Below are 72089 nucleotides of genomic sequence, written 5' to 3' on the forward strand. Positions count from 1 at the left end.
GTGAATGTGAAGAAGATGGTGGTATGACATAAGAAAGGGGTCAATGTCATGTTGATGTTGAAGGTCAAACTGAAATACAGGCTAAGGTGGCTTAGTGTGAACAAGATGTTGGTGCGTCACAAGGGATAGTTGAATGTGATGTGATGTTGAACGTGAGACTGAAACAGAGGTGGTTAATTGTGAGGTAGATGTTGATGTGTCAGAAGACAAGGGTGAATGTGATGAACGTCTTAAAGGTGATATTGAAACATAGGGTGAGGTCCCTCACTACGAAGGAGATGGTGTTGAACACAAGAGAGGGATGACATGAATATGAACCTACCTCAATTGTATAGGAAGAAGTTGATGTTCGCGGTTGGAGTACGTTAGGTGATGATGGTAATGTTGATGTAAATAATGATACTATGGAGAGGCTAGCTGACATAAATGTTGAGTGTGACTTAAGAGAATGATATTATTCTGGTAGTCTGCACATTAAAGTGGAAAGCCTTTCACATGAATATGAAGGGTCATCATGGAGTGATATGTCTGATAGCAATTTTGATGATGACGATATAAGTTGTGGTAATGAGAGAGGTTTGTTAGGTAATGAATGGCAATTTGAAGAATTAATTAGTGCAACACATAGTGATGAAGAAAATAATAAGGTAGAGGGTTATGGGAAGTTCATGACCTTTTCTATGTCGAAAAGTATGGTTAATTTTAAATGGGAATTGAGGACATATTTTTGGTGAAAAATAAGATTTTTTGGATGTAAAATAAAAACCTATTCATTAGAAAATGGTAGAAATTTAAAATTTGTTAAAAATTATAAGAGAAGAATGAGGTTGATATGTGTGGGTGCAAAAGGACAACGCCCCTGGATGGCATATTGGTCAATATAGACGAATATTCATGCACTTGTAGGAAATGGAGCATCATTAGAATACCATATTGTCATTCACTAACAACAATGAAGTTTCTAATATGGATGGAGAAGACTTGATACCTTTTTGTTTTCAGAAGTCAACTTATGAAGAAATTTACTCATCAATTATCTATCATATTAACAACAAAAACACGTGGGACATTACTCGATATTCAGACGTGTGGCCTCCATAAAAAAGAATGTTGTTAGGTAGACCTAAGAAGAAAATAAGGTGAATTATATAAATACAAAGTTGTTGTTAATTCTTTGACAAACGTACTACTCTCATGTACATTAAAACTCATATCTTCTCCATTAATATACTAATTATGTAGAAATTACCAAAGTTCTTAAATTATATAAAAACAAAGTTGTGACATTCCAAATATTACATAAAAGTTCAAAACAATCAAATACATAATAAAAGATGTTGCTAGCCAGATGATAATGAACGTCTATCACAAACATTTCAACTTCCTCTATTGGTGGATGCATGTTCTTTACACGACACACAAATTATCTGTAATGTCTCATTAGTACAACCCCAAGGTATAATGTCCTCGTATACATCATGAAAATCAATCATTGTTTGTTCCAACAATCCTCTCCTCACATACAGGAGCTCAACAAAGTGCAACCAACAATCATCAATGATTGTTATGACAGCCTCTAGAACAACATTTGACGAGCGCGAGAGGGACTGCTCATACTCAAATTGCCTTAACATGCGTTTGGGTAGATGCTAGTGTACAATCAGACTAACTTTAATCCAACCAAAAAACATATTGATTGCCATATGCGGACAACTAATTCGATGTGATTGATAATGACTCACATCACCCCATCATATGTGAAATCATCCAAATGTGCCATTGCCTCAAGTCGGTTGAAAATCTGCCTCATTGTCACCTAAACTGCTCGTACAAGTGGACTAATGCAACAACTCCTCAAACATATTTGCCATATGACTGCAAGTATCTTAAGAGAAACAAGTACGACACACGGATGAGGGTGTCACTTTTATCCGTAAAAATAGTGCATCCAACAAGATGTAACAAGTAGCCCATGCGACGTACTCTCACTACTGGTTCTCAACACAATTGCTATATATGTCTCTTAACCAGCTCAATCTAACTTGGGGACCATGACATTGTCTAAGCTCAGATGTAGCACTTGCACAATCCACGCCTAATAGGTTAAGGATCATACCCAAAGCCGCTTCAAAGTCTAAGACTTTCATTCGAATATAATTGTCCCACTATAGGCAGATGTAGCAACACATACACATAAACTAGTATATGATGATCATCTCACCGACAAGGACATGAAAAATGTTTAACGATTTATGTCATCTCTCAACAAATGCCAATATCAAGCTCTTATTGGTGTCATCGTAAGAAATATCGCATATAGGCATCAAACCATAATTTATCACAAAATTTTGAACATGTTCTAAATTTGTTTAATTTTTGTTTCCATGTTAGACCCAGTTGATCTTCTCTCTGTTTGGTACAAACAAAGTCCCACATCAGATAAAACAAGAGATGGACATGGGTTTATATACACATAAGATACCTCCATTGGTAAGAGGCCTTTTGGAGTGGTATCAAAAGTAAATCCGTGAGGGCTTGGCCCAAAGCGGACAATATTTTACCAGTGTGGAGATCTATGTGTGTGTTGTCCCCATGGTTCAGGTCTGGTGATCGGGCTCAGACGAGTACATCTCTCCATGATCAGGTGAAGTCGTGGCAAGTGGCGAGTGACAGATAGCTAGATAAATCATGAGAGGTGGAGAACAAGAGATGCTCAGTATTGTGTGACCGTGGATCGTGAAAGATGGCAAAGAAATGCTCAGTGTTGACCATGGTGTACTCGAAGATAAGAAAGGACTTTCGTTATAGGGGAGACCTCCATTTTACAAACCGATGTTGGAGTTCTCATTTTGACTTCACATTGTAAAGAACTTTTAGCCTAGATGCACTTCACATTCTTACCATTTCTATAACAAACAAAGTCATAATATATTAAAATCAATACACATTAAAAAAATAACTAATTTAAAAAGAATAAATAAAGAAAACTATAAGACAAAAAATAAATAAAACTAAACAAAATATATATCAACGGATAGAGCCTGATCTAGTGTTTAATGTGAGTGTGCATGGGAGGGTGTGTGTGCTTGGTCTCAAGTTCAAACCCTCCTAAAACCAAAGAGACTCCTATTTGGTTCTTATTACCTTGTAAGAATTATATATACTTTAAAGAGCATTTATCTATACTCTTTAACCAAGAGTGTGGGTAAGAGAGTATTGAGAATTCTCTTTCATTGTTGGAAGAGGACCAAAGATCATGAAGGAAGAAGCTTGGCCTTTGAAAGCAAAGAAAAAAAAGAAAGAAAATGGGGGAGATATGATGGGCAATTTACGTTTCAATGGCCTTTCTTGAAAGTGGAATAGAAAAAGATAAGAAAGCATGAAGGTGGTTTTTGAGTTTTAGTTGAGAAAGAAAAAGTGAAAGTTTGAGAGGTGTGTGTATGTGATTGCCGTGTGATGAGTGGGAGAAGTGTGAGTGGTTACGTGATGGGTAGAAAAAAAGAAAAGAAAAGAGGATGGGAATGCATGGGGTGTGTGTTACGTAGAATGAAGAGAGAAAGAGTGATTTAGGTGAGAAATGAGTGACTTAAAGTGGGACCTACTTGGAAGTGAGAGAAAATGTAAATTTAATGGTTTTGGGGTCCATTTGAAAATATAGATATAGAAGGGAGTGTGTTTAGAGTAAGAAGGGGGTGTATTAGAATTAAGTGTTTTATTTGATGTTGGATATTAATTAAAAAGTGGAGGTGCACTAGAAATGACAATAGATATTAATCATTTAAATTATTGTATATTTTAATTTTTTTATTATATATAAAACTTGATTTTTCTTAATTATTTTTATTTTAAATTTTGATATGCAAATATTTATTCTACATTTTATTTTTTTATTTTTTATTTTAAGTTAGATAATACTTTGTTATTTATCATATAAATATTATTATATTTATTAAACAAATTTAAGTTTCATTTAAAAAAGAATAAGCATTTAAAACTACTATATTATTAGTCTATATTTTTTATAGGATTAAAATAATTCATTTAAATAAAATTCAATAATATCAATAGAGTTTATTTAAAAACAATTCTATAAATATTTAATAAAAAAATTAATTTTACTATAAATATCAATATGATATTTATACAAATAATAAATTTAGTCTAGTTTTAAAGAAAATAATATTGTTTAATTTAAAAAAAATCAGAAAAACGAATATAAAATTTAAATTAAATATAAAAAAGGACACATGATCAGTAATATGTTGCACCCTAAGTGTCAGGTGACACACCACATAATAACATATGGATGACAAAAAAGTTTTAAACAAATTAAAAATAAATAAAAATTATAAATTGATACGTGATATATAATCTAACACTGTTAGTAAAATAATAACACAAAATAATTTAATTGAATTAATTTTTCAAAATTGAAACCTCATTGAAAAAAAAGGTTTTTTCCTTAAGTTGAAGAAAATAGTTTTAAAATTGTTAGTTGATGGTGGTGAGTGGTTAACTCTGAAATGAAGACTTTGAAATTGGAATATTGCATAACAACCGAGAAAGGCATGAGTTTAACTTTTACTTTAATAGGTAAATTGAAAAAAGAATAACTAATAATAATTAATTGGCGTAATTAGATGTTAATGATGATGATTGAGATTTGTTTAATAATTAGTGTAAGAGCATATGCCAAAACAATGCATTTCTGACTGACTAAGAACTTTCCACCTATCTCGGTCAACCCACTAACGAAAATTAACAATAAATTCATCAAAATTATTTATTTACTTTCTTAACAACATTTCTCTATTATTCTTATAAATTATACCAACTTTTTTTATATTTAAAATAAGGTAAATAGTCAATTTTTTATATGACTATTACATAAAAAAGTCACAACATTGTTTTGTAAAAATCTTCAATTCAGATAATTTCGTTTCAAATTTATTAATATTTAAGGTAATTAAATACGTATTTAACTTTCAGTATTGGTGTCATAAACTTCTTAAGAACAAATTAAAATTAATATACAGTTAATTTTGAAAGAACAATCAATTATTATAATCTTACAAAACAAAAATAAAAAACAAAAGATTCTAATAACATATTAATTTAATTTTAAACACATGTAACATTATTATTTTTATTATACTAAAAATGACAATATTTATTTAATTTTTAAAAGAAATAGGCACATTTTGTACAACCCCGAAAAGAAAATTTCATATACTTTCACTAATATTCTTTTAAAAGCAAAAAAGAAGAAGAAAGGTTGTATCCTTGGGTTCAAAATATATATTTTCCTTATTATGGTTGATTATTTTAAGATATTTTTATTATTAAGGAATTTAATTTGTTGTTGTGAATTTAAATACGATATATTATATTTATTTACTTTTATAACTATTTACTTTTGATATATGTTATGGTTTTTATGAGGTTTTCAAATAAAATTCAAACTTTATAAATTCATGTTTATAATTTTATTTTTCTATTAATATCGATCAATATACTATATTACATAGTATGAAAGATAAAGTGAAAAATGTTTTATTAAAACCAGGTTAATCCTGAATAAATTTGAATTCATGTATTCAGTGATCAATAACCTATTTTAATAAAACCATGGATTTGCTTTTGGTATTGCTCCAAAAGGATGTATGTTATGTGTATATAAACCCATGTGTATTTCATACTTTATCCGATGTGGGACTTTGTTTGTACTCAACAAGAAAAGACCAAAAATATTTCATTTTTTACCTTATCTCAATATGTCTCGGTTATGAAACCGTTGCTATAATGTGAAAATAATCGTTGTCGTATGTCTTCGTTGCACTAGTGAACGTTGTTAATTTATATCATCTTTTCAAATATGCGGACCTAATCAAAACAAAAAAAATTATTGAACCAATTTGAGATTTTCATACCAAAATAGGGACTAAAAACATAATTAAACTTTTTTTTTATGAGCAAAGAAAACCATATATTTATAAATGGAGTACTTGGGGTACAATTACCCTTACATGATAATTACAACATGGATTGTGATAATATATCTCTTAATTACTTTTTCCTGCCAAACTTGTACATCAGCTTAGAAATATACCTACCCAACCCAACATATTGCGGAAAAAAATTACAAAATATTAGCCAATCTAAGTCCTATAAACAATAGTGCACTAACACATCAAAACACTGCATCAAACACTTATTAGAGTATTGCTTCATTCTTTACAAGGTTTTTCACACCAGTTCAACTCTCTTTCTGTAATCAGCTTTCAAAATCATTTTGTACGCCTTTACAGTGGGTATAAAACTTTGTTTTCCTTAGTGGTAGCTTCAAAATACCTACACAAAATTTGGATACAAACACAAGCATTTCCAGTATCTTATATACTATTCCCTTTCTTTCTCTATTACAAGTTATTTTATCTCTCCCTTTCTTAGCTACCCCTATGTTTAAGTTATACCTCTCTATACTACCTATGAGACATATCCAATGCACTCAATTGGGCATTGAAACCATTCTACGTATGAAAACTTCACAATAGAAATTTTGTGTTTCATCCATGTCCACACTCTTAATTTTCTCATAGAGAAATTTTTCTCTGCATCAACTTTTCCTTGCCTAAAAACAACTTTATTCCTATGACTCCAGATGTTCCATTTGACAAAAATCCATAATCCTTTCCATAGATATTTCCCTTTGTTGTTAAAAGGAAACATGGATATTTTTTTGGAAATGAACATGTAATTGATTATGGTGTGTAGTGCTTATACCTATCCATCTATTGCACATTTTCCACACCTTGTTGGCTATGTCATAGGTAAAAATATAAACTAGTTATAGTCTCCTCTGGTAACCCACACAATGTGTAAAAGGTGTCTTGTAACATTGTTCCTCACCTCTTAATGAATCATTTACATATTAACATATTTTTCATCAGATAACAGACAAGTGTAGTACTATAGATTTGTAACTTCTTTAAATAGGAAAAATTTTATGTAAAATTATGATAATTATGCTTTATGGTTTAAGGTCGATGGTGTCCGCAAGTTTATATTTTTATGTGCTTCAAAAAAAAAGGAAAAAAGAAATCATTTACATATTAACATATTTTTCATGAGATAACGGACAAGTGTAATTACCATAGATTTGTAACTTCTTTAAATAAGAAAACTTTTATGTAAAATTATGAGAATTATGCGTTATAGTTTGAGGTCGATGGTGTCCCCAAATTTATGTTTTTATGTGTTTCAAAAAATAGAAAAAAGAAATCATTTACATATTAACATATTTTTCATCATATAACAAACAAGTGTAATTATTATAGATTTATAACTTTTTTAAATAGAAAAACTTTTATGTAAAATTGTGAGAATAATATTATAGTTTGAGATCGATGGTGTCCATAAATTTATGTTTGTATGTACTTCAAAAAATAGAAAAAAAAAATCATTTATATATTAACATATTTTTATCATATAACAAACCATGGTAAAGATTTACAATTTCTTTAAATAGAAAACTTTTAGTAAAATTATGAGAATTATATATTATAGTATCGTGCCAAATTTATATGTCTGAATAATGAATTATAATTTAATGTTGGATTTTTAAGTGAATTAAGTTGGATGAAAGTTGGTAAATGTTGACTAAACCTTTTTCTTTGTATATTTTTAGTGTGTATTGATATCGTTTACTACATACGTTTCTTTAATTTAATATAACCTATAATTGATTTTAAAGTGTAATGTTGTGGACGTTGAATTTGAATAAGTATTATTAGAGTTTAATTTTGATTTTATTTTAGTGTGTGTATGTATTTGTTCTTTTGTGAACTCAATTTATTCTTAAGATTTTTTAGAATTAAATTACTTGTTAAATGTAGTTATGAATTAATATAAATGATTCTTGATTTTAAGAATTTCCAAGCACGTCCTTAAATTCATAAACATAAATAATGAAACAATTTGTTCATTCAGAAGAAAATTAATTTTAATAATTCTAATATCAAGTAACAAATATTTTCCTTAATAAATCTTCTTTGTTTACCTATTTTCTGACCAATACTAATATTCACCAAAAAATGAAGTATAAACTTGCAATTTGCTGAGAAAGTGATTTGAGTGAGATTCAAGATTAGGAAAATAACATTCAATTTATATTTAGCTTATGTCCTGAAACAAAATTCAACAATAGGGATATTCATCCTTCAACAACTCTCATGCAGAAAAAAAGTTGCTTAAAAAAAGAAAATCATCAACTTAGTATGAAAAGAAATTGTTCAAAAGAACCAAAAGCATCAACTTGAACCTCTCTTGGTCATACAGAGTTATTAGCCAACCCTCCGTTCTTTTCCACCCGGTAGATTAGCTCGCTGCCCGCAGGATCAACATCAATGTAAACGGTTGAGTTCTCAACAATTTCTTCCTTCACAAGCATTCTAGAGAGCTCCGTCAGAACCTTTCTCTCAAGCCTCCTCTTAATTGGTCTAGCACCATAAACCTGAAACATAACAAACCTTATTAAGTACTCACAGCCTCTGTTGTGCAGTAAACAATGTTTACAATATCATCATGATAATGATACCAACCGGATCACAGCTCTCACTAAGGATATAGTCAAGAACTGCATCAGTCACTGTCATTGCAATTCCCCTCTCAGCAAGACGAGAAGCAACCTCCTTCATGTGTAACCTTGCAACCTTCCTTACTTGCTCTTGGAAAAGAGGATCAAATACAACAATTTCATCAAGCCGTTTCAACAGTTCTGGCCTAAAATTTTTTCTTACCTGTTGAAAACATATTCAGAAGACACGAGTCACAACAAAGAAAACACACAAAAAACTCAGTCATTTGTAATAAAAATTGTGCCAAGAAATATACCTCCTGCATTGCTTTATCACGAGCTGCTTGCATGGAATATTTTCCTGAAAGTCCAGTAATGAGGTGCTCTGCCCCAATATTAGAGGTTATGATAATGACTGTGTTTCTAAAGTCCACAGTGCGGCCTTGGCCATCAGTTAACCTTCCATCATCCAAGACTTGAAGAAGAGTGTTAAACACAGATATGTGTGCCTTTTCTACTTCATCAAACAGTATCACACTTACTGCTTCAGTTAGCTGACCACCTTCTTTGTGTCCAACATACCTGAAAGTTTAAAATGTGGGTTAGTCATCCGTACTTCACACCCAAAAATCACAGTAAGCTGAAAAGGGAAAAGAGTCAATCCACTTACCCAGGTGATGCACCAATCAAGCTTGAAATAAAATGTTGCTCCATATATTCAGACATGTCAATTCTAACCAACTGATTTTCATTATCAAAAAGTTGCTCAGCGAGGGCCTTTGCAAGCTCGGTCTTTCCAACACCAGTTGGACCTAAGAACATGAAGGAGCACATTGGTTGTTGAGGTCTCCCAAGCCTGGCTCTTGATCTCAGCACAGCGTCTGCTACAGAATTAACGGCTTGTTCTTGCCCTACAACTCTCTGTTGTAATCTGTCAGCAAGACCAATCAACCTTTCTTTATCGTTTTGCCCGAGTCTTGTCACTGGTATGCCAGTCCAGCGGCTAACAACCTCAGCAATGTGTTCAGGTCCAACAGTTTCTGTCAACATTACATTTTCCTGAGTGCTCTCTTCAAGCTCTTGAATTGCAGATTCCACCTCCTGAATTGCGCCATGCCGCAAATTTGCAGCTCTAGCAAGATCATATCGCCTTTCAGCCTCTAGAGGAGCAAAGTTCAGCTCTTCTCTTTTTTGCTTTAGTCTTCGAATCTCATCTATCCTCTCCTTCTCCTTTTTGTACTTCATCATCAAAGGTTGCAGCTCATCAACACTTACTTCTCCTAAACGAGCTTTGCTGGCTTTGTCTTTCTCTTTCTCCAGAGCACGAAGTTCCACTTCTAATTGCATTCTCTTCCTTTCAAGGTTGCCAATTTCCTCTGGCTGACTATCAAGTAGGACTCTCAAATTCGCACAGGCCTCATCAACTAAATCAATTGCCTTGTCAGGAAGATGACGACCTACACAACCGAAATTATTCATTTAAATAACTTATTTAAACCTATAACCTATAACTTATTTAAATAACTTACAATTTCAATCAAAACTAATATACTGTATTGCCAATTAAAGAATACACTAAAACAGAGCAGCACATACCAGTGATGTAGCGACTAGACAATTGAACCGCAACAACCAAAGCATGATCAAGAATCCTTACACCATGGTGACCTTCGTATCTTTCTTTCAAACCACGAAGTATACTTACAGTATCAACAACACTTGGTTCTGCCACGTACACATGCTGAAACCTTCTTTCAAAGGTTGCATCCTTCTCTAAATACTTCCTATACTCCTCATGCGTAGTGGCACCAATGCACCTCAACTGACCACGCTCAAGCATAGGCTTAAACAAATTAGCAGCATCCATGAAACCCTCAGCACCAAGAAACAAATGAATCTCATCAATGAATAGAATAACTTTCCCCTCAGCCTCTTCCACCTCCTTCAAAACTGCCTTCAACCGCTCCTCAAACTCCCCTATATACTTTGCGCCCGCAACCAACGCACCCATGTCCAATGCAATGAGCCTAACATCAGCACGATTCCTAAGAACATTCTCTTTAACGATCCTCTGAGCCAACCCTTCAACCACAGCAGTTTTTCCCACACCCGGTTCACCAATCAAAACCGGGTTGTTTTTGGTACTTCTAGATAAAATTCTCATAACCCTTCGTATTTCCTCATCCCTTCCAATAACCGGGTTGAGCTTCCCTGCTTGTTCCACAAGGTCTCTTCCATAGGTATTCAAAGCCTGAAAACAGAGATATATACGATGTGAGTTATATGAACTTGTTAAATGCTTCACTCGTTTTATTAAACAAATGTTTTATATCAAACTAGTACAACTCATATTTCAAAGTTAACTAAATCATATTATTTCTTTTCAGGAATTATCATCCTACCGATATGAAATTATCAAATTATCATAGTAATCTTAAATCGTACAAAATATACTAAATTAAATTCATTGCGTTTATTCAATCGGAAAAACTAAACCGAAAATCTTATTAGCTCTTCGATAAATTATTTAAGCTAAATTTAGTACCTGAAAGGTTGTGTTACCCGTGGCGCTTTCCACTTTCCTTCCCTCCTTGCCGCGAAGCTTCTCGACTTCTGATTTCACCTTCGGTGCCGCAACACCGGCTTTCCTGAGCAACTCTATGATCTGAGAATCTTCCAGAAGGAGGAGATTCTCGTCCGGAGGAGGAGATTGCGAGGACAACTTCTTCAGCGCTTGGCTGAACACTCTCTCCGCCGCCCGCGCCGATTCCTCTCCCGCCGCGTTGGATAGCGCCTGGGAGAAGATTCCCCCCTGTCGGAGAGTAGAGAGGACGCCAGATGGAGAGGAGTGAACTGCGCGTGGCCACTGCTCGCCGCCATCTCGTGAGCACTCACGAGAGCCTCATTAGTCTTCTGCGTAAATTTCTCGGGATTCATCACTTCGCCTAGGTTTGATTCCTGAAAATTGAGAGAATAAAAGCGGAAGAACGAACGAAGAGAATTTGAATCAAGTTTGATTTGTTAGAACGAAGAGACAAAATTGAAGAATGAACAAACAGAGAATTTGAATCGATTTGAGTTTTGATGTATGGAGTTTTTGGTGATCGATGTGTGAAGTGAGAGAGAAAGGAAACGTGGCCAGTATAAGAAGTTAGACGATTATTTTCTTTATTATTTTTTCTAAATATCATTTTCAAGAAAATTATTTATGATAATTAGAATATTAGTAAATTATGCAAGCATTTATTTAAATAAATGATAGCAAATTCATAAAAAGGTGTTAATGGAAATTTTGAATAATTACATTATTATTTATCTTGTATTTAAGAGTTAAACACTCACTCATACTTTTCAAAAATCTTAATTAAATCATCAAATTAGTTTTTTTCTCTTTTAAAAAATAATTTTTTTTAAAATTATCACATATCAAATAAAAAATTTGTCACTTAAGACACAACAATACCATGTATTAAGATTGAAAAAAAATATCATATAAGTTCTTTTCTAATATAGTAGAAGTTGGTATTTAAACATATAATATGGAAAACCATTGTTTTTTAATCTCCTTGAGTGTGTATTTTCTTTAATGCATATTTTTATCAAGGAAAACGATATTTTAATAATTTTTATTTGATAATTTTTGTTAGGTTTAATCTTTTAATAATTTTTAGGCTTAATAGATTACTTCGTCCCCAAGTTAAGAGGTGAATTTTTATTTAGTACCCGGTTTCAAAATGAAGACATTCGGTCCCCATATAACGAAAATTGTATGACTTGAGTCATATCCGTTACCGTGGTAGGAACAGCGTTAAAGGTTAAAAGATGTGGCAAATTACTTATTCAGCGTGGCAAAAGCACATTTTTTAGCTTTGGGCTGCTATGAAAATTTCCTTTTAATTTGGAAAAGCAAATGCATAGGGATTTTCCCTAACATATTAATCTCCAATGAGCTTAGCTGAAGGAGCTGATCTGAAGGTGGTGAGCTGAGGTGGGGTGCCCTAAGTTGTTCGTTATAACACAGTTTCTGAAGTTCGTTGTTTCTGAGGTTGGTTGTTTGTGAGGTGGGTGCCCTAAGTTGGGTGGTTGGGATTGTGGTGGTTTTGTAGGTCTCGACGAAGCAGTATTGTGTCGTTCCTAGAGGCAATGTCAATGAATCAATGCTCATCTTGCTCATGGGGGTCCTCGCGTGGTGGATCATCACGAGGAATGGTTGGCAGCCAAATATGCTATTGTGGAGAGCTTGCCGTATTAAGAGTCGCAAAAACTGTTAAGAATGAGGGGAAGCATTTTTGGGGTGCCCTAATTACAAGGTTTGTTTTCTATGTTGTGTTTTTATTTTGGGGTACATTAGTTCGCTTTATCCTGAGGTGTTTTCGGTTGGATGTTTTGAACAACGGAGTCGAAACGAGGAAGTGCGAGGATGTAATTTCTTCAAATGGCACACTAAAGACTATATAGATGAAAGGGATAGTACAATTGGATGACAAAGGAGAAAGATTATTTCTTTGGACAAATCATTTCTGGTTTGTCAGAAAAGAGAGAAGGTGTTGGGGTTTTTATTTTTGATGGGGTTGATTAACATCATCTTTGAATGTTTTATGTTTTAATTTTGTTGAAGTGGTGTTTAATGGGGTTATATTGTAATGTTTGTTTGTTACTTAATGAAGATTCTGGTTGTAATGACATTGTGCGTGTAATGAGATTGTGTTTGTGTTATTCTTCAAGTGTAGTGATCATGTGTTATGTATTTTACATTCCCCTCTCTTTCTGTCATAAGTTACTTTTGATAGCCACTAAAAGTGTTCCATAACTTTATTTTTCATTGCTCTGGTAAACTAATAATGAAATGAAGTAATCCTAAAAAGCATATGTAATGTAGTTGTTTACCCATCAAAATAGAAACAATGAATAAAACATGAAAGCTGGTGCTGGCAATACAATCTTGTTGCGTATGAATTTGACTTTGCCCAATTTTTAAATTCAGTAGTTTAAAACTTCATCAGCATAAAACTCTACAAACCATCAATATTAACAATTTGTACAAACCATCAATATTAACAAGGTCTATAAACTTAATCAACATCACTTTACAAGCTACCAAACCATCAATATTAACAACATTGCAAACCTTGCAGTTTATAGTTTGAGAAGAAAACACATCACAAATGTTCCAAAATGATATGATATTGATGATTAAACATCACTTAACAAAATACATCACAAATGATCCAAAATGTTAAAGTTATTAAGTGCAAAATACATCATATCCAAAATAATATTGAAGGTCAAACATGACCTCAATATGTCTTAGCAAAACTACTTAAAGTTGAAAATACATATCCAAAATACAACAGAAAGGTCAACAATTTTTAAAGTGTTGTTGTAGTGTGATCGGTCTGGGGTTCTTGAGTAATCTGACTTGCTTGAGTGGGTAGTGGTGTAGCTTTTTGGTCTTGTTGTTCACTTGCTTGAGTGGAGTGTGTTGTAGCTTGTTGGTGTTGTTGTTCTTGTGCTTAAGGGCAATTAGTTCTTCTATGCCCTAGTTGTCTACAAATGCCACATCTCTTTAGGATTCCGGTTTGTCCAAGTTGTGTATCATTCCTTTTTTGCTCCCAACTCTCCAGTCTTCTTTTTTTTCTTGGTCTACCTGGCAACACCCTATTCGGAGGAGGCAAAACATCAGCATATGAAGTCCTTTGTCATAGTTCAGGTCCATTCACAGGGAAAATTAATGGAATGTAAGTTTCTTCATAAGTAGAGGTTCTAAACCAATTTGGGATGTATTCTTCTGGATTGATGTTTGAAAACCTCATGGTTGTGAGTGCATGACAACAAGGTATTCCTGTTACAGTCCACTTCCTGCAACTACAATATCTTTTTTTCAGCAATATTGCAAGTATGGCTGATCTCAAAAACTTGCAGACCTGACCAACTGCCAAAGTATTAAAAATCAATATTAGCAACAAATGTATAATGAAATCAGTAAAATGGAAAATTAATAACTCGTTATGTAGTTTACTTACTTAGGTATCCAATATTGTGTCTTTTCTAACTCCTTTTATAGTCTCTTTTGAATTTTGGGACAAATGGCACCATGAAACTTACTTATCTTCTCTCTATTGGATGCCTACCCGTCGCAACCCTAATCGCGACGGGACGACGATTCAAATAAGAACGGATTTTGAAAAAGAGATTGGAGTCGCCACCATACTTTATTCTGGAAAACTACGGGAAAACCATAAAGAAAGGCTTGGTCTGCAAAAACCAGATTCTGGGTTCGGGAGTCGGTTATGCGTAAGGAAGGTATTAGCACCCTACAACGCCTGCCCTAAGGCAGTACCTTTAACTAAATATGCGAATATGATGTGGTTTTCAAAATGTTTACCTATCCCCTAAAATAAAACTCTAAAGAAACAAAATATACTTTTTAGTTTTTTGGGCCCGACAAGGATTGACCTTGCTCTTACGTATTCTCGTTCAGAATGAGAAATCAGGGTTACATAGTTCTTTTGAAAACTGTTTGAGAAGTTTGTTTGGAAAACTGTTTGAAAATTTGTTTTGAAATGATTATGAATAATTTTGGATTTTTGGGAAGTGAACTTGACAAGGACTAGCCTTGCTCCTACGTATCTCCACGTTTGATGGAGAATCAAGGATCACGTAGTTTTGGCTGAGAGATTGTTTGTTGTTTAAAAATACAGATGTTTTTAATTTTTTGAAGATTTTATGTTTTTTTATATTTTTGAGAAAAATAAGCTAATGAGTACTAGGCCGACGCGAACGGTCACACGAGTACTCATACCTTTATAATGATATTTAAATATTTTTAATTATTTTTAAAAGAGAAATAACAGTATCAAGCACTAGGACGATGCGAACGATCACACGAGCACTTATACCGTTAATTACTCATTTAGGAAGACTCGAGAGTATTGAGTGTTAGGCTAATGCGGACGATCGCACGAGCACTCATACCATTATTTAATTTTTAGATGGAAGGTATTAAGTACTAGACTGATGCGGACGATCGCACGAGTACTCATACCACTATTTAAATTTTTAGAAAGACTTAAGAGTATTGAGTGTTAGGCAAATGGATACCATTATTTAATTTTTAGGTGAAAGGTGTTAAATACTAGTCTGATACAAACGATCGCACGAGTACTTATACCCTTTTTGGAATACGAAAAAACCATTTTTTAAAATTTTTAAATTTTATCATTCTTTATATTTTATAAATTTTTTATTTTTTTTAATCTTTATCATATACAAATAATTGCTTAAAATAAAATAAGAACTTATTTAGTTATTAAATAAAAGAAGAATTTTAAACACCAAAAACTATTAAATCTGTTTTTTTGTAGATTTTTAATTTTATCCTTTTTATATTTTATGAGAAAATAATAGTTACATAAGTATAGAAAATAAGTATAAAAAATAAATGAATGTGAAAACATACTAATATAATAGTAAAATAAACTGTGCAAGAAAAGTGTGCGTGTGACAAATAATTACGATGAAAGAAAAAAAAATCAAAGCAAAAACAGTCACAAAATACATATACGGTTGCATAAAGTAAAATAAAAACATAAAAAAACAAATCTAATAAAACCAAAGATATATAGATTAGAACCGATATTGAGGAAAAGCTGGAGCTTGGCCCAGGCCCAATTTCTTTTAAAGCAGAAACCCTGGGTTTCTTTTTCTCTCTTCATTTGTAGAAATCTCCTTCTTTTCTCATGAGTCAGAGGAATCCTCTTCCTCAGCCTTCACACCGTCACACCAAATCACTTGCCTCCGTGAATAAAGTCTAGGTCATCCTCATATCCATACACCTGCATAAATAAAATAAAAAGAACCCCAAAAACAAATGCTAACAATTAGGACATACCAGACAGTGAGCCATCAACGTCCAAACCTCATGTCATCCTACTTCTTCTCCTCGCACAGATTGTTCTCGTTGTCAACCAGCCCCAAAACGAAACACTTGCACGTCTCTTCATCTTCACAGCTGCGTGGGCAGAGACTAGGAAAATGAGTGAGTTTTTTCTCTATTCTTCGGGTGTTGAACAAGATAGAGAGGGAGAATGAAAGATGAATGGATGATGAAAAAGGCATTTCTCTGTGCCAGTGGAAATGGATGTCATGAAGACAAAGAGGAATCAATTTGTGTGCGAGAGATGACTATCGAATGTTCTTCCCTCTCTGTATGAAAATGGTTTTGGGGTTTTTGATAGTTGGAAGATGAAGTTGAAGTTGGGTGGGAGAATGAGATTTTATGATGTGCGTGTTAGAGGAATAGTTTCTGTTTAGCGAATCAAGAGAGGAATTGAAAGTTGTGTGATGCGGAGGTGAATCTGTGGAGTGTGGATATGGGTTATTGGCGTGATGCTCTGGAGGTGAAATGTAAGAATGTGATAGGAGTATGAGAGGTGAAAATGAAGACGCTGTGTGAAAAGAACGGAGGTGGTTCTCCAAGGTTATGGAGGCCTCAGATGAAGATGATGGGTGTTGTCGCAACCGGGATCGCGACGGGACGACGATCCGAAAAATAAAAACAAGTTTTTGAAAAAAGAGATTTGGAGTCGCCACCATAGTTTATTATGGAAAACTACGGAAAAACCATAAAATGATAAGGCATGGTCTGCGAAACTGAGATTCTTGGTTCGGGAGTCGGTTACGTGTAGGGAAGGTATTAGCACCCTACAACGCCTGCCCTAAGGCAGTACCTTTAACTAAATACGCGAATATGATGTGGTTTTCAAAATGTTTAACTATCCCCTAAAATAAAACTCTAAAGAAACAAAATGTACTTTTTTAGTTTTTTGGGCCCGACAAGGATTGACCTTGCTCCTACGTATTCTCATTCAGAATGAGAAATCAGGGTTTCGTATTTCTTTTAGAAAACTGAGAAATCAGGGTTTCGTATTTCTTTTAGAAAACTGCTTTAAAATTTGTTTGAGAAATTTGTTTGGAAAATGATTATGAATAAATTTGGATTTTTGGGAAAGTGAACCTGACAAGGACTGGCCTTGCTCCTACGTATCTCCACTTTTGAAGGAGAATCAAGGATCACGTAGTTCTGCCTCGCAAGACTGTTTGTTGTTTGAAAATGTGGATGTTTTTAGTTTTTGAAGATTTTATATTTTTTTGGTATTTTTATAAAAGACAGAAAATGTTTTCAGCACAAGGACGATGCGTGCGATCACACATGTGCTTAATATTTTTATAAAATGGAAAGATGTCTAGCACAAGGACGACGCGAACGATCACACATGTGCTTGACCTTTAAAACATATTTTTTGATTTTTAATTTATCTTTTAATTTTGCGTAATGAGCACTAGGCTGATGCGTATGATCGCACGAGTACTCACACGGCTTTTTTTCTTATTATTTGCGTAATGAGCACTAGGCTGATGCGTACGATCGCACGAGTACTCACACGGCTTTGTTTGTTTTATTTTATATTTTTATTTATATTTTTTTATGAACAAATCCGACAAACTATAAGATGCAATATACGAGTTATCACACAAAGAGCTACATACAGAAAAAAAAACAAATAATAAAGAAATAAAAACTTAAGAACAAAGTGAGAAAAACAAACCGATAATAATAGGAGTGCATAGATGAAAACCAGGAGTGCAGAGAGTAGAATTGAAGCTTCTTTGTCTGTCAGGGGTGTAAAAATGAAAACAGAAGTGCATCCTGAAATGTGTGTTAGGTCCAATTTCTTTTTTTTTTATTTTAGTGGCAGAAAGGCTTAAGCCCAAATGAACGGGGGTTGCAATGATATGATCCGAGAGTGCGGAAAGCAGAAAAGGTTATTATTATTTTTATTTTATTATTTTTTTTATTAAAAAAAAGGAAACCGGCCCAACAACCATGGGTTGTTTTTTAGAAGCATTTTACTTCCCATGATGAAGTCTGAATCTGGTGCACACCCATACCACAGTCTCTCTGATTCCGCCTTGCTTCCACCGCCTCCTACTTCACGTTTATCTTCCCCACTGAACCGGTCATCAAGAGCCGCGGCCTAGGGCGTCGCCGACGATGCCGTTCGTCGTCACCGGAATTGGCCGCCGCGAGTCGCGGCTTGAAGCATCGCCGCTCACCACCGGAATCGAGCCCCGCGTCACTGCCTCTTCGGACCAGCCGCCACGCCGTGCCTCGATCCGGCTACCCAGGGAGGGGTTTCACCTCCGCCGTACCTGCACACGGGCCGCCGCCTCCGCTGAAGTATCTTCTGTCTTTCCCCCAATATGCTTGGGTTTTCTCCTTTTGGTGGTTTGAATCTATTTAGGTGTTCTTTGCTGCCAGAGTGGAGAAAGATTTTGATTTTTGCAGTTAATGGTGTAGTCAATGATGGATGATGGGTGAAGATTGAAAAAGAAGAAGAAGTGGTGTTGGCCGTGAGGTAAGGTGAAGATGATGATGTTGGAAATAGTATATGGATGAAGATGAGGTGAATTCACGGGTGTTGGAGGTGGTATAAGGATGAAGATGGTGGAAGGGAGTTCACGGGTGTTGGAAGTGGTATAAGGATGAAGATGATGAGGAAGAGATGGGATGAAGATTATAGGTGTTGGAGGTAAAAAAAATGGAAACATGGTTGGGATGTTACGGATGAGAGGGAGCCAGTGCCCCTATGCCGTGGTCATGAGTTGTTGGGGCTTGATGTTTGGGTGATGGAAGTCAAGTTGGGATGGTTACGGGTGAGTGATAGAGGGGTTGGAGAATGGTCTGAGTGTCTGATAGATGATGGGTTCCCAGTGATTGGTGTGTGGAGGATGTCGAGAGTGGATTATGGTTGAAGGTGGAGATGATGTGTTGAAAATGAAGAAGATAAGGGATGAAAATGATGGGTTGGCCGTGGGGTGTAAGGAGGAAGATGGTGATCGTTGGCCGTGAGGGAATAAGAAACGTGATCCTCCCCGTAGCTGTGGGTGTCCTCCTCCTCCCTCTCTCGTGTGAATTATGTAGGCTTTAGCACAGTAAGAGGTGAGAGTGTCGGTAGCTGTGATTGGAGGATGAGGAAATTATTGGGTTGGTGGAATATTATGGAATCATTAGCTGTTTTTGGAGAATAATTAGCGGAAGATTGTGGGGACAGTTGGAATAATTTCGTAGACAGGGTTGGTGAAGTGGGAGACAAAGATCGTGGGAATGATTAAAGGTAGGGCCCCTTTAAAACAAAGCCAGCACCGAACGTCCGAAAACTCAAATTGGACGAACGCCATCCAGCATCATATGGCGAACGTCCGTTTTCAAAACGAAATACCATCTGGACGAACGCTAGAATGGGGAGGTGAATTGGACGAGCGGCAGATGACGGGAGTGATTAGGACGAGCGGCAGTAGTGATGAGATCAATTGAATGATTAACGAACGCTCATTAGAGAACGAACGCTCAACACAGAACGAGCGCTCAATAGAGAACGAGCGCTCAATAGAGAACGAACGTACACTAAAAACAAACATCAAGACCGAACGTGGATGAAAATGATCGAACGTTCAACAATAAAGACAAGACGTTCAAGAGAATTAAAACCGAACGTCCAAACGTTCAACAGCATTAGGACCGAACGTCCAACAATAAACATATCCAACCGAACGTTGAACTTCAACAAGGACGAACGATCAACATTAACAAGGACGAACGTTCAATCCATCAAGGACGAACGTTCAATTCATTCAAACATGACCGAACGTTCAACAACATCACATACGACCGAGCGTTCAAAACCGAACATTCACTAACGACGTTCAAAACCGAACGTTCACTAACAATTAAAACTGACCGAACGTTTACTAACAAAAGACCGAACGTTCAAACAATCATGACCGACGGTTGATGCTGAGCATTGACGAACGTCCTAGAGGTATGGATGTACGAACGGTTGAATAAGGCAAAGGACGAACGGTCGCGAAGGCACAGGACAAACGGTCGCTCATTGAAAGGACGAACGATCGCGAAGGTCTACGGACGAACGGTGTGGGACGAACGCTCACATCAACGTTCAATACCAAGGTTCATCTCCAAGGACGAGCGCTCTGTTTTTTTTATTAAATTTTTAATTTTATATTTGTTTTCTTCTTTTTACATATATATTATTTTATTTTCATTTTTGTCTTTTTATGGGAAAATGGAATAAACTAAATTTATTTGTCAATCCGGACGAAATTGGGTGTTGACAGGTGTTGAAGGCAATGGAGAATGGTCAGAGGTGGATGATGGATCTGTTGGAGGTGATGAATTGGGTGTGAAAAGGAAATGTGGTTGGGGTGGTTACCGGTCAGTGTGCCTCAATCATGAGAGTGTTGCCGCTTCGTTTTCTTTCATTTTTCTCTTCTTTTTTTTTCAAAATTACTAATATAGAAAATCAAATCAAATAATAAAAAACGAAATAAAATAATAGTAAAAAACATAATTAAAATCATAAAAAGACATAAAATAAGATACAATAAAAATGAAAGACCTATATTATTTAGTCACCCGGACGAAATTGGGTGTTGACACTACCTCTTCATCAGGTATCTACGAATCTCTTCCAACATTGTTATGATTGGTTTCCCCCTGTTGTGAGAACCTGATAAATTAACACACTTAAATCCATCCTCTGATCACTGTTTTAATTCACCTTGCCACGTCAAAATTCCACTCTCTTTCTCTCTGCATGCACTGAATGCCATATGTCATTTTGGAAGCTTCTAAAAGCTGTAGTGGAGACCAGGTGGCAGTGAGTAACTGCTCAACCGTTTGACGAGGGAGAGAAAATAATTTCTCTGAAAACTCTTCTCTTCCTTTCATGCAATCTTCTTCTTCCTCACGAATTCTAATCTTACATCTTCTCTGCATTTTCTCTGCACTCTTCCATCTTCTCTCTAAAATACCTTACTATCAACTCCTCTGATCTAATTTCAGAGACCGTAGACGCCTTCACTGCACCGTGAGCGTTATTCTGATCCGAACCAAACTGAGAACTGAACTGATAAGTGGAAGTGGTTGAGTGAATTCTGGATAGGAAGCCGTGAGTGGTCGAGATAAATTCTAAGCAATTGGAAGTGCAGTGTTAGACCAGGTAAGGGAAGCTTTAGTAATTTAATTTAATATATGTTTGATCTGTATGACAGTAATGAATAGTGCTGGATGTCTGAAATGTATGCAATATATGAATTTTTAATATGCGTGAATGAGCAGATTTGAAATGGATGTATATCAGGAATGTGGTGTGAAATTATGCAGTGAATGAGATGTATGATTTGTAATGTGATTGATTTCTGCATAATTTGGAATGATAATGATTTGAACTATATGTTGGTGATGATAGGTTGGAAACTGGAAAATGGAAGATTCTGTATTTATGAGATGATAATATGAATGTTGCAATGTATAAGATTTATGGTGAAGAAGAAAATTCTAAGTTATGAATCGTATAAAAACTGTGCAGTATAGTGTCTGAAAATCTGGAAATCTGATACTCTATGATTGATGATGTACGCTCGTCATCGAACGGTCTTATACCGTTCGGTTTCCCTGGAATATCACTTAGAATAAGGGCTCTTTCATTTGGAAAGGACCTGATCAAGAACGAGCGTTGTTGGTGTTAAGAGTTAGGTGAGCGTTCGGCTTAGCCTAGCGGGTCCAACCATTAAAAATGTAAAGTGAAGTATAGTTAGGACGCTCGGTTTTGTTTACCAGCGTTCGTCATAAGGGGCGCTTAGTATTATACTGAGCGTTCGTCCAAATGAACTCTCAATCTTAGATTGAGCGTTCGTCCCAGTTAGCGTTCGGTCTGATACTGAACGTTCGTTCCCATGCGTGTTCGTTTCCATGCACATTCGTTTCTATGTGCGTTCGTTCTATTTGGTGCTCGGTCATTGACCTGGCGTTCGTCCTGAGCAATGTTTGCTTTTATAATTGAACGCTCGTCTTATTATTGCTTCGTGAGCGAACGTATATGACGTTCGTTCAAATTGTTAATTAACGTTCAGTCTTTGACTGGCAGTGTTGTTTTTCTGAATTCAATTACATTTGATTGTTTATCTAAATATTTCTTATTGGCTTTATCCTTTGGATTCTACCTGGAGTCTTTAGATTTAAGATTCTTCTAAGTATTACTCATCTCTTCTCAGATCAGTTTTCTTCCAATTATTAAGTGTTGTAATGTAGTTAAGTTGATAAATGGTACGTTTCTTTTGTTCAGAAACGTGAATGTTTGAGTACTGTATTATGTTCGTCCCTATTTATTGAGTGATGAACGTTCTTTAAAATAAAGAGAGTGAACACAGAATGAAAATTTGAATAAGAGAAATTGTGAATATATGCGAATGGTATTTGGAATGGATTTATTGGATTGGATTATGAAAGAGCGTTCCAAGGAGGAACGTCTCCATGATGTGAATATGAGAAGTAGTGTAGTATGACCATGGATTAAGCTACTGATGGCTGTTCATCCTGATATTCCATGATTGCTCATCCTCATGTAGAGGAGAGTAGTTCATGCGTGGGAATGGCAGGAGGCCCTAGTCCTTATAGTACTTGGGCTGATAAGGGTTAACCTCGGGTGGCAGCTGTTGAGGGTATCCCAGTTACTACATCACCCGGGTGCAAAGAACGCCTGTAGATACATGGATCATACAGTCCGGACAGTCTTTAATTATGAGAATTGGATGAGTTACTGTTTGAATGGATATGTGTTTAATATTGTATGAATTATATGACTGATTTTATAAGTTAAATTATGTTGATTTTATTGAATTAAATTACCTAAGCTTACCCTTGCAATTTCCTTGTGTTGTCTACTGTTTCTGTATGTCCGTCTTGTCAATGCAATGATCATCCGTTGTGGATGTGAGCAGATGGTGAGGCACCCCTTGAAACTATACTGGAAGAAGAAAATTTGGAGGATGCCAACCTTGTGGAAGTTGAAGTTAAAGCTGAGCAGTAGAGACCTGTTTCTGTATTAGCTTTAGTCACTTTTCAGTGCTGTATTTTTGATAGTTCTGTGTATAGTTTTGCAGCGCTGTTCATACAGTATTAGTAGTATTTAGTCTTTCTGTATAGCATTTTGGGACGTTGACTGTATATTTCTGCAGAACGTTTGTCCAGTAACTGGTTTTGTACCTTTTATGAATTTCTAAATACTGTAAAGTGCTGCACATTCAGTTTAAAATGCGTGAGCAGTTGATGTAAATTGCTGAATGTGCTGTTTTCTTTCAGAGCAGCTACTGTAAATCTTAAGACTGCACTATAATTACTGTAAATGTAATTTACTTCTGATCTATGGTAATTATCATTTATTGGGATGTTACATTTATTGGTATCAGAGCAGTTTTGTTCTTTTAAGGACATATAGGGTATGAGTGCACTGTGCTTTTCGTTGTGTGCTTGATATGTGTTTGATGAGTTATTAAATTTTAACTCTTGAACATAGCTAACGTACGTTTTCTCTGATCCAGAAAACGAATGGCTCCTAGACTTCCTCCCCCACCTCAGCCGAATGAATCTGATGCACCAATTAGTGCCCGTGTGTTGGAGGCAGTCATAGACAGACTTCAACAACAAAACACAACTTTGGTTGAGCAGAACGCTGCCTTGATGAGGCAAAACCAGGAAGCAATGCAAAGTATGGAGGCTTCTCGTGTTCACTCAGAAGCAACGCAAAGACAACTAATGGACATCTTGGCAGCTGGTCGAGGCACACCAGGAGCCTCCTCCTCTAATGCTGCACCCCATGCAGAATGGAGTTTGGAGAGTTTCTTACAACACCACCCAGCCAAATTTAATGGGAAAGGACTGCCGGATGAAGCGGATCAGTGGTTGAGGGATATGGAACGGATCTATGATGCAAAAAGATGTCCAGATGACAACCAGTTGGCGTTTACAGAATATTTGTTAACCGGTGAGGCTAGTCACTGGTGGACGAGCATGAAAGCCATAATGAGGGACGCGCAAAATCCCATTAATTGGGAGGTTTTTAGAGCAAAATTTTATGAAGAATATTTCCCGGACAGTGTGCGGTTTGCAAAGGAGGTGGAGTTCCTTCAGTTGGTACAGGGTGGTATGTCTGTCTCAGAATACACCAACAAATTCAAGCATCTGGTCCGTTTTAATACCATGGCAACCAGTGAAGAATGGCAGTGCAGGAAATTTGAAAATGGGCTGAGGAGTGATTTGAAGGTGTTAATATCCTGCTTATGTATCAGATCTTTCCCTGCCATGGTGGAGAGAGCTAAAGTCTTGGAGAAGAACGTTGCTGAGGCTGAGCAACAGAAGAAGCAGCAGTTGAGTAGGGGGCAAGTGGTATCCAGAAACGCTGCGAACGTAAGAAGGTCCCCATACGTTCGTCCAACTCAATCATCAGGTGGATCGCAGGCCTTGGTAACTGTTGGCCAAACTGGACAGCCACGGAGTTTGACTTGCTATCAGTGTGGAGGACCACATTTGAGATGGGCTTGTCCTCAATTGACTGGAGTAAAGCATTGCAACAAATGTGGGAGAAATGGACACTCGGATCAGGAGTGTAATATGGGAGGCCGTGCAGTAATGAGACCTCCAAATGCTGGAAGAGTTCAACAAGGTAGAGGTGGACGTGCTCAAGCAACAGGAAGGGTGTATGCTATTACTGGTGCTGAAGCTGCTCGTTCAGGTACACTCATCACCAGCACTTGCTTACTGTTTGGAAAACCGTGTGATGTGTTGTATGATTCGGGGGCAACTCATTCCTTCATATCGAAGGCATGTGTTGAGAAGTTGGGGCTAGTGGAGAGCGAGTTACAGTTTGATCTGGTGGTGTCAACCCCAGCAGCTGGTGGGATTAAGACATCTACAGTTTGTGTAAGATGTCCTATAGAAGTTGAGGGGCGTAGATATAAGGTCAATCTCATTTGCCTACCCCTTCAAGACTTAGAAGTAATTTTGGGGATGGATTGGTTGGCTACCAATCGGATCCTCATTGACTGTGGGAAGAAGGAATTAGTCTTTCCAGCTGAAGAAGATGAAGAACTGTCAATCACTCTTGGGCAGTTAAAGGAAGACATCATGGAAGGAGCAAGCTGTTTCCTTATCATGACATATGAAGGCAATGAGATGGGGCGTTCATCTGATGTTTATAACAGTGGAGGGAGAACAGTAGTGGATGAGTTTTCAGATGTTTTTCCGGATGAAGTACCTGGTTTACCTCCCATTCGTGAGGTAGAATTCACGATTGACTTGGTGACCACTGCTGCACCCATCTCGGTTCAACCTTACAGAATGGCACCAGCTGAATTAGTGGAACTTAAGAAACAGATTGAGGAATTGATGGACAAGAGGTTCATCCGTCCAAGTGCTTCACCGTGGGGAGCACCTGTATTGTTGGTAAAGAAGAAGGATGGCAGCTCCCGTCTCTGTATTGATTATAGGCAACTTAATAAGCTGACCATCAAGAACAAGTATCCACTGCCGAGGATAGACGATCTGCTGGATCAATTGCATGGTGCTTGCGTATTTTCAAAAATTGATTTACGGTCGGGCTATCATCAAATCAGAGTTAAAGAGGAGGACATTCAGAAGACTGCATTTCGGTCTCGTTATGGCCATTATGAGTATGTGGTGATGCCCTTTGGAGTGACTAACGCACCTGCAATCTTCATGGATTATATGAACAGAATTTTTAGACCGTACCTGGATAAATTTGTTGTGGTGTTTATTGATGACATCCTGATCTATTCCAAGAACGTGGAGGAGCATGAAGACCACTTGAGAATTGTCTTGGGCGTGTTGAGGGAGAAAGAGCTGTATGCCAAGCGTTCAAAGTGTGAATTCTGGATGAAGGAGATCCAATTTTTGGGACACGTTGTGTCTACTAGTGGTATTGCAGTGGATCCAGCCAAGGTGAAGGCAGTGCTGGATTGGGAGAGTCCACGTTCAGTCACGGAGGTTAGGAGTTTTGTGGGACTCGCTGGTTACTATAGGAGGTTCATTGAGGGATTTTCTAAGATAGTAGCCCCTCTGACTTACCTCACCAGGAAGGACCAGCCTTTTGCTTGGACAGATAGATGTGAGGAAAGCTTTCAAGAACTGAAGAAGAAATTAACAAGTGCTCCTGTGTTGGTGATTCCAGACACAGCCAAGCCTTTTGAAGTATATTGTGATGCGTCGTATCAAGGCTTGGGCTGTGTACTGATGCAGGAAAGAAAGGCAGTGGCATACGCTTCCAGGCAGTTGAAAGTCCATGAAAAGAATTACCCCACACACGACTTGGAGCTGGCAGCAGTCGTGTTTGCTTTAAAAATCTAGAGACATTATCTGTATGGTGCAACGTTTCAAGTATTTAGTGATCACAAGAGTCTCAAGTACCTCTTTGATCAAAAGGAGTTGAATATGAGGCAAAGGAGGTGGCTTGAATTCTTGAAGGATTATGAATTCGAATTGTTGTATCATCCTGGGAAAGCAAATGTGGTGGCTGATGCCTTGAGTAGGAAAGCCGTAAGGGTCTCTGCAATGATGGTGAAGGAGCTGAATTTGGTGGAAAGCTTTAGAGATCTAAGATTGCAGTTTGACTTGGGAACGGATGTTATCAGATGCTGTAATCTCAGAATTTCCAGTGATGTATTTGACCAAATCTGGAAGAAGCAACGTGAAGATGAAGAACTGGTGAAGATATTAAGCGCGCTCAGTTTGAGTAAAGACAAGGATTTCAATGCAGGAACAGACGGCATGTTGCGTTACCGGGGAAGGACGTGTGTCCCTAATGATGGCGAGCTGAAGAGAATCATATTAGAGGAAGCACATCACAGCCGTCTTAGCATGCATCCTGGCATGACCAAGATGTATCAAGACCTCCGGAAATCATTTTGGTGGCCTGGTATGAAGAGTGACATTGCACGTTTTGTGTCCTCTTGTTTAACTTGTCAAAGAGCCAAAGCTGAACATCAAAGACCAGGAGGATTACTGCAGCCATTGGAAATTCCAGAATGGAAGTGGGACAGCATCTCTATGGATTTCGTGACTCATCTGCCACGTACAGTCCGAAACCATGATTCAATTTGGGTGATTGTGGATAGATTGACTAAGAGTGCTCACTTCCTGGCTGTTAATTTAAGGATGTCTATGACAAACTTGGCCAAGCTGTACGTTAATGAGATTGTTAGACTGCATGGAGTTCCTTCAAGCATTATATCAGATCGAGACACGAGATTCACATCTCGTTTTTGGCAGTCATTGCAAGGAGAATTGGGAAGCAAACTTCAAATGAGTTCTGCATATCACCCTCAGACGGATGGCCAATCTGAACGAACCATCCAAACTCTTGAAGACTTGTTGAGGACCTGCGTTATAGATCATATGGGAGTATGGGATGAGGTTCTGCCGCTTGTGGAATTCACGTATAATAACAGTTATCAAGCAAGCATAGGAATGGCACCGTTTGAAGCTCTTTATGGAAGAAAGTGTAGAACTCCTTTGTGTTGGTTCCAAGAAGGTGAAACTGCAGTCACTGGACCAGAATTAATCCAGCAAACAACAGAGAAAGTGAAACTGATCCAAGAGCGTTTGAAGACTTCTCAAAGCAGGCAGAAATCATATGTAGATAAGAGAAGAAGACCCTTAGAATTCACTGCTGGAGATCACGTGTTTCTGAGGTTAAATCCAATCACTGGTGTGGGAAGAGTCCTTCGTCCAAAGAAGCTTTCTCCCAAGTACGTTGGACCTTATCAAATTCTGAAGAAGATTGGAGCAGTGGCGTATGAATTGGCTTTACCACCTCAACTGTCCAACCTTCATCCAGTCTTTCATGTCTCTCAACTCCGTAAATATATGGCTGATCAATCACACGTATTGGAGTTAGAAGATATCCAACTTCGGCCAGATAGAACCCTGGAGATGCAGCCTGTTTGTGTGGAAGACAGCCGCACCAGACTTTACAAAGGAAAGGAAATTCGTCTCGTGAAAGTGGTGTGGAATGCAAAGACTGGCGACTCAACATGGGAGGTTGAAGAGGCAGTGAAGGAATTGTACCCTCACCTATTCCCTGGTAAGCTTTAGAATTTTCGAGGACGAAAATTTTTGTAGTTAGGGGGAATGTGAGAACCTGATAAATTAACACACTTAAATCCATCCTCTGATCACTGTTTTAATTCACCTTGCCACGTCAAAATTCCACTCTCTTTCTCTCTGCATGCACTGAATGCCATATGTCATTTTGGAAGCTTCTAAAAGCTGTAGTGGAGACCAGGTGGCAGTGAGTAACTGCTCAACCGTTTGACGAGGGAGAGAAAATAATTTCTCTGAAAACTCTTCTCTTCCTTTCATGCAATCTTCTTCTTCCTCACGAATTCTAATCTTACATCTTCTCTGCATTTTCTCTGCACTCTTCCATCTTCTCTCTAAAATACCTTACTATCAACTCCTCTGATCTAATTTCAAAGACCGTACACGCCTTCACTGCACCGTGAGCGTTATTCTGATCCGAACCAAACTGAGAACTGAACTGATAAGTGGAAGTGGTTGAGTGAATTCTGGATAGGAAGCCGTGAGTGGTCGAGATAAATTCTAAGCAATTGGAAGTGCAGTGTTAGACCAGGTAAGGGAAGCTTTAGTAATTTAATTTAATATATGTTTGATCTGTATGACAGTAATGAATAGTGCTGGATGTCTGAAATGTATGCAATATATGAATTTTTAATATGCGTGAATGAGCAGATTTGAAATGGATGTATATCAGGAATGTGGTGTGAAATTATGCAGTGAATGAGATGTATGATTTGTAATGTGATTGATTTCTGCATAATTTGGAATGATAATGATTTGAACTATATGTTGGTGATGATAGGTTGGAAACTGGAAAATGGAAGATTCTGTATTTATGAGATGATAATATGAATGTTGCAATGTATAAGATTTATGGTGAAGAAGAAAATTCTAAGTTATGAATCGTATAAAAACTGTGCAGTATAGTGTCTGAAAATCTGGAAATCTGATACTCTATGATTGATGATGTACGCTCGTCATCGAACGGTCTTATACCGTTCGGTTTCCCTGGAATATCACTTAGAATAAGGGCTCTTTCATTTGGAAAGGACCTGATCAAGAACGAGCGTTGTTGGTGTTAAGAGTTAGGTGAGCGTTCGGCTTAGCCTAGCGGGTCCAACCATTAAAAATGTAAAGTGAAGTATAGTTAGGACGCTCGGTTTTGTTTACCAGCGTTCGTCATAAGGGGCGCTTAGTATTATACTGAGCGTTCGTCCAAATGAACTCTCAATCTTAGATTGAGCGTTCGTCCCAGTTAGCGTTCGGTCTGATACTGAACGTTCGTTCCCATGCGTGTTCGTTTCCATGCACATTCGTTTCTATGTGCGTTCGTTCTATTTGGTGCTCGGTCATTGACCTGGCGTTCGTCCTGAGCAATGTTTGCTTTTATAATTGAACGCTCGTCTTATTATTGCTTCGTGAGCGAACGTATATGACGTTCGTTCAAATTGTTAATTAACGTTCAGTCTTTGACTGGCAGTGTTGTTTTTCTGAATTCAATTACATTTGATTGTTTATCTAAATATTTCTTATTGGCTTTATCCTTTGGATTCTACCTGGAGTCTTTAGATTTAAGATTCTTCTAAGTATTACTCATCTCTTCTCAGATCAGTTTTCTTCCAATTATTAAGTGTTGTAATGTAGTTAAGTTGATAAATGGTACGTTTCTTTTGTTCAGAAACGTGAATGTTTGAGTACTGTATTATGTTCGTCCCTATTTATTGAGTGATGAACGTTCTTTAAAATAAAGAGAGTGAACACAGAATGAAAATTTGAATAAGAGAAATTGTGAATATATGCGAATGGTATTTGGAATGGATTTATTGGATTGGATTATGAAAGAGCGTTCCAAGGAGGAACGTCTCCATGATGTGAATATGAGAAGTAGTGTAGTATGACCATGGATTAAGCTACTGATGGCTGTTCATCCTGATATTCCATGATTGCTCATCCTCATGTAGAGGAGAGTAGTTCATGCGTGGGAATGGCAGGAGGCCCTAGTCCTTATAGTACTTGGGCTGATAAGGGTTAACCTCGGGTGGCAGCTGTTGAGGGTATCCCAGTTACTACATCACCCGGGTGCAAAGAACGCCTGTAGATACATGGATCATACAGTCCGGACAGTCTTTAATTATGAGAATTGGATGAGTTACTGTTTGAATGGATATGTGTTTAATATTGTATGAATTATATGACTGATTTTATAAGTTAAATTATGTTGATTTTATTGAATTAAATTACCTAAGCTTACCCTTGCAATTTCCTTGTGTTGTCTACTGTTTCTGTATGTCCGTCTTGTCAATGCAATGATCATCCGTTGTGGATGTGAGCAGATGGTGAGGCACCCCTTGAAACTATACTGGAAGAAGAAAATTTGGAGGATGCCAACCTTGTGGAAGTTGAAGTTAAAGCTGAGCAGTAGAGACCCGTTTCTGTATTAGCTTTAGTCACTTTTCAGTGCTGTATTTTTGATAGTTCTGTGTATAGTTTTGCAGCGCTGTTCATACAGTATTAGTAGTATTTAGTCTTTCTGTATAGCATTTTGGGACGTTGACTGTATATTTCTGCAGAACGTTTGTCCAGTAACTGGTTTTGTACCTTTTATGAATTTCTAAATACTGTAAAGTGCTGCACATTCAGTTTAAAATGCGTGAGCAGTTGATGTAAATTGCTGAATGTGCTGTTTTCTTTCAGAGCAGCTACTGTAAATCTTAAGACTGCACTATAATTACTGTAAATGTAATTTTCTTCTGATCTATGGTAATTATCATTTATTGGGATGTTACACCTGTCAACACCCAATTTCGTCCGGATTGACAAATAAATTTAGTTTATTCCATTTTCCCAAAAAAAAGACAACAATAAAAATAAAATAATATATATGTAAAAAGAAGAAAACAAATATTAAAATTAAAAAAAAAAAAAAAAAAAAAAAAAAAAAAACAGAGCGCTCGTCCTTGGAGATGAACCTGGGTATTGAAAGTTGATGTGAACGTTCGTCCAACACTGTTCGTCCGTAGACCTTCGCGATCGTTTGTCCTTTCACTGAGCGACCGTTCGTCCTTTGAATTATTCAACCGTTCGTCCATCCATACCTCTAGGACGTTCGTCAATTCTCAGCATCAACCGTCGGTCATGATTGGTTGAACGTTCGGTCTTTTGTTAGTAAACGTTCGGTCAGTTTTAATTGTTAGTGAACGTTCGGTCTCTATGTTTTGAACGTTCGGCCTTGATTTGATTATTCTTAGCTGAACGTTCGGTTTTGACGTTTGAGCGTTCGGTTGATGTGTTCATTCTCAGTTAACGTTCGGTCATGATGAATTGAGCGTTCGTCCTTGAATCGAACGTTCGTCCTTGAATATAACGTTCGTCCAGGATTCATCCTTTGAGGACGCTCGGTCTTGATGTTTGTTTTTAGTGTACGTTCGTTCTCTATTGAGCGTTCGTTCTCTATTGAGCGTTCGTTCTCTATTGAACATTCGTTCTCTAATGAGCGTTCGTTCGTCCATCACCTCACCTTCCGACCGCTCGTCCTAATGACTCACATTTTTTAACGCTCGTCCAGGTCACTCGGCGCTCGTCCTAATCACTCCATTTTACCGCTCGTCCTAATCACTGCCGTCTTATGCCGCTCGTCCAGGTCTCTCATGCGTTCGTCCTAATCACTCCATTTTACCGCTCGTCCTAATCACTGCCGTCTTATGCCGCTCGTCCAGATTTTCCCATTTCCACAATCTTCCAAAATCTTCGAAGGGTCCACTTTTACCTTCCCCAGTTCTACCTTTCCCCACTTCACCAACCCAATAATTTCTGCAACCCTCCAACCACAGCTACCGACACTCACATTCCACCAATCAGAGTTGCCGACACTCACATTCTTTCTACCAATTTAATGGTTGCAGGCCAACCTCCAGCGGCTCATGAATCTTCACCCCTCTCTTCTCCATCTCCAATACCCGTGCCTCATCAACACTGCCAACACCTCACGGTCATCCTTATCATCCTCATCCTGACACCTTATCCCGCAGCCATTCCTGGGTACTGATACCCTCTCTGCTATGATCTTACTCTTCATTCATCCTTACTCCCTCACCAAATCATCGTTATACCTCTGACCATTTTCCATCATTTTCAATTCTTCATCTCTAACACCCGTGAATTCCCTTCCACCATCTTCATCCTTATACCACCTCCAACAATCTTCATCACATCATCTTCATCTTACTCTGGAATACACCTCACGGCCAACACCTTATACACGGCCAACATCATCATCTTCAAACCTGTCTTCCTCACGGGTCAGCCACCAAAAGCCACCATTTTCCATTTCATCCGTGATCACCTCCAACAGTCCATCATTTTCACCCCTTTCTTCTTCATTTTTAACCCCAACACTTGATCCCAAACCCACTGCCACGACCAACCTTATCCCACGACCATCTTATTTTTCATTCATCATCCATCCTCTGCCGCAACGCTCACACCACCATCACCCAATATTCAATCTTCATCCTTATCACCAAACCCCATCATCATCTTGCCTCCACCGTGACCCAATCACGCCTCACCTTCCTCCTCCATTTTCATCACCCAACTTCAAATTCATCTTCCAATTATCAAAAACCCCAAAACCATTAACTGCAAAACCAAAAAATCCAAGAGCCAAACCAGATATTGAACCTCTATGCTTCCCCTGATTTCCAAACCCCCAAACATTGTCTCGGTAAGCCTCTTTGACAACAGCCGCCACTTGCAAAGGAGAGAGGACGTCGACATGGTGACAGGAGGCAGCCCTGGCAATGACCGGCGATGCTAGTGGATCCCTGGCTAGCGCGGTGGCCAAGCGCGCCCAGGAGGCGATTCACGAAGAGAGTTTCTCTCTCGCGCGCCAAGGAGAGAAGGAGTTGGCCTGGCACCTTGACGGACGACGGCTCCGGCGGCATGCGTCGTTACTGGCGACGCCATAAACGGAGGTTCGCGGCAAGATCGGAAGAGGCGGTGGTGTGGTGTTTGGTTCGCAGAAGCGGTGGCGCGGAGACAGTCACCGGTAGCAGCGGCGGCGAGGATGCAAGGTGGAAGGCGAGTGCGTTCTCCTCTCGCGCACCGTAGTGGCCGTTTGGACGAAGGTTGGGAGGTGGTCGTTGAACGGTGGAGGTGAGCGCCTTTGGCTTCTCTTGCTCAGAGAGAAAGAGACCCTTGGTCTCAGTGGAGGGAAATGGTGTGATGAGAAGAATGGGAGAAACCCCTAAGGGTCTCCTGAGCTGAAGAATGGAAAGGTCTTGGGCCTGTTCGTTTTTTTTTCCTCGACCCAGCTCTCTCTAATAAAAAAAAAAAATAATAAAAATAAAATAAAAACATTTTTCTCCTTCACGCACCCCCCGGTTCTCACCCGCACACCCCCTTTCATTTGGGTTTAAGCCCCTCCGTTTCTGCAAACAAAAATTAAAAGAAGAAGAAGGGAATTGGACCTTACAAACAGATTTCAGGGTGCACCTCCACTTTCGTGTTTACACTCCTAGTATATCCAAAGTTGGAGAAGAAGAGTATTGGCCTAAACAAAGGAGCTTCAATTTCAATTGGCACTCTGGTTTTTATCTCTGTAGCCCTATTCATGTTAGACTTTTTTTTTACTTTATTTTGTTTCTTTATTTAATTATTTGGTTTTTATTGCATGCCCTCCTTGTATAGTTTCCCCACCATTTGTTTTATCTATTGAACTTATTTGTTTCGTTTTACATAAAAAATTACAAAAATAAAAAAAATGAATGAAGAAAAATAAAATACATAAATTCTAAAAAATCAAAAATATGTTTTAAAGGTTTAGGCACATGTGTGATCGCACGCATCGTCCTTGTGCTAAAAACCTTTCCTCTTTTCTCAAATAATAATAAAATGTTTCAAAGGTTTAAGCACATGTGTGATCGCACGCATCGTCCTTGTGCTAAAAACATTTTCTCTCTTTTAAATAAAATTACAAAAATATGTTTTAAAGGTTTAGGCACATGTGATCGCACGCATCGTCCTTGTGCTAAAAACCTTTCCTGTTTGATTCATAAAAATACAAAAAAACATAAAATCATCAAAAACTAAAAACATCGACAATTTCAAACAACAAACAATTTCTCAGCCAGAACTACGTGATCCTTGATTCTCCATCAAAAGTGGAGATACGTAGGAGCAAGGCCAGTCCTTGTCAGGTTCACTTTCCCAAAAATCCAAAGTCATTTTCTCAAACAAATTTTTCAAACAAACTTTTCAGGCAGTTTCCAAAAAGAACTACGGAACCCTGATTTCTCATTCTTAATGAGAATACGTAGGAGCAAGGTCAATCCTTGTCGGGCCCAAAAAACTAAAAAATATATTTTGTTTCTTTAGAATCTTATTTTAGGGGGAAGTTAAACATTTTGAAAACCACATCACATTCGCATATTTAGTTAAAGGTACTGCCCTAGGACAGGCGTTGTAGGGTGCTAATACCTTCCCTACACGTAACCGACTCCCGAACTTAGAATCTCAGTTTCGCAGACCATGCCTTATCATTTTATGGTTTTTCCGTAGTTTTCCAGAATAAACTATGGTGGCGACTCCAAATCTCTTTTTTTCAAAAACGTTTTTATTCTTTTTCCACGGATCGTCGTCCCGTCGCGATCCCGGTTGCGACACCCCCTAGCATCTAAGATGACGCTGTTAAAAGCTTCAGATATGTTATTGACAAGTGTGTCACAAGCAGGTCTTCCTGAAAATCTTGACCTAGACCAAAATCTGCAACAATAGAAACTTAAGTATTTGGAAAAGAAATAAACATCCGGCCCAATATGAAAGAATATGCAAACTTCAAATGTACTTGCCTTAGTGGAATAGATATCAAGTATTTAAAGGCCTCTTCGTTGACGTCCTTCATTTGTCTCATCATTGATTCCCAAGCTTGGAGGTGTGTTTTTGCTACTGCCTTCCATAATAATTGTCTCATATTTATGCCAGGAAATTTCTGCCTAAAATTTGCATAAATGTACCTTACACAAAAACGTTGGTCCACACCAGGTAAAAATTGTTGTATATCTGGATTTGCTTTCACACTCTTCTCTAATTTGTCACTTAACCATTCGAGGTAACTAAACCAATGTTGAATTCTCTACTACATGTATGTGATAATGGTTGAAAAATCGTTATTTTTATATTTAATTTTGCTATCAAAAACATCCTTTATGACTTAGAAACTAACTTGAAATCATGTTTTTGATTAAGTTGTGAGAATAAGAGAGTTGAATAGGTTTTATGCTTGTTTTTCCTTGTTTTGACAGGAATTAAGATAAATTGGATGAAGAAGTTGAAGTAGCAAGGAGCTGGAGTCAAGAAAGGTTTGAAAAGTGGCACATAGAAGAATCGTAGATAGCGCTGAGCGTTAGTTTGGGGCGCTGAGCACCAATCTGGAGGTGAAAGCACTATTTCACGCCTGGACGCCACCGTTGAGCGCCAATCTGGAAGTGCAACCACTGTTTCACGCCTGAGCGCCACCACTGAGCCCCAACTTGGTTTTGAAAGCATTGTTTCACGCTTGGGCGCCACCGCTGAGCGTCATTTGAGTGTCACAGCTACCGCTGAGCGCCATAAGTGGGACGCTGAGCGCCAGTCTCGTGGACTTGGACTTTTTTTGCACTCTATTTAAGGTTTTAAACGACTTAGTGTTAATATCTTTGGATAGAAAGAGGCAAAAATACACTCCTTTCACTCCTTGGAGGCGGATTTTGGATGCGAAAGCTCTGATCTTCAACTTTTAAGGTTTTATCTTTCATTCTTTTCATTATTTTCATATAGTTTCACCATGTCTATGGTGAACTAAAACTCCATTATTTTTGAGGAAACGATATAATCTTTTGAAACTCTCATCATGTATTAAATTTATTCGTATTATAAATGCTTTAATTCATTAATTGTTAGAGTTTTTCCTCTACACCCTATGCATGCTTTGTTTAACTCATTTAATTGCATGATCATTGATTTTCTCACTATGGACACATGTGAGAAAATCTAGAACTGGGAAAATTCTCCCAAAAGCAATATTACCTAGACATAGGGATAGAAGGGTTGGTTGTATTTAAGCTTCTGTGTGAATGTAATGCATGATTAATTGCTAGAGATACAAGACATTGTGAACTAGTAATTAGGAGTAGGCTTTCTTCACCGAAACATCAGGTTTAAGGTAAATTAGAAAGTGACATTAACTTTAATAAAGGAGACGAATTCATAAATACATGATTGTGGATAGGATAAGTCGAAAACCCCAACAACATAATCATTCCATATTTTATATCAATCACCTTTGCATCTTTCAATCCAATTGATCAATACTTGCATTCATATTTATTTTCCGTAATATAAACACAATGATTTTGTTTACAAGTCCTAATTAATCAAGAAATCATATGAATGTCTAGGATGTGAGTATCTAGGAAAACGATACTTAGTCTTACCAATTATTATTACTTGATACGATTCGATACACTTACCGAGGTGTTAACAAGTTTTTGGCGCCGTTGCCGGGGACTCATGGTTTAACTATTCTATTCATGTGAATATTGATTAATTTTGACTTGATTTTTTTATTTTTGTTTTGTTTAAAAGTGTTTTTTAGGGTTTTGTTTTATTGTGTATGTAGGGCATAATTCGGACTAGAAGCAAGAAAACATAGGAACATCTTCTTGAAGGATTGGACGAGAGTAGACGTAGGAGAATTCGAACATCTAGAGAATTATTTCCTTCTCCGGAGACACTTTTACAACCCTCACCACAAAGATCTGACCAGAGTACTAAAGTGATGGCTGGAGAAAATAATGGCAGACGCAGTCTGACGGATTACACCACTGTTGTTGGCCCTCATCACTTTATCAAAATTGTAAGGCCGAGGTAAATGCTACAAACATGGAGGTGAAACCGACGTTGATACAATTGGTAAAGAGCAACCAATTTAATGGACTGTTTCATGAAAGTCCATATGCGCATCTAACTACATTCAACAAGATTTGCAACACTGTAAAGATCAATGGTGTGCCAGATGAAGCTATAAAGCTTAGTTTGTTTGCTTGTTCATTGGGAGGCAATGTTAAGCTATGGTTGAATTCTTTCCGAGAGGATAGCTTTACTTAATGGGAAGTTGTGGCAATGGAGCGTCAACGTGGAGTATAAGAGAGAAAGCACAATGGAATGTTGGAGAAATGAGAAAATGATGAATGTGCTTGGAAGGTGACTAAAGGTAGTTCACTTTAGACTCTCTAGCTTGACTTTCAAGTGACAATTGTGTTTGGATTTTCTTTACAGAAATCATAATTCATCAAAAGTGAGTGATACAATGATGGAGACGGATATTTATAATGACCCGTACTCCAAGAGAAATGAAATGCATATACAATAAAATGTAACAAAATACAAGAGAACAATGAGATAATTTCATGAGACAGTATGGCATCATTTCCTCCCTCTTAAGAAAAGATTTGTCCTCAAATCTTCACAGTTGCCTTATGAAGATGCTCCACAGCTGGAGCAAAGCCATCTTGCAGTGGCCTTATTCCTTTATTCCTTAAGATCTAATAAATCTGCAACACACATGAAATATATGTGCACTTAATATCAATCCAAGATAAAAAATTTCTAAGATAAAAACTTTAGAATAAGGACTTCTTAGAGTTTGTTTTGACATTTGAAGCATGTGTAGAAGTCCAAGGGGAAAATGTAAAGAATTAGAACCTTCCCTTATATGTTTTATGATTTTTAGAGTGGAATTTGCTATCAGTAGCAATTATTCTTTTTCTCTACTTTCCTCTTCCTTCGTTTCTTCTTCTCTTCTCTTTTCCACTTCTCTTCTTTCTCGTCTCTCTTCTTCGCTCTTCTTCTCTTCTTCCTCTTTTCTTTCTTGTTCTCTTCGTTTAGTATCTCTTTCACTTTTCTTATCCCTTAACTCTTGAAGTTTTGCCCCAAATTCTATTTCTCTATGAAAGAAACCATAACCATTTAATCTCTCAAGAAATATTTTTCTATTTTCAATACTATCTCTAGTTAGTTCTAGGTTTCTTTGGATTGAAAGAGACAAACTTTCTTCTCATGCAAGACTTTAATTCATTCCAATTACAAATAAGGGACTTTCTTCCTATCCTAACATGATATTATCTTTCATCCCACCACTCTCTAGCATGTTTATGGAAACTAGAAGTGTAGAGACTAAGAACATATGATTCACTATCTCTAGAATAGAAATAGGTTTCAAATTTACTTCTTCGATGGATGCATGTCATTAACTTCCCTTTCCCAAGCTAGGTATGTTAATGCACCAATATCCTCAATAAAGAATGGAATATCTGCCCTAGCTTGTTTATACAAATCATCCTCAATCTTATCAAATTCATGAAATTAAGTTCTTCTAGTATCATCCAGTTTTCTTTTGATTTCTTTAAAACCAATGGACTGATCAAAATTTCTTTAAAACCAATGGTAGTATTTATAAGAGAAAATGAAATGGAGTCATACGCAGAAGTACAAAAGTAATTGAATCAGAATTTTACAAACATAAGAAGGCAGGAATTAAGATACTGGCAGAAGCAGATTTCTCTCGTGATCAAATAGTTATATTCCAGCTTAACCAGACTTACTTTGCTGTACAAGTAAACAATTAGCACACAATTCAAGTTCAAAACTTATTGCAGCACTTAAAGTTACAACACACTCTCAACAAGAACATTTGGCTTTTAGATGCAGCCACACAAAGCTCACAAAAAATCAGATCTCTCTGGAAGCTTAAAGCACTAATAAAATGGAAAGGTTTGGAAGGAAGATTCTCCCTTGGCAGTACAAAGCTAGAAAGTCTTTCAGACCACCACCACCTAAGATGCTACCAAGCACACAAACCTGCTTTCAAACTCCAGAAACCAAAGTGTAAAAGCTTCTCAACCAAGAATGGCTAGGCTAAGGTCAGAAATCAGAAACCAGAACAGAACAGCCACCAACAATGTAAGCACCAGATAATGAAACTGACAGCACAGCAGAGAAACTGACTCAAGATCAACTCTAGATCAGATTATGAAAGCAACAAAAGCTCATCTATGAACAGCAGATTGGAGTTTACACTTGCACTGAGACAAAACCAGAACATTCAACAATGACAAGCAAGAAACAAAGCTTTTGATCAAAGTAAGCACAACAAATAGAACCTAAGGAATAGAACTAGAAACAGATTAAAAAACACAAGAAAAGCACAGCAAGTTGAATCATAAATGACCAAACAGATTTACAACTGAAATAGAAAATGCTTTGCCAATTGCTATAAAATGTTCACTCCAATCCATATGATCAACCAGAAAAAAGGAGAGAAACATTAAGAGTGAAACTGTGTTGTGAATTGCACTTGCCACTTTGGCTCTTTATGTGGTTCAATCAATACTTCTTTTCTAATTGCTTTTTCTTTTTCAAATCACAAGAACTCATGGTTTTATACTTTCACTTTCTTGCTACAATTCACAACATATAATTTGACTCTATTCCAATTTAACTTCACAAGATATGAGTCATGAACAATTGATTCAACACAGAAAACTACAGAAACTTTGATTTTTTTATAACAACACCAAATTCAAAACGCAAATAACTGTAGAATATGATTAAACTAGAAGCTTAGTAATGAACTAATACCAAGCAGAACAGACACATACTCAAAACATTAACACAGACTTCAAAGAAAAACTAGTTCGGTGTAGCTGGCCAAAAGAGAGACTGATGCTGCTGTAAGCATCTTGCACCCAAGCTCAATTCAACATTTCATAGCTTAACTGGTGTGCATTTACTATCCACAAGCATATTCAACTTTCAGCTCACAGAATTTCAAAAGTGCAATACAATTACATGTAATGGTCAGCATCAAAAACTCAACACAGCGTCAGATAAATGAAATGACATTAAAACTGCTGTTGAAGTCTGCATCAAGCTCATTCAATTAAATGTCACTGCTTATGATGATGGACAGATCTTACTCAAAGCAAAAACTCAATTGAATCACAGTTAAACTCAGATTTAATTGACAATTAAAACAAAGCAACATCACATAGACAAAACAGAAATGGATTTAGAAATTAAAACTCAAACAAAGACTTGCACCGAATTAAAATGATCAAACACTGACTCAAGGCTCAGAACGACTCAACACAATATTGAAACCTAACCGCAGAACAACAAACAGATCAAGAAAAGACTAAGAGCCTGAATCAAAGCAAGACAGCGAAGGAAAAGCGATGAACAATGCGGAAAAATGAACAAAAATAAACGCAAAATAGAAATGCGACTCAGAATCAAATGACAAAAAAATTATGAATCAGACAAGACCAAATCGAAACAACTCAACTCAGAATCAAGAGAAAACAACAGGAAAAAGAAAAAAAAATTGAAGACAGAGAACGCGAGACAACTTACCTCTGAAGTGTGCTCGAACCTGAGCTCTGAATACCAAATGATGGAAGCACCGGAGGAGTTCGGACCGACGGAGGCAGCCGAAGTGCGATCTGGATCCTCGAAGCTTCTCCGACGAGTGACGACGCAGCGGAATGGAGAGGAAACGCGAGGTTGAAGGGAAAAACTGAGGGCGGACATAAAGAACCCTAAGATCTAGGATTTAATCGGTGGAAAACCTAGGGACCAGATGAAAACGCGAATCGAACCGATTAAGCAGTGGAAAAGTGAAATGGAACCGATTAATCGGTTGAAGTTGAAGATTGAACGATGGAAAGTGGTTCAAATGGTGAGAAATGAAGAACGATCGGTGGAAATCGAAGGAAGTGAGTGGGAAACCATAGAAGAAGAAGAAGTAGTGAGATGAACGACGAGAGAATACCTTCGAAGACGCGTATGGAGTGCGGATCTGTGGTTGGAGACGAGGAATTCTCGAGAGCGAGAATGAGATGCTCTGAGATGTGGCTGGATGCGTTATGGATGCACGAGGGAAGAAATGAGAGACGCGGTTTGAAGATGTGGTTGATGCGTTGGAGTGGAGACGTAATGAGAAGCTGACACGTGCACGGGAGGTGGCAGTGGAGCGTTGGTCCATTGTTCCTTATATAGGACATTTTTGTGTAATAGAAACTTCAACACACACAGTAATAATATTTTTACGATTAGATTTTCTCTCTCAAACTTTCACACCTTTTATCAAAAGAAAATATAAAGTCGCAAATTAATTTCACCGTTCTATGAGAAAGTGAGAAGGGAAGGGGCGCCCCGTTTCCATTACCTGCCCTAGGGCAAAAGGTTTGCAAACGGAAAATACAGAGAACAGACTTATATACACTGATCTTTTTTAAAACCATTATCAAGAGATTCAAGTACTATATCAATATATCAGGCTCTGCTTTATGTATACAAGATGAAATATTAAATTTATAGCTATTTAAGGAAAAATATTGAGTCATCTCAGCCTCTAAGCTGCAGTCTTACGCACACCCTTCCGCTGGAAGGGCACTGCATAGATGATCCGTAGTATTGTAATTAAATTCTAGAGACTAAGAATACTAACCGTGAAAATCTGGCATAAGGAAGTTCATTATTCCTCATCACTATCATACACAACTGCCATCCGTCGATGGGAGTTGTTTTCCTTGGAGGAGACTCCTCATCTGATTCAAATCCCTTCCTCTTGGCACTGCCTCTAAACTCCTTACTCTTTTGCTTTGGTTCCTGCAACAAAACATCCAACTAGTTTTAAAACCACGGCATAGCAATCGAATATCCTTATTTCATGAGACATAAAATAAGAATACAACAATTAAGGAACACTAAGAGAAAACAAAAAATAGGGGAATAAGGATAATCAAAACGTTGTTGAAACATGTTGGGTGTTTTGAAAATTTCGTGGGATTTCATCCACAGTTGACAACTGACAATAAGAGAGAAGTCCATAAGGATATAATATCTGACAAACAATGCTTCATCATCTTATGAACTTTCACCCTACCCACTAGATGTACAAGCACACAGAGGACACACGTACTGCAGTCTTATAAACAAAAATATAAATATCTTCACATTACAAACCAGTGCATAAAATGGAAACATTATAAACGAGGAAGATTTAAAAACAACGAAACTGCATGAACTAATCACATGTAATATACCTTCTTATCAACAGTTAAGGAGGGCTGATAAGAAGCAATCTAAAACTAAATATCTACGGACCTACAGCCAAAAATTTAAATATGTATTATTTTTAATAAAATATGCAGTACCTCCTCATCTAACGCATCATTAACTTGTTCTGCCTCTTCATAGTGATCTTCCTCTTCTTCATCGTCCTCATACTCTTCATTCTTGCGTGGAGGAGGCCTCTCATCTTCCTCTTCCTCGGTTTCATACTCAGACTCCTCTCTCTCATCATCCTGGTACCCCACTGGATTTCGAGAGGATTTAGCAGGTGGAAAAAAAGACTTGCGAGGGATGTCTATAGGTCCCTGTGACTAAACTCCAAAAAAATAAAAAAACCCTCATCAATGACAAATGCCAAAACAATCAATATACAAACAAATTTCCATAGACCGAGAAACGATACCTTTTTAGCTTTCATAATTCGTTTCTCTGCTCGGGCTTCCACTTCCAAATCATCCTCAAACCGGCGCTGAGAGCGACGAGAATCATAGTAATCTGCTTCATCCTCCTGAAGGAAAGAACAATGAGTAAATAATGATAACTGTCATAGTTTTATGTACCCAGACATGCTTACAGAAAATTGCAGGAGATGCGTGACCAAAAGAAAAACAGACTTTTATACCTCATCCAATGCATCCTCTAAAAACCCAGGAGAAAGTTGTCACCTCCTATCCACAGCTGGAGTATACTTCCGGCTCACCTTCTCACGCTTTCGGTTAAGAAGCACATTAGCCCGAATATTTTGACTTTCAGCCTACAAAAGATATACAGAAATTAGATGATGGTACCCAAGAGACACTTAGCATGTAATTATTGAATTATTAATTATACCTTCTCTTTTTCCTCTTTTTCCCTCTCAGGATCAATGTCAGTAATGCAGTTTTTAACCTTGTAAACCTTCTTATGCCTTGAGTCAACAAGGTCAGTCAACAGCCTATGAGAATTTGAAGACAAGGAAGATGGCATAAACCTCATTTTCCTCAATAACCTTCCTTGTGATTGAAGGATTCCCTGAAGCATGTAAACACAGACAATTAGGGGAAAATGGTAACTCATCAAGACATTCAAAGGAATAACGAAATTCACCTTTCCGTGTCTAAGGAAAAGATGTGCTTGATCATGCTGTGCATCTTGCAATGATATGTCAAGAAAGGCTGCCATCGGACCATCTCACAAAGCGGGCTTGCTTTCATACTACAGTAATAGAAAATCCATGATACATTTTTTGCAAACAATTACATTCTGCAACCTGATCATGAATGACAAATCATCATAACACTAACCCACCTGGTTTTCTACAAAGTTAAAGGGTAAACATAATAGAACATGGAGCATTTTATTCCTATTTAGTACTAATGAATTTATTGAAGTCAATCCTTGCCCTCACATATCCTTAAAATATTATAAACTTCCTTAACAGATTACCAATCTACTAAGTTCAAAAGAATCATGTCCATTCATGCACATCAAAACTAAATCAGATTCTCTCAACCAAAAGACAGATTTATCGACAGAAGACATAGTAGACTCCTGTTAGGCAGATTTATCGTCCTGATCGTAATGATTCTCCTCCGACCTTTCAGATCCGCTCTCAACGACGTCATCGCGGCGCTTACTCGTGACGCCACGCTGGCAATAACCGTCATCTTTGGCGTCACTATCCGAGTCTCTTCCCTCACTTTCCTCTCTCTCTCCAACTTCCACCTCCTGCTCCCTCTCGCCCTCGCTTTCGCGATCATGTGCTCCGTCTCCGTCGCTCTCGATTTCCACCTCCCCTGGCCCTCCACCTCGTCCTCTCCCTCCTGCTCCCCCATTCCCTCTCCCTCTTCCTGAAAAAACAATACGCCAAAACGTGGAAAAATGGTTAGGGTAGGGATCCAAACGCGTTGCAAGGAAAACGAGTGTGAAATTGGGGGCGTACGGAGGGTTAATTGAGTTGGGGATTCGATTCGTGCTACGAATCGACGTCGAGCTCTTCCTCCTCCTCGGATTGGTCGCCGAAGAGGTTCTGCGTCATCTGGTGGCGCTTCTTCTTACCTCCCATGGCTTACGAGAGAAGAAACCCTAGCACGAATGGTTTTCTATTGAACCGCTTCAACTGGGAACCTGCGTTTGTTTGTTCTTGTGCTGTGCTCGTGAAACGCACCGGATCAGTCGCGTTTGTGGTGTCGATGATTCGATTCCATGCTTATTTAGTGGTAATGGCTGGTCTCATCCCAAATACCAGGAGTGGAGAACTGCACTACTAAAAATTTGCAGTAAATTAAAAATACAAAATGTTTGAATTGAATTGATCCCAGAATTATTATTTTTTTTATTAAACTGAATTGAATTGCTTGTGACTTAACCTCTTTTCAAATTACTATTTAATTAAATTGTATAATTTTTTATAAGAATTTTATTAATTTTGAATCCAACTGTAACAATTTTTTAATTAAAAAATAAAAAGATGTAGTATTTATCTACCTCATTTATTGTAGATTTTTCTATAAATAACAAAATAAAAAATTAAGTTAGATCAAAAATTGAAAGAGTTGAAGAAAATGTCAAAACAAGTCAAGATAAAATTTCCTTTAAATTTGGTTGAATTTGAGATAATTGAAATTTAGTTGAGTGAATCCCAACTTAAAATTAATCGAGTCAGGTTAGAAAGATTATAGACAAAACTCAATTAAATTGGTTTGATCGATATTTGATTAAGTCAGACACCATAAAAAATCAGACAAATTCGGTTAGACATCCCACAATGAAAACTTGCTCGATTCAGTCCTGATCGAAAAATAGATCGAATATGACTGAGTGGGTCTGCCGAAAATCGACCGAATTTGGCTAGGACTAGTGTTGTCGAAACGGGTAACCCGGCTCGACCCAGTGAGTCAACCCAACTCGACTCATTTATTAGCTAGCTAAAAAAATTCGAACCCGGCTCAGCCCACCACGAGTTGGTGGATTCAACAGGTTGACTTACTCGCTCACTTGATTAATTTTTTTTTCAAATATAAAAAAAATTAAAAAAAGTAATTTTTTTAATTCAAATCTAAATAAATTTCACTTTAAAATAATGTTAAATTTTAAAGACAATTCAAAATAAAAAAAATACCAAACAATCCAAATGTAATTCAAAAACAAAGCACAAGGCAAACAAATAAGTTATTTTTGTGTCACTTATCCATTTATAATATTAAAGTAAATAAAATATTAAAGAATATTTTATTTTCAAATATTTATTACAAAGTGATAAAATATTAAATGTTTTTATCAATATTTTTATAGCGAAGAACAATAAATTAAAACTATATTATTTCTTCGATTTTCTTCTCTTAAAAAAATTAGTATATAGATTGTGTTGTACGTCTTGTTTTCTAGTAGGTTGGATATGTTTTCTTGCGCTAAAATGTAAAATTGTACTTATGTAGAAAAAAAGTAATTTTCAACTTCTATAAATATGAATTTGGGTTTTTAACATATTTTAGGGACTATCTTGAAACTATTTTTTTAGAATGTTAACAAAACATATGCAATAAGTGATATTAAATTGAGAAGCTTTGAAAAGAGTTTTCTAGATTAAAGAGATTTACCATATCTATGAATTAAATTGAGTCTTCATATTAAAAACCACACATTTTTAATATGTGGCGTTGAGAAAGAAATTAATTATACTGATTTGGTTGTTACTTTACATAAATTACAAAATAAACTGTGCCTTGACATTAGGGTTGAAGAAAAAACCAAGCTTGCAGTGAGCTCTTTGACAAAAACATTTGTTTTTACCAATATGCTTTTTGACCCAAAGGTTCATTTACACTGTGAATTGCAAATCTCTTGTATTATGCAATAGTCACTCATTTTATTTATATTAATTGCTCCTTTGGTTGATAAAGTTCCATTGGAACAAGATGTTAGTTCCACAAAAGAGTTTAGAGCTTTTAATCCTAGCTTCAGTCTGATAAGGAACTGGTATTTCTTTCTATTACTACGGGAAGTTGTTGTTCAAGGAACCAAAAGCGTAATCTTCGGACCAGCATTAACCAACCTTTCATTCTTCTCCACCCGGTAGATTAGCTCGCTACCCGCAGGACCAAACATTAATGTAAACGGTTGAGTTCTCGTCAATTTCTTCCTTCAAAAGCATTCTAGCAAGCTCCGTTCCAACCTTTTTCTCAAGCCATCTCTTAATTGGTCTGGCACCATAAACCTGAAACATAACACAAACCTTATTAAGAACTCACAGCCTCTGTTGTGCAGTAAACAATGTTAAAAATATCATCAATGATACCAACCGGATCATAGCTTTCACTAAGGATATAGTCAAGAGCTGCATCAGTCACTGCGATTGTAATTCCTCTCTCAGAAAGACGAGAAGCAATGTCCTTCACGTGTAACCTCGTAACCTTCCTTAGTTGCTCGTGCGAAAGAGGATCAAATATAACAATTTCATCAAGCCGGTTCAACAGTTCTGGCTTAAAATATCTTCTTACCTGTTGAAAATATATTTAGAAGTCACCAGTTATTTGTAATAAAAATTGTGCCAAGAAATATACCTCTTGCATTACTTCATCACGAGCTTGCATTGAAGATTTTCCTGAAAGTCCAGGAAGGAGGTGCTCTGCCCCAAGGTTAGAGGTCATGATAATAACTGTGTTTTTAAAATTCACAGTGCAGCCTTGGCCATCAGTTAACCTTCCATCATCCAAGACCTGAAGAAGAGTGTTACACACAGATCTGTGTGCCTTTTCTACTTCATCAAACAGTACCACACTGTAAGGTCTTCGCCTTACTGCTTCAGTTAGCTGACCACCTTCTTCGTGTCCAGTATACCTGAAAGTTTAAAATGTGGTTAGTCATCCGTACTTTATACCCAAAAATCATAGTAGGCTGAAAAGGAAAAACAGTTAATCCACTTACCCAGGTGGTGCACCAATCAAGCGTGAAACAGAATGCTGCTCTGTAAATTCAGACATGTCAATTCTAACCAACAGATTTTCATCGTCAAAAAGTTGCTCAGCGAGGGCCTTTGCAAGCTCGGTCTTGCCAACACCAGTTGGACCCAAGAACAGGAAGGAGCCCGTTGGTTGTTGAGGTCTCCCGATCCCGGCTCTTGATCTCATCACAGCCTCTGCTACAGAATTAACACCTTGGTCTTGCCCTACAACTCTCTCGTGCAATCTGTCAGCAAGACCAATTAACCTTTCTTTATCGGTTTGCCCGAGTCTGGTAACTGGTATGCCAGTCGAGCGGCTAACGACCTCAGCAATGTGTTCAGGTCCAACAGTTTCTGTCAACATTACATTTTCCTCAGTGTTCCCTTCAAGCTCTTGAATTGCAGATTCCAGGTCCGCAGCTCTGGCATAATAATAAGGCCTCTCAGCCTCTAGAAGACTAAAGTTCAGCTTAATCTTATCTCTTTCTTGCTTTAGTCTTCTAATCTTATCTATCCTCTTATTCATTTAAATAACTTATTTAAACATATAACGTCTAAAGCCAAAGCTTTGTTTCAATGGGAACCAAAACAATATGGAGACTAAACTTTTCACGAGGACTAAAACTTACAATTCCAATCAAAACTAATATACTGTATTGCCAATTAAAGAATACACTAAAACAGAGCAGCATATACCAGTGATGTAGCGACTAGAATTGAGCCGCAACAACCAAAGCACGATCAAGAATCCTTACACCATGGTCACCTTCGAATCTTTCTTTCAAGCCACGAAGCATACTCACACTATCATCAACACTTGGTTCTGCCACGTACACCTGCTGAAACCTTCTTTCAAAGGCTGCATCCTTCTCTATATACTTCCTATGCTCCTCAAGCGTAGTGGCGCCAATGCACCTCAACTTACCACGCGCAAGCATAGGCTTAAGCAAATTAGCAGCATCCATGGAACCCTGAAGTTTTCCAGCACCAATAACCAAATGAATCTCATCAATAAACAGAATAACTTTCTCCTCAACCTCTTTCACCTCCTTCAAAACTGCCATAAACCGCTCTTCAAACTCCCCTCTATACTTCGTGCCGGCAACCAACGCACCCATGTCCAATGCAATGAGCCTAACATCAGCAAGATTCCCAGGAACATTCCCTTTAACGATCCTTTGAGCCAACCCTTCAACCACAGCAGTTTTTCCCACACCCGGTTCACCAATCAAAATCGGGTTTCTTTTCGTACTTCTAGATAAAATCATCACAACCCTTTGTATTTCCTTATCCCTTCCAATAACCGGGTTGAACGTCCATGCTTGTTCCACAAGGTCTTCTCCATAGGTATTCAAAGCCTGAAAACAGAGATATATACGATGTGAGTTATATGAACTTGTTAAATGCTTGAAATACTTTTCAATAAACTATTTAAGCAAAATTTAGTACCTGAAAGGTTTTCTCACCCGTGGCGCTTCCTTCCTTGCCGCAAAGCTTCTTGACTTTTGATTTCACCTTCGGTGTCGCCACACCGAGCAAGTCTGAGATCTGAGAATCTTCCAGAAGGCCGAGGATTAGCTGGTGGACGTCCAGGTGCGTGTTGCGACGCGTCTTCTGGAGCGACTGCGCTTTGCTGATGGCTTTGAAGAGGCTCGGGCTGGCCGAAACCACGTGCGGAGGATGAGATTGCGAGGGCAACTTCTTCAGCGCTTGGCTAAACACTCTCTTCGCCTCGCTCGCCGATTCCTCTCCCGCCGCGTTGGATAGCGCTTGAGAGAAGATTCCCCTTGTCGGAGAGTAGAGAGTGCGCGTGATGGAGAGGAGTGTACTGCGCGTGGCCACTGCTCACCGCTGTCTTGCGAGCACTCTTGAGAGCCTCATTAGTCTTGTCCGTAAACTCGTCGGGACTCAACACTTCGCCTGCACCATTACAACGACGATTCATCATTAACAGTTAATGACTGACAATTAAGAATACGGAAGACGTACCTTCTTATCGGTTGATTGTGAAAATTGAGAGAATAAAAGTGGAGGAATGAATCGGTTTGAGTTGATATATGTGTGAACTGAGAGAGAATGGAAGCAGTATATGAAACGGCAAAGGATTTTGCAAGTTTGACACAGAAACAAAAAATATATATCGATACTACTCTAATAATATAATAATATATATTATGATTTTAAAATAAAAACTAATATAATTATAATGAAAATGTTATTATTTAATTGTGTCAAATGAACGTAATTTGTCATTTTTTCTGTCTCAAAAGTTCAATTCTCCGACAAATAAACATTGGAGCGGATGCGAGCACACCATGCATGATGATGACACACGCCTCGCATAACTACTAGTATATGAAGAGAACGCTAACATGTACGGAGCACAATTCTTTTTCTTTTTGTTGGTTTTATAAATTGGTTTGTTTGTTGACACTTTCTCTCGTCTAAATTAGGGAAAATATTTATCTTGTAAAGAAAAAAAACATATTGACATTTTAAATATAGTGATATTTATTTTATTTCTTGAAAATTCCCTTTTTTTACTCTATGAAATAAAGGATAAGCAAAATATATCTTAAATAAGTAAACATAAAAAGGAAAACAGTTTTGTTGTGATGAATGAAAGTTGAGCCTGGTGTGGGAATAGGCATAGTCAGTAATGCGTGATTAGGTTAAAGTAGCGGGTCGGTTCAAAAAAAGCTTCTTTCGAGTATTATTATCTAATAGATATATTACAAAAAAGAATAATAATAGAATAAATTTCGCACTACAAAACATATTTTTTAATACATGTATTTTTCAAGTACTGTTAATGATTATTTGTAATTATTTTTGTAGTAAAAAATAGTTTCGAGCATTGAATTTGCTTCAAACTTATTTTATTTTAAATATGCTAATAGATAGATTGAAAAAATACTTTATTTTCAAATATTTATTACAAAGTGATAAAATATTAAATGTTTTTATCAATATTTTTATAGCGAAGAACAATAAATTAAAACTATATTATTTCTTCGATTTTCTTCGCTTAAAAAAAATAGTGTATAGATTGTGTTGTACGTCTTTTTCTAGTAGGTTAGATATCTGTCTTCTTGCCCTAAAATGTAAAATTGTACGTCTGTAGAAAAAAATAATTTTCAACTTCTGTAAATATGAATTCGGGTTTTTAACATATTTTAGGGACTATCTTGAAATTATTTTTTTAGAATGTTAACAAAACATATGCAATAAGTGATATTAAATTGAGAAGCTTTGAAAAGAGTTTTCTAGATCAAGGAGAGTTTCCATATCTATGAATTAAATTAGCCTTATATTAAAACCCACACTTTGATTTGGTTGTTACTTTAAATAAATTACAAAATAAATTGTGCCTTGACATTAAAATCGTCGACACTTTTAATATCTGGGTTGAAAAAAAAAAAGTAAACTTGTTGCTTAAATCATGTGAAAAGTTTTTATGACTAAGATAAAATATAAAATAAAAAGTCAAAAGCGAAAAGATATTGGTTTGAAAGAAAAAAAAATATGTAATTTAAATTAAATTCTGTAAAAAATTAGAAGAAAAAAAAAACATAGAGTTAAGAATAATAACTCAAAAAATAGTAAAATAGAAACTAACAATAATAGCATAAGGTTTACAAAATTAATTTTCTTTACTTACATACACGTCTCTTCATTTTAAACCACTCAAATCCAAATAAAACTTCCTCAAACTAGCATGTACTTTTTTCCATCATAAAAAGGTATAATCTAAACTAAAACACAGAATTCATATATATAGAATTAAAGCCCTTGTTATATACACAATGAATAAATTCATAAAAATTTATAAACTCAAATATTCATAGAAGAAAAATAAAATAATTTTTTACATGAAAATAGAAATATGCATGATATATATATATATATATATATATATATATATATATATATATATATATATATATATGTATGTATGTATATATATGTATGTATATATATGTATGTTGTAACATCCCAGAAATATACAGTCATCAACTATATACTTAGAATAATTCACATTAATCAATATTGCAAAACAGTTTTAATAACACAGTAAGCAGTGCTCAAAAATGGCCGAACGGCCTTTCATATAGATTAATATACGAGCGTTTACAAAGCAAGGAGGACGAACGGTTTACAAAAACTGCCCGAACGTCAATCTATACACATAATCAAAAGAGCGCTCGCTCACAGTCACTCTGATCCTATTAAGCTAACTACACTAACTAAAATCCGAACGCTTTCACTGCTCAGCCTTCACTTCAACTTCTACTAAGTTAGCTTCATCCAAATTTTCTTCTTCCAGCATTTGCTCAAGGGACGCCCCACCATCTGCTCACATCCACAACGGATGATCATTGCAATTGACAAGACGGATATACATATACAAGACAACACAATGGAAATGCAAGGGTAAGCTTATTGAACTTAATTCAAGTCAAACATACATTTCATACTTATCAAATACAGCAAGTAAATTCACAAACATACTCATTCAATTCATACAATAATTCCATCCAAATCCTGATACTAGACAGACCGTCCGGACATGTATGAATCCTGTGTAGCTAAGGTGTCCGTGCACCCAGGTGAGTGACTGGAATACTCATCAGTTAGCCACCTGAGGTTAGTCTTTTCTGTCCAAGTTACAGTTATGGACTAGACCTCCTGCCATTCCCACGCATGACGTACTCATCTCTACTTGAGAACGAGCATTCACGGAATATCAGGATGAACTACCATCTAAGCTTACCACGTTCATACTCACAAATCTCAATTTCCAATCAAGAGTCGTTCCACCCTGGAACGCTCGTTCAAATACAACAATCACAATTTCATTTCTCATGGTATTCGCACATAATAATTCAACCTCTTATTAACACTTTCATTCTTTGTTTCACTTGCATTAAAAGACGAACGTTCACTCCCCTTCATAACAAGGACGAACGTCAAGAGCTAGACCAATAAAGACTCATTCGAATCAGTTAAATGAACTGATTCTAGTACGATCCAAATAATACTTAGAAAAATTCAAGTTCAGTGACACTTGAACGAATCAAATGGATAAGTAAAATCACAAGCAGTTTAGATAATTAAACTGGATAAGATTTAATTCAATAGACAAAATCGCCAGTCAATGACCGAACGCGAAAATAGAAGTTAAAGGAATTTTGGACGAACGTCACTGAGAACATTTGGACGAACGTCAATAGAACTTATGGACGAACGCTGTTTAGATTTATGGACGAACGCTATTTAAATTCCAGGACGAACGCTATCAACGTTCGCTAATAATTGAGGGAATGAAACGAACGTTCGGTATATGACCGCTCGTTCTTTATCACATACATGTTGGGACGAGTGTTCGGTATCAGATCGAGCGCTACTTATTATTTACACTTTTAGGACGAGCGTTCGGTCTAAGACCGAGCGCCACTTCAGGACGTACGTTATTTAAGTCGAGGACTTTCACTGTTTCAAAATCTAAGAAGTTTGGATTTATATAAGGTAAGATACTTGAAATTTATGTAATACAATTTGACTAAGTGTTCAAGAGGGATATTATCAAGCTTCTCAATCTCACGCAACACTCATGAAGGGTACGTATAGCCAATTGCTCAAACATAAAGTTATTTAAGAGGGCGTTCGTCCTCATAGGGAGTCCTTTCCAAATGAAAGGGTCCGACTACTACCAGAATTTACTGATAATACCGAACGGTCAATGACCGTATCGATACGAACGTTCATTTTCATGCACTTTTCATATCAAATCCTCTTTTACAGTAACTCATTTTCCAGTATAATCTTACAGTCATTTAATCAGTCATACTATGGCATTTTCCATACTTCTCAAGCTTTTGATCAATATCATATAACATCAAATATCAAAATCATACAACTTTACAGAACAATCATACACCCAGCATAAAATTTCCAGTACATACATGCATCGTTTTCTCATATCATCTCAGAATCATATTCATAAACTCAAAAATTCAATATCACAATTTCATATTTTCCAACATCACATAACGCACAGGCAGTACAAAATCATGCGAATTAAATTCTAATAAGCTTCCCTTACCTGGATTGGAAACGTGCTTTAGTTCTTCAGAAAATCAAATCCCAGTACACTCTTCTACACTTAACGTTCAACCCAACTCCTTAAACTAGATTTACAGAAACCAATACTGGTTCAGAGAAGGTGCATGCAGATTAAAACGAGGCTTGCATGTGGAAAATGAAGAGTGGTTGAGGACGTGAAACTTACCCGTTTCAGAATCCAAAACCAATCGGTTTGATGGAAGGCTCGTGATGCAGAGATGCTTCTCACGGTGCTGAAACGTGAACAAAGCAGTGCAGGGTGAGTTACAGAAGAGAGAAGATCAAGAGTTCTAGAGTGATGGAGGAGAAAATGGAGGTTTAGTTTTTCTGAGGAAGATGAAAGAGCACGCAGAGAATGGGAAGAGTTTTTCAGAAAGATTAATTTTTCTCCCCAAGTCAAACGGACATTTTCTCCTGCGCTGCCACTTGGATTCCACTACCTAGTTGGAATGTTCCATAGTGACACTTGTCAGTGTGCATGCAGAGTGAACGTGAGTGCATTTTAATGGCACTGCACATGTGGCAAGGTGCATTCATGGAAAGCACAGTGGTGACTAAGCACATTAATTAATGGGGCGTGACATATGTATATATCTATATATATATATATATATATGTATATATATGTATGTATAGTTTACGTATGTATAGTTTACGTATACAGTGGAAACAGAAAATTCACCTCACGCAAGTGTCCAAATACATTCAGGGCCTTCCCGGAGAAGAGGTGAAGGAGGTGAGTTTCCGGAGCAACCGCCACCGCGGGCCATAGGGAGCGAACACCAGGTCCTGGTAGTTATGGGATATGTATTTGGCTCCGGCGTTCGGTGGCCGGCTGCTGAAATTAGAGTCATGAATCTTCAAAAACTGTTCGGCTACCGACGCGGACGCCGCCACGACGACGTCGACGAATCCGGGACGCAACGGGTCGTGAACGCGGGCCAAGGCGGCGAGGGAGTGGTGAGGCACTGGGCCCATGTGTGGGAAATTCCCGAGAACAGGACAGGGCTTTGGTCCGGGAGGGAGTGGCAGAGAAGAAGAACGCCTTATGAAGTTTATTAAACCACATACGAGGATCGCTGCTGCGATTGTTGCTATTTTCAAATGAAACTGTAGTAGTAGAAGTAGTGTGTTGGGGTTTTTCTTCAGTTTGGCTCAAATTAGGTGGTATATATATAGCAAAATATATATATTTTTCTCACCGTTTTTTAATTTATTAATTTCCCCAACCACGCCAATTGGGAAATAACTTTGATATTTGTTCTACACTATGATTGACACGGTCTCTTTATATTTATGGAGGCTGGTGATGATTTTACATTAAACATATTATCAAATATATGTTTTGAACATCTATAATTATTAATAATACTAGTATTTTTTCTTTATCTTTTGATTGACCAAGCTTTTGGTTTCTGTTATCCATAAAAATTAAAAGTATTTTTATTGGATAATAATAATTATGATCTCTTTAAAAGAGAATTAAAATGGTTTAGATTATCTTAATACATATTACTTTTTTTATAGAAATTGATAAAAAAATTGGGATTAGTTTTTGCGTATAGAATTTGAATAACTGTAAATTGAATAAGTAGTTAGGGTGTGAGGCTGAGATGGTTTGTTAATGGGTATATTTAATATATTTAATGTGATTGACGTGAGTTTCAGTGTTGTCTCGTGTTTTGAACTTTAGCTATTGTGTTAGATCTTATTTTACGTGTTTTCATTACTCTGAGTTGTGAAGTAGATTGTTTGAGTTGTGTAGTAGATAGACGTTCACTCTTCTAGTTTTAAATTTAGAGTAAATACACTTGTTTGAAGATTATTTCTTAATAAATATTTTTTATACACATTATTTTAGAAATTCAGCACAAGTATACTAATTTAGTACATTGTTTGTCTACATTCTCTTAATTAATAAATATTCTTGATTATAAAATATATTTTATGAAAATTAGGAAATGGAAGCAGTAACTAATAACGGATAAAACATTTTTCAATATAGTAAATTTCATACTATTTTAAAAAATAAAAATGGAAAAAATTCCATATTCAAGGTTTTTTTTTGCATGTCCTCGTTTCATTATTTATTAAATTTCAAGCATATACAATTTGTCATATAAGCTCTTCCCCCGATTTTCATGTATTACAATAAATAGGGTGTTTTTCAAATTTATTAAAATGGATACCTTTTAACATTAACGTTCGTAAGAAAAAAAAATTCTACACCGTTAATTTTTTCTTAAAAAAGTAACCATAAATTGTGTTGGTTCCGAAGCCAGAACACAATAAACATAATATTTATTAGAATACGAATTGAGAAGTATTATTACAGGAAAAGGACATTTTTGGTTTGTGATTTAAGAAGTTGAAGAAAGGAAGAAGTAATCGGTATGATTAATTAGAGTGCATGATGAGTTAGGTTTTGCATTGGATATAATTGAAAATGAAAAAATGGAAAAAGATTGAAAAGGTTTAAGTTTGTACGTTTAGCTGGTCTCGAGAATGTTAATATCAAATATAAACTATTAATTTGTTAAGAATAAATAAATAGTTTGCTGATAAAATAAATAGTTTTGAATATATATATATATATATATATATATATATATATATATATATATATATATATATATATATATATATGGGTTTGTTAACGTTTTTCAATTGGTAAGTTTTAGCAATGTGTATCGGGTTTTAGTAGATAAAAATACAATATTATAGATTCTAAGTTTTAAGGTTAAGGGTATTTTAACAATTTTTATTATCAAAACTATAAAAATATAGAAACTCCTCAGACTCATACTCACCTCTTTCATTCCTCTCAACCCTTTCTTTTTTATCTCTCTCATTCTAACATTTTCTCTGGTCATTTTCAGTGTGTTATGTCAGAAATAAATCAAGTATATGCACCGCATCCTTTTATTGGACCATATAATACCTCATCTGAAAGCTTCCAATTCTCATTGGTTTATTAGGAGGCAACAAAGTTGTAGGCACCGTTTACGGAAAAGCTCAAAACTGAAAAGTTGCTGACAAATCACGTGGTGTAGCTTTCTTTGTAGTTAGGAAACATTTACTATTATTATATTATAATTGTAGCCTATAAAAAAGGGCAACTCTAATGCACTGAAATGCACAAGTTTGTTAAGTGAATGAAATATCAAACTCTTCTTCCTATTCTTACTTTGTATGAGTGTCTTTAGAAAATATTAATCCCACTGATATCAAATTGGTATCAGAGCTGGCTAGATCTAGCATTAGTTTTGAGTTTGTGAGAGTGTCAGTACAAAAGATTTTGAGTGTGTGAGGAACAAAAGCGTTCTCACCTTAACAAAATTTTTTTGAGTCTATTTGAGAAAGAGAGAGATGGCCACAAATTACAATATTGTTTGGTCTAGTCCCAAATTAGACGACAAAATGGATTATAATTATTGGGAATTTTTGATGTCCACTCATTTGAAAGCTCACAACATTTGGAGCTTTATTGAACCAGGCTTACAAGAACAAGCTAATGCAGAAAATCAAAGGAAGGGGCAGTTGGCGCTATCACAAATTCAACAAGGAATAGATTATTCAATTTTTGGCAAAATTGCAAACTGCAAGACTGCCAAAGATGCGTGGGATACATTGAAGTTATCATACAAAGGAGTAGAAAAAGCTCAAAAAACTGCAGTCCTTGCGAAGAGAATATGAAAGGTATGATATGTCCAGTTCAGAAACTGTTCAACAATATTTTTCTCGTGTCACAGATCTTGTCAATAAGATGAGAGTATATGGTGAAGATATTTCTGAAAGCAAGGTGGTTGAAAAAATTCTACGCACCATGCCGATGAAGTTTGATCATGTGGTGACTACAATAATAGAGTCTCACGACCCAAACACCATGACAGTTGCAGAATTGCAAGGAAGCATTGAAAGCCATGTGAGCAGAATATTGGAGAAAACAGAAAAAGGAGCTGAAGCATTGAAAAGTCAAGTGAATTTCAATAAAGTTGCGGAGTCCAATCAAGAAGTAGAAAGTAGAGGTCGTGATAATTTCAATATTAGAGGAAGAGGAAATTTCAGAAGTAGAGGTTGTGGAAATTTAAGAGGTAGAGGTCGTGGTAATTTTAATCACTCTGGAGACCAAACAATCAAGGAAGATATGGAGATAGTTTTGTACCTGCCCATCGAGAAAGAGGAAGAGGTGGTTATCAAGAAAGAAGTAATGTTAATTGCTTCCACTGTGGAAAATATGGCCACAGAGTAGCAGATTGCAAATTCCGACAGCAAGCAAACATTGCTGAAAATCAGTACGAGGATATTGGTGAGAATTCTAATAACCCACAAAGTTTATTTTTGACAAGCAATAACTTCTCAGAAGATGAAAATATCTGGTACTTAGATACTGGGTGTAGTAATCATATGTGTGGAAAAAAGGAATTATTTTCTTTGCTAGATGAAACAGTTACTTCAACTGTTAAGTTTGGCAACAGCAATATTCCAATTTTGGGAAAAGGCCAAATAATGATTAGCTTGAAAGATGGTTCACAGAATTTCATTTCTGATGTTTTTTATGCTCCTGGTCTTCATCATAATTTATTAAGCATGGGACAACTATCAGAAAAAGGATACAACATGCAGATTCATCATGGGAACTGCACGTTGATTGACAAGAGTGGAAGATTTATAGCCAAGGTAAATATGACTCCAAATCGCCTATTCCCTTTGAAAATTCAACATGAAAAATATCCTTGTTTGAGTTCTATCATACCAAATGATGATTGGTTGTGGCATATGCGCTTTGGACACTTTCATTTTTCTGGATTAAACTATCTGTCAAAGAAAGAATATGTTTCTGGTTTGCCTATTATAAATATTCCCAAGAATGTGTGTGAGACTTGCCAATTGGGAAAGAAACACAGAGAATCATTTCCTACAGGAAAGTCATGGAGAGCAAGAAAGCCACTGGAGATTGTTCATTCAGATTTATGCACAGTTGAAATCCCAACACATGGTGGTAGTAAGTACTTTATTACCTTTATTGATGATTTCAGCAGAAAAACATGGGTACATTTTTTGAAGCAGAAATCAGATGCTTGTGATGCCTTTAAGTCATTTAAGGCATTTGTGGAGAAACAAAGTGGCTGCAAGATTAAAGCATTGAGAACAGACAGAGGTCAATAATATCTTGTCTGTGCAGATTATTTTGAGCAACATGGAATTCATCATCAACTAACAACCAGATACACTCCCCAACAGAATGGAGTTGCCGAAAGAAAGAACAAGACCATCATGGATATGGTAAGGTGCATGTTAAAAGCAAAACAAATGCCTAGAGAATTTTGGGCAGAAGCTGTTGTTACCGCTGTGTATATCCTGAACAGATGTCCAACAAAGAGTGTTTGTGAGAAAACACCAGAAGAAGCCTGGAGCGGAAGGAGACCATCAATTTGACATCTCAAAGTTTTTGGGTGTATAGCATATGCCCATGTACCAGATCAGCTAAGGAAGAAGCTCGATGATAAAGGAGAAAAAAGTGTGTTCATTGGCTACTGCACAAATTCAAAGGCATACAGGCTCTACAATCCGGAGACAGAGAAGGTAATTATCAGCAGAGATGTGACCTTTGATGAAGAAGGAATGTGGGATTGGTCATCCAAATCCCAAAATAAGCCTACAACAATTCTAGAAAATTATGAAGAGGAGAATGGACATGTAGATTCAACACCTGATGAGCCAGAAACATCAAGCAGACCACAGAGGCAACGGAGACTACCAGCCAGATTAGAGGATTATGTTGTGGGTAATGACAATGACCCATTTAATGAAGAAATTATCAATTTTGCCTTATTTGCAGATTGCGAGCCTGTATCATTTGAAGAAGCGTCAAATAATCAACATTGGAGAAAAGCAATGGATGAAGAAATTCATGCCATTGAGAAGAATCAAACATGGGAGCTGACAGACTTACCAGCAGACAAAAGGCCAATTGGAGTGAAGTGGGTGTACAAAACTAAGTACAAGCCCAGTGGAGAAATTGATCGTTTCAAAGCAAGGTTGGTAGCAAAAGGGTACAAACAAAAGCCAGGAATTGATTATTTTGAGGTATTTGCTCCTCTAGCAAGGTTAGATACAATTCGTATGCTCATTTCTCTATCAGCTCAAAATAATTGGAAAATTCATCAAATGGATGTTAAATCTGCTTTTCTGAATGGTACTTTGGAAGAAGAAGTATATGTTGAGCAGCCTGGAGGATATGAAATTAAAGGAAAAGAAAATAAAGTCTACAGATTAAAGAAAGCATTATATGGCTTGAAGCAGGCACCCAGAGCGTGGTACAAAAGGATTAATTCCTATTTTTACAACATGGATTTCAGAGATGTCCATTTGAGCACACTTTATATATTAAAGTTGTTGATCCATATGATATTATTATAGTATGCCTTTATGTTGATGATTTAATTTTTACTGGCAATAATCCAAAGATGATTGTAGAATTCAGGGAGGCCATGGTTCAATATTTTGAGATGACAGATTTGGGTCTAATGTCATATTTTCTTGGCATTGAGGTTGTTCAGCAGAATGATGGAATTTTTATATCTCAAAAGAAGTATGCTACAGACATTTTGAAGAAATTCAAAATGGAGTATTCAAAGCCAATATCAATACCTGTTGAGGAAAAGTTGAAATTGAAAAGAGATAGTGATGAAAGAAGGGTTGATTCAACATACTACAAAAGTTTGATTGGAAGTCTGAGATACTTAACTGCCACTAGACCAGATATTGTATTTGGAGTAGGATTGCTCAGTAGATTCATGGAAGAGCCACGTGCAAGTCATTTACAAGGGGCAAAAAGAATTCTCAGATACATCAAAGGTACTCTGACTGAGGGGATTTTTTATGCTAATAATTCTAATGTAAAGCTGGTTGGATACACATATAGTGACTGGGCAGGAGATATTGAAACAAGGAAAAGCACGTCGGGATACACGTTTCATCTAGGCACTGGAGTTGTATCATGGTCCTCAAAGAAGCAGCCAACAATTGCACTCTCAACAGCCGAAGCAGAATATATAGCTGTAACAAGTTGTGCTACAAAAGCAATATGGATGAGAAGGATGCTTGAAGCTATGCATCAGAAGCAAGATACTCCTACAGTAATACATTGTGATAACAAGTCTGCAATTGCACTATCCAAAAATCCAGTTTTTCATGGACGATCCAAGCACATTGACATTCGGTTTCACAAGATCCGAGAACTAGTAGCTGAGAAAGAAGTAGTAATCGAATATCTTCCAACTGAAGAACAAGTTGCAGATATTTTTACAAAGCCACTGAAAACTGAGTTATTTTACAAGTTGAAGAAAATGCTTGGAATGATAGAAACTTGATTTAAGGGAGGCAATGTCAGAAATAAATCAAGTATATGCACCGCATCCTTTTATTGGACCATATAATACCTCATCTGAAAGCTTCCAATTCTCATTGGTTTATTAGGAGGCAACAAAGTTGTAGGCACCGTTTACGGAAAAGCTCAAAACTGAAAAGTTGCTGACAAATCACGTGGTGTAGCTTTCTTTGTAGTTAGGAAACATTTACTATTATTATATTATAATTGTAGCCTATAAAAAAGGGCAACTCTAAAATGCACTGAAATGCACAAGTTTGTTAAGTGAATGAAATATCAAACTCTTCTTCTGTTTCTTACTTTGTATGAGTGTCTTTAGAAAATATTAATCCCACTGATATCATGTTATGCTTTTGGTGTGTCATTTTAATTGGTTCTCACAACAGTTATATAATTCTTTTAACCAACTCAATCTAACTTGGGGACCACAACATTATCTCAGCTTAGATGTAGCACTTGCCAATCCATGCCTAATAGGTTGAAGATCATATCCCGAGTCGCTTCATAGTATAGGACTTCGTTCAAACATAATTATCTCACTATATGCAGATGTAGCAGCGTAGACACATAATTTAGTATGACGTTTATCTCACCAACAAGGAGATGAAAAGAGTTTGTCTCTTTATGTCATCTCTCAACGAATGTCAATATCAATCCTTTATCGGCATAACAGTAAGAAATATTGCACAGAGGCACCAAACTAGAATTCATACAAAATTTTGAACAACCAAATGACATGTTCTAAATTTGTTTAATTTTTTTCCATGTCAGACCAAGTCGATTTTCTCTTAGTTCTAAACAAAACAATTGGATATAAAGTTCAAATAACTCATCAACCATTAAAATTAAAAAAATAAAATAAAATTCAACTACTTAACTAACATGACCTTACAATAACACAAATGCAACATGATGAATATAGCTCGTCAATAATAATATATCATTACTTCATGTTATTATTGAACAACATCATCTCTCCTCAATAAAATTCTCTTACTCCTCATGAAAATCAAAATAACTTAATGTTTCAACTTTTTCAAGAAGATATCTTTCACCAGCAGATGTTATAAGTCTCATTTTGCCTTAACATTGTGAAAAACTTAGTCAGATATGTTAATAAACTTCTCATTCTTATAATTTTTATAACAAACAAATTCATAACAAATTAAAACCAATACAAGTAAAAAGTAACTAATTTAAAAAGAATAAATAAACAAAACTATAACACAAATAAATAAGTAAAATTAAAAAAATATATAAATACTTACGTACGGTTAAAAAGTTTTATCAATCGAAATCCAATTAATAAATTTGATAATCCTTTAATCAAATTTCAAAATTTCATAAAATCTATTTCGAAATTCCCTCCTATTTCTCCAAATCTATAACCCTACTCCTATATCCTCAATTTCTAAGTTCATATACACTGTTCTAATAATTTAAAATGAAATGTAAACGAAGATATCTAAACAAATATATACCTTGTAATCTTGGAGTGAATGAATCTGTAGTGTAGACGTGTATGAACAAACGCTAGTGTTATTAAGTAACTCACAAGAGCATCAACAAAGTAAGTTGTGGTGCTGGGATTGGAGAACAAAATGGAGCTAGGAGTTGCGATGATAAGTTAAAGAAATGTGAGAGTAAAAGTAGGTGAATGGGGTTATTATAGGAAAGAGAATTTTTTTTACAAGGATAGTTTTGGCATTACGAGTTTAGAGTTACAGGGAGAATTTTAAGAGGTGCTTGGAGAAGTCACAGCATTTCCTGGTTCAATTCGATTCAAAATTTCAATTTGCGAAGATCTTCTTCGATGGATCGCCGGAAAAGCAGCAGGAAAACGACGGCGTCGAAAGCCTCAGCCGTGGAAGCGTCACCTTCAATCTCAGTTTCTGAGGCTTTTATAGTAAACGCGTTGTGCGTCGTTGGTCTGGCCTTCGCATTTTGGGCTGCCAACACTGTCTTCTCCATCGACATCGTTTCTCATTCTTCTCTCACACTCTTCCTCATCTCGGTACTTTCAATTCGTTTTTTCTGTAAAATTTTCGTTCACTTTTTCTTTGTTTCTTTCACATTTTCTCATTCTATGGCGTCGTTTAGATTGTAGAGCTCCCGATCGTGATCCTTCTATACAGTCGATATCGACAAAATCCCCAACAATGCTCGGTAATTCGTGCTCCTTAATTTCTCAGAAACCGAGTAATTCTCCGATTTCTGGGGATATTCTAAGTTTTAATGTTGTTTTCTTGCGATTTCTATTCTTTGCAGTACCTAAGAGCTGTTGGAAGAGGTGTTCTTGGGGTGCCTGTAGGTGAGTCTAAACTTCTTTTTTCCCTTTTTGATGATGCATTTTTCAATTTCAGGCTTAGTATAGTAAGTTGTTAAAGACGAGGATCAAAGTTTGTCTTGGTAAAACACTGTTTTGGTCCTTGAAATTGAAATTCTATACCACAGTCTCTCAAATTAAGCACACTCAAATGAGACTTGAAAATATTAAATAAATCTCTAATTCTTACACGTATAAGGTAATATTTCTTACGAGTCACAACTTTTTTAATAATGGACCAAAGTGATTTGCAGATTACACTTTCAGGGACTCAAATGGCGTTTTAGCCTAAGTTAGTTTTACTAATAAATCTTCTTCATGAAAATTTGTTTTTATTCATTCTAATATTTTTTTTTTATTCTGCAGGGGCATTGTTGAATTTTTTAGGAGCTATCGCTTTGGGGGCGCCTGTTAAATTTCAGTATGTTAAAGTAGTTACATCACAGTACAGTGTTTTTTTTTTGTAACATAAGGTCGTTGTTGATGAGAAAAAGGATTAGTTGTAATTACTATTGTTCCTTTAAAGCGAGACAAGTTGTGTTATCTTTAATTTGTTGCCTCTTCTATTATGTAATTAAAAATAGCTTTTCATTTTTTATTTTGAAGATCACCACAAATAACCGGAGCATGTTTTGACTTTGCAATTTTACTTGAGACAGGTATCTTCCGAAGACTATAAATTGGGCTCTCATGATGTCGGTATTCACGGTAAGTGACTATTTCATTTCTGTTCTGTAGCAATTACAGCTTCTGGGAGATTGTTTTGATGTTTTTTATTGGACATGTGATAAGCACCCAAAAATTTTGGGGGAGCCAGTCTTTAAAACTAGCCATTAAGGAAGGAAGAACCAAACACTTAAATACTCCACCAAACATATCATACTACTCGATATAGGACTTAGACACTCAATAGTATCAAAGTTCCTATCAATTTGTCTCATATATTATTCTGCCCTTTTTTTCTTCGTGATACTTTGCATTTTGTCTGGATATTCTTTTCTTTTTTTGATAGGAATGAGAAGAGATGGAGATTTTATGAGAGAAGGAAGAGAATTACTTAGTTAAATAACCTAACTGCATATCATCCGGAGTCAGACGGACAAACGGAGGTTTTAAACCGTGTATTGGAGGGATATCTTTAGTGTTTTTGTTCGGAACAACTGAAAGGATAGATGACAGTTTTACCCTGGGCTGAGTATTGGTACAATACTAGCTATCAGGGAGCAATCAGGAGGGAGCAATCAGGTGCACCCTGTTTGAGACGGTTTATGGGCGGCCACCTCCATCCTTTCAAAGATTTATACTTGGAGAGTCACTGGTGGAAGCGGTGAGCCAAGAGTTGCAGACCCAAGATGAGGCTTTGAGACCGATGAAGTTCCATTTAGAGAGGGCACAGGAGTTAATGGTAAAACAAGCCAACAAGGGAAGGCGGCCGGCGAATGTTGAAGTAGGTGACTGGGTCTACTTGAAGATAAGACCCCATCGACAATCTTCCATGCCCACCAGACTTCACCCGAAGTTAGCGGCCAGGTATTTTGGACCGTTTCAGTTGATTCAGCAAGTGGGAGAGGTAGCCTATAAGCTTCAATTACCCGAGACAGCACACATCCATCCTGTCTTTCATGTCTCACAATTAAAGAAGGCAATAGGAGAACAGAGAGTGGAGAAGGAATTGCCTCCAGAGTTGCAGGCCGATGGACCATCATTTTGGGCGGTGAGGGTTCTGGGAAGGAGATTGACACAGAAAGGGGAAGAGGAAGTGCCACAACTGTTGATAGAATGGCAGGAAGGAGGACAAGACGGGGCAACATGGGAAGAGGAAGTTGCTATTCGGGAACAGTACCCCGATTTCAACCTTGGGGGCAAGGTTGAACTTCAGGCAGAGGGCAATGATAGGAATGAGAAGAGATGCAGAGTTTATGAGAGAAGGAAGAGAATTACTTAGTTAAATAACCTAACTGCTTATTACAGTTAGGAAGGATGGGAATAACGGTTGTATAAATAGTTGGGTGTTTAGGAAGAGAAGGACTTTTGGTAGTTTATTGATTAACAGGCTTTGTCCTGTGAAAGGGGTTACGCCCTTGTTTCTGTAAGTGTACAGAGAATTCTTTTGTGAATAATACACAAAATTGTTTCCATTCTTGTTATCTTTCTATTCTGAGAGGTGAACTAGAGGGTTCTTGATTAGGTTTCTTAATCAGAAACCTATCATTTTTACTGTTTGAACAGTGGCGCCGGCGGACGGACCGGAAAGAAGCGACGTGTCGCGTCTGGTGTGGAGGCTTCGGAGGACGAGACCACCAGGGTTGGTTGCGCTTCTCAAGGCGCACCTAACCCTTGACTTCGCCGGAGGCGGTGACAGCGACGAACAGAAGAGCGAACAACAAAAATGACAGAGAGATGATGTCGTCGACGATAGACGAAGAAGACACAAGGGTCTGGCTCTTGATACCAACTTGAAGTTGAGAGAAAATGAAAAGTCTTATATTTTGATTAAGCAAGTCTGATACAACTTACTACTGTATTTATAGAAGACAGTAGTTCTGAAAGATAAAAGGGCGGGAAGCCCTTAACAAAACCCTAACATAAATATTAATAATAAAATAAAGACATTATACTTCAATAGAAAAAAAAAGCCACCATTTGTGAAATCTTCAACTTATTAGTTATTTCTACTATACGATAATTAAAATTGGATGGTTTCCACTTCGTATCTGTTTGAGAACTTGTTTGCTCCTTAGGCGTCAGCTTAGTCTTTTACAAGGTAAAGAAAACCCCATCCATTTGTCAGGTGCTACTTGTTATTCTTGATCATGTACAACATACATTTAATGCAATTGTAGAAGTTTCCAGATTGTAGCCTATAACTCTCTGAGACTTGCATATTTGTGACCTATGACTTCGTTTCATTCTTCTGCAAATGATGATATCTATATGATCTCACACTCAGAGGGTCTACTCCAACTTTAATGGGAATCTAATGATCAATATCTCTAGTAGGTGTAATGTCTTTTATTTCTAAAAAAAACTCAGAAAACTCAAGCAACAATTCCTATAGTTGCTTTCTCTAGACAACTCTTGCTATATGATATGTATTTTTCCATTCCTATAGAACTAACGTCACTATCTCTATCCACAGTCCTTAGAGATTTGGAAGAAATAAGAGTTTTGGATAGACTGGGATCTCTAATAATAATGTTTTGACACTGATGCATAAAAGACACTAGTAACTCCTTCCAATTTACCTTTTCCTCCCCTTAGTCACTAACCTTGCTACTCCAATAATCACATCCACTTCTCCTAATTTGAACTAGGAAAAAACATATCTTTCATCTCATAAGAATAGAGCTCCAAATTTTTGTAACTTGAGTAGATTTTTTATTGCCATCCCCAAATCATAGTAAGGTTGTGTATTGTTCAATTTAGAGACCTAGCTATTTTACCAATTTAGTGAACACGAAATTATAGTTGGCTCCACTATCAATTAATATGATCACTTTTGCCTCTACCACTGTTTCTAGATCTCCTCGTCAAAGCCTCCGAAAGATCCTTCCGAAAAAGATTCTTGGTTTTTCGTTGCCAATACTGAAACCAATGTACAACATCACCTTCCATGTTGATCAAGGCCAACTTTAAGCATTCTGTAAGTTTGATTTATTGCATTTTGAAAATAAAAAATTCTACTTTTGCCAGCCATTGTAAAGGATCTTGATCCTCAAAAGGAGGTAATTTTATGCATATTGATGAATGGTACTTTTTGTAAGAATTTTCCTTGGAAGGCATTCATAATCAACTCATAGAGATTATGCGGTGTGACATCATAAAGATGGGTCTAGTACAAGATACTTGAGAAGTGTGTCTATTCTTCTTGACTTGTGAAAGATCAATTTTTGCTTTGTGCTTTTAAGAATCTATTTTTTACTTTAACACCTAGCGTAGCATGCATGTAATTGTGCTTGCTATGTCTATTTTGAACATGTATGGTGTTTGGACGAGACATTTCATGTCTTTTGTATATTTGTCTTGTAAGAGTTGCTTCTGCTGATTTGATCTTCTAGTAGAGCAATATGTCTTTTGATGGCATGGACGTCTAGTTTAAACATAGGCAATTAGCACTTCTTAAGTTTGATGCATTAGTGTCACTCCCTTGTCCTTGTTTAACATGTGTCTATTGTGCAGTCTGATCTTGTGGTTTTTACTTTAAGGTTGACTTGCATCTTGTCAACAACTTGTTCTTTGTTCATGATCTAATACTGTCTTTTGTTTTTGTCTAATACTTGTTTTCACTATTTAGCTTATATTAGACAAACCAAAAGTTTCTTGTTTGGCATGATCAAACTTGGGTGCGAATGGCCAAATTATGAGAATAAGATTTGCGTCTTATCAATGTTAGCAATATCAGATATCAAAAAATATCGGCGACCCACAAATCCGTTATCAGTCTTCTCCTAGCCTCTTCTCCCAGCTGCTGCTGCATTTTCTCTTCCACTTGCTGCTGCTTATCTCTTTATCCACTTCACTTTTTTGCCATCACCATTCCACCACCGCCAGCAGCCATGCAAAAAGTCGTCATGGAAAACCAGCTTCGCCACCACCTTGTTGGGAAGCTGTCACCAGTTTCCGCCATGGCTGAAATTTGATAACACTGCATCTTGTAATGGCCTGACTTGTATTTTTTCTTGACAGTTACAACTAACTACATTTTAACCTCTATGTTCCTCCTATAATAGACCTGTAAGGTCATTTCCACTTCATTTTGGTCTTGTCACCATTCTTAACACAAACACCATTTCAATTATTATGACCCACTAAATTTATATTTTCAAGTTTTGAAATTAGTTTTCAAAGGTTACTTATTTAGTCCTCTTCCTTTTCCGTGAATGAATTGCAAATTTACAACTTTTGTTGGGATGAACATTTTTTAAATTGTGGTCCCATGTTTATGTGTACTTTATAAATTCATATTTGATGTTATTTCAGACAGTTCCAGCATCATGTGTTCTTGGTTCATCATGGGCTGATTGGAGACGTATATTTGCTCAAACAAAGTAGGTTTCTTTTGGCTAATAATTTCTTATTCATAACATGTTTGTTCGTATGAAGTTTCTTTATTGGGATTTTGATGAATATATTTAACGTTGTATGTTGAATACTTTTTTTATAGTGTTGGGTTTATTTGGTCCTTCAATTATTTACTTTTAGTTACATTATTGTTATTCTTATGATATTTTTAGGCCAAATGGATCTATAGAGTACTTGATTTGTTTACCAGCTCATGGAGCAGTTATTGGGGCTTGGTTTGGGGCTTGGCCAATGCCACTTGACTGGGAGAGGCCATGGCAGGTAATTGATTTCTTTGTTATAGTGCTTTGTCTTTAAATTCATTGACAATTTTGTTAAGCAAATAGGAAGACCAATTCTTACCAAATTCATGTTATTTCAAAAGCCTCTATGCACAACCTCTTCACCTCTTCACTTGTTTTTACTATAAGTATTAACATTTTATCCAGTTTGTACTTTATTGGAGATCCCATATCGGCTAAAGCTATGATCCACTTATAAAATGTTGGTGGGTGTCTTGTAAGTCAGTTTTGTGACATTGAGTTGGATTTAAAGTTCGTTTTCTATGATGGTATCAGAGCTAGCCTTAGTAGATCTATTGGGTCTATCATGTCAATCGTTATCATGTTGTTGAACCACTCCCAAATATATAGTCCCACACTTGAGATGTCTAGTCTTCAACTTGAGTAGATATGTTGGAGATCCCATATCAATTTGGGATATGACTAAATTATGGTATATGATGATTTTGACAACATTGCTTCAAGGTTTGTTTTGGGAGTGGAAAATTTTCATTAGCATGAGAGACAACAACTGTCAAGCCCTTTGAGAATATTTCTTTTTTGTCCTGTTTATAATACTATTGCGAGGAAGGTAAATATACTTAAATCTAGAATGTGGAAATATTGTAATTTAAGATATTGAGTCAAATTCATTTGTTTTTCTGTTTGGTTTTGTTTATTTATAGGGATTTGGGTATCATGGAATGCCAGTCCAATAAATACTATAAAATACTCAGTGCAGTATTTGATTGTTTGGTTTTCCCTTAGTAGTTAGCTTTTGAAGATAGACCCAATGTGCTTGGGTGTGAATTAATTGGTGGTGCCAAATCTAGTTGTTAGTTTCTTGGAAAGAGATACCCACATAGGGTTCTAACAAGTGAAAGTGTCATTGAGTAAAGTGTTATAGTGTAAAAGTCATTGAGAAGCTGACTCTGTTGAACGATGCTATGATAGGAATTTGAAGAACAGAAAATGAATTAGAGAGCTTGATTCCCCTTTCTTAGGTTCTCACATTTGTATTGATATTGATAGTTTAGATACAATGGATGAGAGGAAAATTGTAAGAACAAAAAAGGTCATATCTAGAACCTAGGCATAGGATAAAGCACATATCAACTTTTCAATAAACTCTATTTAATATGACCTTTTCTAACACTCTCTCCTTAAGCAAGAGCATAGAAATTGTATGTCCCAACCTTCGAACAAATAAATTCAATCCTAGTACATATTTCTTTGGACAACCTCTTTTCCTAAATAAAATGATAATCGATTTCTATGTGTTTAGTCTTCTCCTGGAATACTAGATTTGAAGCAATTTGGAGAGGAACTTGATTATCATAATACATCTTCATTTGTTCATACAAGTTCACAAAGGAGAGATGCCAATTACACTATACTCAAGTTCAACTGTAGAGCGGATGACAACATTTTGTTTCTTGCTTTTCCAAGACATAATATTTCCTCCAATGAAAATACAAGATCTTGTAGAAAAGCTTCTGTCCATAGGAGAACCTGCCGTACTTTCATATAGTTAGAATCATATGAATCGCAATACGTATCGCGATTCGGTTCAAAATTCTTCTACCATGATAAATATCGGAATGTGACTCGTTTTATGCCTTGAATTGTGACATGAATCGGATTGGAATTGTATGATTCACGATTCAATTTTGTTACACCCGATTCAGCTATGCATACACTTCACGAAGTGACACACACTGCATATGCTTTATGACACGGGAAATGAAGTGTAAAGAACAGAAAAAAAGAAGGTTATACGAGAGATGAAAATATTCTGAGATGGCAGCAGTGGAAAAGAAAACAAGTTGGAGAAGAGAACATGTTTGCATGTACCCCTCACTATTTCAAACGAATACTAACAAATTCAAACTGAGACATATTCTAAATCTACCTCAACAGCACACTTACACAGTATTTTTAATCTCTCACTTTTGTGAAAGTTTCTATATTATGATTTTAATAATATTTAACTGATTCTGGAACAGCAGCTCATTCACATCAACTTTAATCCACATTAATTCTAATACCACTTTTTCTGAAACATCTAGAATTTAGATCACATGATCTTTTATTTTAACTTTATATCCTTTTATTTGTTATCTTATATTTTTTCTTATATGCAAAATTATTCTTTTGCAAATACTTCAATGAATATTTTAAAATAAGTATTGTTTACTGCACTGCATTATTGTTATTATTATTTGTTTTTTTTTATATAAGGGAAAGTTTACTATAAGAGCAAATGATAATGAAATTGAAAAGGTGGTTGAGAAGTTGAGGAAGAGGATGAAGATGAATATGAGCTGCAAGAGAATCTTATATTAGAGGAATAATATGACTTAAGTGACATTTTTCTTGAAGATGATGAATGAAAGTGTAAGATTAAGATGTAAGATTTAAATATAAGAAATAGGATCTTATTATTGTTATTATGTTTTGGTTTTATGAATTGAATATTTTGACTTCATTCTAATATATGAAATTTTTAATATTTTTTACACCACTTATTTTTACTTAAAAATATCATATTTTTTTATCATGTATCTTACTATTCATAACAGATTCGCATCACGATTAAAAAATTTGAAATGATTCACGATTCGAATCTCAATTCGATAACCATGCATATCACAACCAATGCCAATTGCAAAAGACAACAAACAAAGGTGGAGCAGGAATATGAGTGAGGATGAAGCTCGAGAGACAAAGGAGAGATAAGCCTCTCAACCAAGGTTGAGACAACATAAATAGGGGTCGAAACATGGGCATGGAATTTGGAAAACCTTATTAAGGGAGACGTGAAGATGCTCCAGTGAGGGGAACGCGGTGTGTGGCTTTGATATGTCAAGCTACAACAAACAAAGAAGTTGCATGTGGAAAATAGTCAGAGGATGTGGCCAAGATGGTTGGACGTCGCATGACGAGACACCAAATCTGGTGGTCATCAAAGAAAAAACGGGGGTCACCAACGGTAGACAACAAATGACAATAAAACACAATGGAAATGTGTTATGTCAATGAGATGAAGCAAACTAGGTGTGCATCGTACAACAACAATGAAGGATAAGGATGGACAGCCTCAAAACAAGTACACTGGGATCAACCTGATACCAACTTGAGATGAATACAAAATAATAGAGATGAATGGGGAGCTTGATTCCCCTCGCTTATGTTTTCATATATATAATGACATTGGTAG

General features: G+C 36.6%; 2 protein-coding genes, 1 long non-coding RNA gene and 3 pseudogenes across 5 annotated transcripts in view; 2 read left to right on the top strand and 4 right to left on the bottom strand.

Moving 5' to 3' along the window:
* Window positions 1-8146: 8146 nt before the first annotated feature.
* LOC148201637 (chaperone protein ClpB1-like) lies at window positions 8147-11693 on the bottom strand (annotated as a pseudogene). Its single transcript, XR_015785257.1, has 6 exons — window positions 11121-11693; window positions 10172-10826; window positions 9246-10032; window positions 8893-9157; window positions 8601-8798; window positions 8147-8512 (listed from the first exon to the last, which is right to left on the bottom strand). The product of XR_015785257.1 is annotated as a chaperone protein ClpB1-like (transcript).
* A 12351-nt stretch (window positions 11694-24044) lies between these two features.
* On the top strand, window positions 24045-26858 carry LOC148201638 (uncharacterized). The gene is made up of 5 exons (XM_088109453.1): window positions 24045-25367; window positions 25548-25772; window positions 25869-26063; window positions 26295-26356; window positions 26588-26858. The coding sequence occupies exons 1-5, from the start codon at window positions 24045-24047 to the stop codon at window positions 26856-26858; spliced, it is 2076 nt and encodes a 691-aa protein (XP_087965579.1).
* Window positions 26859-37863: 11005 nt separating this feature from the next.
* On the bottom strand, window positions 37864-44282 carry LOC148201639 (protein LEO1 homolog; annotated as a pseudogene). The gene is made up of 8 exons (XR_015784961.1): window positions 44187-44282; window positions 43848-43955; window positions 43593-43772; window positions 43384-43515; window positions 43165-43269; window positions 42845-43072; window positions 42136-42296; window positions 37864-38179 (listed from the first exon to the last, which is right to left on the bottom strand). The product of XR_015784961.1 is annotated as a protein LEO1 homolog (transcript).
* A 2469-nt stretch (window positions 44283-46751) lies between these two features.
* Window positions 46752-49627, bottom strand: LOC148201640 (chaperone protein ClpB1-like; annotated as a pseudogene).
* Window positions 49628-53804: 4177 nt separating this feature from the next.
* Window positions 53805-54937, bottom strand: LOC148201641 (uncharacterized). Its single transcript, XR_015784701.1, has 3 exons — window positions 54491-54937; window positions 53975-54041; window positions 53805-53873 (listed from the first exon to the last, which is right to left on the bottom strand). It is a non-coding gene; the product is annotated as an uncharacterized LOC148201641 (long non-coding RNA).
* Window positions 54938-62720: 7783 nt separating this feature from the next.
* LOC148201642 (PIGF/3-ketodihydrosphingosine reductase fusion protein-like) overlaps window positions 62721-72089 on the top strand; it is a 10958-nt gene continuing 1589 nt past the window's right edge. Inside the window, exons 1-7 of the mRNA XM_088110314.1 lie at window positions 62721-63215; window positions 63302-63367; window positions 63470-63512; window positions 63894-63948; window positions 64187-64235; window positions 68508-68575; window positions 68762-68870. Of these exons, the coding sequence (XP_087966440.1) occupies window positions 63015-63215; window positions 63302-63367; window positions 63470-63512; window positions 63894-63948; window positions 64187-64235; window positions 68508-68575; window positions 68762-68870 (591 nt within the window). The 5' untranslated portion in view covers window positions 62721-63014. The remainder of the gene's footprint in view (window positions 63216-63301; window positions 63368-63469; window positions 63513-63893; window positions 63949-64186; window positions 64236-68507; window positions 68576-68761; window positions 68871-72089) is intronic.

This window comes from Vigna umbellata, chromosome 3 (assembly GCF_029865625.1).
Source record: "Vigna umbellata cultivar VRB3 chromosome 3, Vumbellata_1.0, whole genome shotgun sequence".
Classification (NCBI taxonomy): Eukaryota; Viridiplantae; Streptophyta; class Magnoliopsida; order Fabales; family Fabaceae; genus Vigna; species Vigna umbellata.

Coding starts and splice junctions, on each gene's coding strand:
- LOC148201638 (XM_088109453.1), top strand. CDS start 24,045: ATGGCTCCTAGACTTCCTCCCCCACCTCAGCCGAATGAATCTGATGCA. Junction 25,773..25,868: donor GTTTACCTCCCATTCGTGAG/GTAGAATTCACG, acceptor CTTAAGAAACAG/ATTGAGGAATTGATGGACAA. Junction 26,357..26,587: donor GTGTTGAGGGAGAAAGAGCT/GTATGCCAAGCG, acceptor TTACCTCACCAG/GAAGGACCAGCCTTTTGCTT.